At 44.7% G+C, this 68,227-nt stretch overlaps 1 long non-coding RNA gene across 2 annotated transcripts; it reads left to right on the forward strand.

Moving 5' to 3' along the window:
- Positions 1 to 15,042: 15,042 nt before the first annotated feature.
- On the forward strand, positions 15,043 to 60,624 carry LOC309648552. 2 transcript variants are annotated; one of them, XR_014256704.1, is made up of 4 exons: positions 15,043 to 20,372; positions 50,700 to 50,829; positions 52,997 to 53,246; positions 53,530 to 60,624. It is a non-coding gene; the product is annotated as an uncharacterized lncRNA (long non-coding RNA). The 2 variants fall into 2 exon arrangements; XR_014256705.1 differs by lacking the exon at positions 15,043 to 20,372 and having other exon boundaries at positions 47,778 to 50,829.
- Positions 60,625 to 68,227: the final 7,603 nt, after the last annotated feature.

Consider the following 68,227-nt stretch of genomic DNA (forward strand, 5'->3'; position numbering starts at 1 on the left):
AGAGGGTCAACAACGGAGTGAGTAAAAAAGGGCAGTTTCAGAGGATGAGGAGGACGTGAGAGTGTGAAGCAGGGTAACACCATGAAGAGGGGTTAGATTAGGCCATTGGAGAAGGCCTCTTGGAGGAGTGACATTTGAGCTGAGATCTGCAGGATGGAAAAAGAATAAGCCATGCCATGGGAGTTGGAGGTGGGACCAGGGTTCCAAGTCCAAGGAACAGCAAGTGCAATGGCCCTGAGGTAGGACAGAGCTCAGGTTATATGGAGCTTGTAGGCATGGAAATGGGTTTGGGTTTTAAATACAAGAGACGGTATGGGGAAGTGACAGTGGTCGTAAGAGTAGTAATAACTGCCCTTTGTTAAGTGGCTACTTTGCTCCAGGCTCCCCATAAACACTTACCCTTTTGATCAACCATGTAAGTGATATACCATTCCCATTTTCCAGATGAGGAAACTGAGGTCCAGTGGCCCAAGGTCAACCAGCCTATAAATAAGAGAGCTGTGGTTAGAACTCAGACCCATCTGATTCCAAGGACACTGCTCGCTGCTCTTCATTGGTGGCCTTGGTCAGCACTGCCTTCTGGCTGCCTCCGGATGGGGCTTTCTGCTGGGATGAAGGTTCCCGCAATGTCTTATGTCCCTTCTTGGGCTGAGGGACCTCTGAGCACCAGCCCCGGAGATGAGAAATGAAGCAATCTTTCATCACATCACTGGAGGTTGTGATGAAATTTTATCCTATGATCACTTAAATAAAGCCAGCTGGGAGAAGGTGTTCAGGAGACACAAACAAGAACTCGGTCCAGATAGGTTTGTTTAACACTGTTTTGGCTGTGCCCAGATTCAAGTCCAGAAGACAGGAAGAGACCAAAACATATTAATTAGTTGCAATGGAAGCTCTCTCTTTAAATGCATGCCTTCCTTTAGCTCAATGGTCCAGAAATGGTAGATTGACTTTTATTTCTGGATGGGCTCCAAAGGCTCTTGATCTATGTGCCTGTCTCAATTAAATTTTAGAACCAACATGATCAGGACATGGTCCTAAACACTGCTGCAGATACAATATAAATATATCTGCCTTCAGAGGCCTTCCAACCTGATAGAGGGGGCTACATGGGGTGGGGTGGGTCTTTCAAGGCAGAATACAGGTGCCGTAAGATTTAAAAGGATTATTAATCAATTATTAAAATTAATTAATTTTAATTAACATTATTTTAATTATTAATTTATTTAATTAATTATTAATTAAAACCTCCATGTATTAGAATGGATGCATGGAGGTTTTAAGGATGGGAAAGTTGCATCCACTTAGTGGAATTTATTCATGCATTTTGTCATGCGTGCAGACAAATATATGGAACATCTACTATGGGCCAGGCACTGGGAATATGGCACTGAGCAAAATGGGAATCCCTGCCCTCACGGATCTCACATTCTAAAAAGAGAAAAAGACAAGAAGTAAGGAAACAGCTGAACAGACAGGATAATTTCAGTGAAAGAAACAAACAAGGAAGATGCTAGAAGATGAGTGGTGGAGGGTTGACAACTTGGGTTTGGGAGGTTAGGGAGGGTCTCTCTCATTGGTGACCTTCAAGCTGAGACCCCCAAACATGAACAAAATAAAAAGAGAGGAGACTTCAGAAAGGAGGCAGCAATTGCAGGCTGCGGAATCTCCATTAATACTTTTATTGTTTTATTCATGTTCTTGGTTTATTGCACAGTGCTTTGATGTATGAGCATATACTATCATGACAACCTCTCAGAATTAGAGTGATACCCAGACCAAGTATGTTGCTTAAGTAGAGGTGATGTGTGGTCCAACTTATTTCCTTGGTCACATTGATTGCAAAACAGCTATTAATATCTAGGGGCTGGTCTTGGTTCTGCTACAGATTCACTGTGTGAACTTGGGTAAGTTACTTAACCTCTCTGGGTTACTTCTTTGAGAAAGGACCAGGCAAAACTTAAAAATCTCAGAACTTTAAAGGTCAATGATTCCATGATCTAATAGATCAAAACAAAACCTCCTGATGTGTCATTGGGAACACATGGATTCCCCCATTTTGGCAGAAAATTACATTACCAGATTCTGACCTGGGATCACAGCAGAGGTTGTGAGCTGGAGTTGAACTCTCAGCCTTGATCCTCAGTTCGGGCTGCGCAGGAGCTCTGGGGATGTGTCCTGGCCAGCACCCACATGTGTCTTGTATTAGTGTTATTTTCTTAATGGCAACAGCCCTAAACCCTGCCCATTTTACTATTGAGTTACCCGGCTTAGTTTTAGTATCACTTACACATAAACACCGTCTCTGGCCAATGAATCCACTGTTTTGTTTTTCCTTTCTCCACCTCCCCCTTCCTTGCCCAGGTGTTTATTGCAGCCATCAAAAATAAAGTGGATCAATAATGGTGCTGTTTTTAGACTGAGATATGTTTTTGAATCTTTGCTTTAAGAAAGAAGAAAGGAAGAAAAACACGGGTTGTATGCCTTCCCTAATCTGGTGTCTTTTCCACGTGGGATTCGTGAAGAGAAATGGGAGGCTAGAGGGTAGTGTTTTGGATGAGTGTGGAAAAATAGATGGAAAGCAAATGAGCAGAGGGGATGGCTGTCTTTGGTTAACGGCTGCTTGGTCTATAGCTGGAGTTCAGAAAGATCCATCATTTCAACTAAATTATGCCTTTGGCGAGAACCCTCTCCTGGACACCGGCGACAGTGGCCCTCGATGCCCAGGAGTGGAATGGACGACCTTTGACTTCTGGTTGAAGGAGTGTCTTCCTGATCCGTACCATCTTCTGGAAATATTTGGTCACAATTGAGGGTAACGAGAAAATTGATACCCCTTGAAAATCTGCCCTCTCAGTGCCTTGCCTCAGTTCCCCCAATTTTCAGTCCTAAGTGCTATTTTCAGAATCAGGCATCCTGTAGTTTTCTCCACACACACTGCACCTTCTCCCACCCGCCTGCACACTTACAAAATATTGTCCCAGATGATCTCTTGTGGGTTTGTCTCAGGCTTTGTCTACCCAGCTCTAAGCCAACCCGTCACTGTCAAGTCCCCCAGTTAATTCGTGAGTTGAGCAGAACACCAGATGTACTGACTCATTTTTAAAAATTTTGCCTATCTTTGACAAAGTATTCTGTATGGTCATAACAACCCTCAAAGGCCAACTGAATAACCCAAGTCAATGAGTTTTTGTTTGTTTGTTCTTAAATTTACAATCATTAATTTTTTGAATAGCCCCATAACTCAAAAATCCAAACATACAAAATATTTGGTGAAAAGTCTTGCTCAACACCCCTCCTTAATGATCACACCACCCCAAAAGTTTCCTTTCTGCAAATATAAATACAAACACATGGTCTTGTGTCTCTCCTTTGTTACACAAAATTAGCGGCTTACACACACTGTTGTCCTGTCTGCCACGTCTCAGGAAGAATGGCTCTTGTTTGAAATGATAGCTACCAGGCTGCAACCGATGTTTCTAGAATCAATGAAATAGTCAGTAGAAAAAAAAAAGACTTTGAAAAAGGATAAAGAAGGTCATAACCCTTCAGGAGAAGAGGGTGGAGGCTGCACCACCCTTTGGGAATTAAAAAAAATGCAATGTTTATCAAAAAAATAAAATAAAAAAGGGAGAAAATTCTAGAATCATAGCAACTCAAACATAGAAGGACCCTTAGAGCCCAGTCAAGGTTATATTAAGCAAATCTCTGAAAATGATTATGAAATTGGAAAGAAAAAAGAGATCGATCCAGACTTTGCTCACATGGAGGGGCCTGTCTGCGGAAGCTGAACAGCTGTTTGATCTCTGTAGAGAGATAACTGTAGTTTCTAGCAAAGGCTGAATTGGGAAACCATGGAATACATGTCTCACGTCACACCCAGTCACAGTTCTTGAGATGACACTCACTCTTCTGTCCACAACCGTGTGTAAAGTGGTGTGGAACTAGCTGTGGATCCGAGATGTTTGAATACTCGGTGTGTATACGTGCATGTATATACTCCCCTAGACCTTTAGCTGCACATAAACTCACAGGTCTGAACAGTCAGCCCCAATATTGGGACACACAGAGCTACCTGCCTGAGTGCAAATCATCCTGTGCGTGAGAACCCCAAATCCATTCATGCTCGCCCAGAACAGATGCTCCCACTCTCTTAGTATACGGGGCACCCCGATTTACAGTTTCCCTCTGCTTCAGAAACTCGCTATTTATTATATCACTAATGAAATAACTAACGAACTATAGAGTAGAATATTATGGTGAATTACTCACAAAATGTTTACAGACAACCTCTCCTCGTGAAGACTCTGTCTGTCATTCATTAAGAGCCACGAATCCCAGGAAGATGTATCACCTTGTCCCAAAATGAGAGAGTATTTCTAACAAGGGAATCAAGAAGAGTGAGCCGAATTCTTTATACAATGAACACAACAGTGAGGCAATTAAAATAAATATGATTTTCCTGATCAAGAAAACTGGGGGTGTTAATTACTCCATGGCACTTCTTGTGTCCTACTTTTCCTTGCAGCTGTTTTTGTTTTATGGCCCAGTGACATCCCCGGGGTTTTCCCTCCTGGGATTGGACGTGGAGACTGCCTCACTCAGAATCAAGCTGCTTGCCCAATGTTTATTCTATGCACAGATGAACTTCACCAGCAGGCATCCCAGCCACGTGCTATCAGCAATGTGTTTCTAATGAGAAGGGTGTACCTTGCTTCCTCTTCATGGAGAAGTCTGAGCCCTGGTTTTCATATGTTAGAGCATCCCGGAGACCTCAGAACCCCGTGTTCCTTTGGAACTCGTGACCCAAATTCAGAGCAAAGAACTACCCTCCTCTGGGGATGACAAATGCTACCAGTTACAAGAGGCTAAAAGGCCTCTTAATATGACTGAAGGCTGCTTTTTAATTCTTTCTCTTTTACAAAAATCAGTGGATGTGGAATCTAAAATACGACACAAATGAACTTATCTATGAAACAGAAACAGACTCACAGACATAGAGAACAGACTTGTGGTTGCCAAGGGGAGGGGTGGGTGAGGGACAGATTGGGAGTTTGGGATTAGCAGATGCAAACTATTATATATAGGATGGATAAACAACAAGGTCCCACTGTATAGCACAGGGAACTATATTCAGTACCCTGTGATAAACCATAATGGAAAAGAATATGAAAAACAATGTGTACATATATATAACTGAATCACTTTGCTGTATAGCAGAAATTAACACCACATTGTAAATTAACTATACTTCAATAAAATAAATTTTTTTAAGAAAAGAGAAATCAATGGAAAAACAGCTTCTCTTCACCTAGCCGTTGGTTGTCTCTCAAATTCTATAATCGCTTTCTGAGCTTGCTTAATACAACATTGATTTGGGTTGTTCAACTGGCATTTGGGAGTTCTATAACTAGGAAGTGTCAAATATTTGCAACCTCATATTTCATGTTATATGAGTTGAAAACATATTTTTTAAGATATGCATTATTAATGACAATAAAATCTCATTAGTGCATGGGGTGATAGATGTGGTTTATCTAACATTAAGCAGAAATTGGCATCTTGAGGGAAGTATCAAGATTCTGTGAACTCAGACACTGATATTGAACAAGCAGGGGCCAGGAGCAATCCACTATTGATTAGATGGTGCAAGTAATTATATTTACTGAGCCATTTTACTGGGTGGGGCAGAAGGTGAGCTGGTTCTTCTTCAGAGTAGAGAAAGAGCAATCAACAAAGATGATGTCAGCCAGAGCTCCGGAGCCAGGGTGATTTTCTTGGGCCTTACTCTGGCCTTGCCCTGGTCCTAATCATGATTTACAGACGCAACATATGCTGCAAGTTTCCTAGTGTCTTCCTGGGTCCAAATGCTTATGTTTCATGGCAGTTCCCTGGTATGTCTTTTAGTAGAGCTAACCTCTTGCATTTTATTCAGTCTTCACCTCCATCCTCCTCCACTACTGCCATCACCACCACCACCACCACCATCACCACCACCACCACCATCGCCATCACCACCACCACCACCACCACCATCACCACCATCGCCATCACCACCACCATTATTACCAATACCACCACTGGTACCACTGCACCACTATGACTACCACCACTACCATCATCACCACTATGACCACCACCATCACCACCACCACCACGACCACCATCTCCACCATCATCACCATCACCAAACCACTATTAATAATACCACCATGGATACCACTGCACCACTATGACCACCACCACCACCATTGCCATTACCATTATCACCAACATAACTACCACCACCATCACTAATATCACTAACATTAATACCATGACACACCACCCTACCCATGAGGAGGGAGTATGCTTCTGAGTTTGACAGTCATGGGTTTGAACTCCTGTCTGCCACTGTGTCCTCCTTATTAGTATTGTCATCTGACCGAGAGGGTTGTGATAAGGTACAAATGAGTTAAAATGAGCTCATGTCTGTAGAACACTTGCCACATAGCAGGCATTCAGTGAACAGAAGATACTGTGCTATGTCTTTGATGAAATATTGTGAATTCTTAGCTTCTTTGTTCCTAATGTGATTTTCTATCTCAAGGGAGGCTTTGACTTTCCTTCCTCCCTCCGTTCCTCCCTCCCTCCCTCGCTCCCTCCCGCTCTTCCTTTCATCCTCTAGATTCTTTAGTTCTGTGACTGAATTGTTTGTGAAAACCTTTCATTCATCAGAAATGCCATTATCCCAATCTTACCTTTATCCGCAGAGATAAGTCATCCCAGCCAAAGCCATCCTTAGATCAGCCAGCCCCAGCCAATCTGCCAGTTGATTGCATCTGCATGGTCAAGTCCAGGCAAGATCAGCCTAGATAAATCATATTTCATCCCCCACAAAAATAACATTGTTTTACGGCACTAAGTTGGAGAGTAGTTTGTTACACAGCAAAATGGTAGCACTAGGTAACTGATACACTCTCCCCAACCCATTCTCTACCCAACATTCAGCATAATCTTAACACGTAAGTCAGATCATGACTCTGCCCTGCTTTACATTATCCTTCAGTACCTTCCATTGCACTTGGATAGAACCCCAACTGGAACACAGCATATGGCTGGGGTAGCCGGCCTCTGCCTGGTCACTGGCCTTATTTCAAACACCTTTCTGCCAACTTCTCCACCTGTCACCCTGGCTTTTCCCACTCTTTGAATTACCGAAGTGCTCTCCTGCCTCTGGGTGATGTAAATGTTGTCCTTCCTGCCCCAGTGTTCTCTGCGTCTTCCCCACACCGTCACTCTTCTCACAGCTCATTCCTTCCCTTCCTTCAGGTCTTAGAGGGGCATCTTTGACCTCCTGTCTCAGGTGGATCCCCCAAGTCTGTCTCAATCCCCTCACTTGTTTCCTTTGTGATAATGATCACAGCTCACAATTATTTACTCTTTTCTATTTGTGGGGGGAATCTACCTCTCTCACTAGAATCTAAGCCCCATGAAGGCAAGAATTTTATCTTTTCTGGGCATCACGGACTTATCAGCATTCCACTTAGAATCTGAATGAGAGTAGGCATTCAGTAAGCAATTTTTCTATCCCCACCAAAATAATAACCGTGTCAGGCACTGCCCTAAATGCTTTAAATGTATTCATCCGGTTAAGCTTCACGACAGCTATGAGTAGGAACCATTATGATCTCATTCTGTAAATGAGAAAATGAGGCACAAAGAGGTTAGGGAAATCATCCAAAGCCACTCAGCTAGAATTTGGCGTTGTCAGGATGTGAACCGGGCAGTCTGGCATCAGCATCTGAGCCCTTAACTGCCCTGTACCTGTGAGCTGACACCATTGTACGTCCAATGTACACATGAAAACGAAAGTTCTCAAAGCTGAGGTAACATGTGCTAGGGCCTCCCTGGCAGTAATTACAAAGATGTGGTTAAAGCATGGAAAGTTTGATTCTTCACCACTATGGTTTTGTCAGCACCCATGCTAGTGTGTCAGGACTCCGTGTCTGGCCAATGTTGTTCCCTCTTCTTAGAAATCTCTTTTACAACAGCTCCCTTATTGACCTGGCAAACACCTACCCATTCTTCAGGGTCTGGCTCAACTATTTCCTTTGCCATGGAGCAGGATTAGTTTCCACTCCCCTCTCTGGGTGCCCATATCAGTAGTTCCACGCTACTGATAGTAGTTCTACCGACCACTATGTACTGTGTTTATTCTTTTCCTACCCAACTAGATGGTGGGCTCTCAGAGGCAAGACTCATGTCTACCTTACCACAGTATCCTCATCACGGTGACTGGCTCCTGGAAGGGGGCTTAATACATGTGATTTGATTAACTAAATGGGCTTCCACTTATGTTGTTTCTGTATTTCCATCCCTGGAGAGCAGATTTTATTTTTTCCTATTAAAAGTATATTCCGTAAGCAGACAAATGCTCAAAGATATGTATATAGAGAATTTCATCACAGCATTGTGTATAATAAAAAACAACAAAAAGAAGAAAACAAGGTTCCTTAGTCTTTTTAGGCTGCTATAATAAAAAATACCATTTCATACCATAAACTGAGTGGCTTAAACACCAATTTCTTACAATTTCTGGCAGCTGGGAAGTCCAAGATCCAGAAGAGGGAGGATTCAGTGTCTGGTGAGGGTCTGCTTGCTGGTTCATAGATGACCATCTTCTCACTGTGTCTTCACATGGTGGAAGGGGTAAGGGAGCTCCCTGAGGTCTCCTTTATAAGGACACTAATCTCATTCATGAGGGCTCCACCCTGATGACCTAATCACCTCCCCAAAGACCCCGTCTCCTAATACAATCACATGGGGAGTTAAGATTTCAACATATGAATTTGAGAGGGACATAAACATTCAATCTATTGAATAACTTAAATGCCCATCCATCACGATTGGTTAAATGCATGACCTTTCATTCATATAACTAAGTACTATTCAGGAATTTTAAAAAATAAGGTAAAAATATTGACAAGACAATTGTTTACAATATATTATTAAATTTAAAAAGCATATTACATAAACAGTACTATGGTATGGATCTTTTTTTTTTTTTACTATCTTAATAGATAATGCATAAGGGAACAGAGGTGTCCATAGACAAATTCCACAGAAAGACTCTGAAGGGACAGGGACCAACTTATTAGTATGTTAATCTCTGATGGGGGCAAGGTAGGATTACAAGTAGTTTCCTTCTTTACAGTGTTCTGTTCTTTTTTGTATTAGTTTTCACTACGAACAATCATTTGTTTCATAATCACCAAATAAAGCACTAATACAGTAATAATTATGTTTTAACATTGTCCAATTATCCTGCCTCCATGGCTGACACCATGGTCATGATCACAAATGTTCCAGACCCCATGAGAAATGTAGCTAAGTGCTCCCAGGGTTTCCAAAGGGGACATTCAAAGGGGACGGAAGTGCCTGGTGGTCACAGGACTTGGTACTTCCCAGACAGGAGAAGAAGCAGGCATTGGGGTTGTCTGTCCCTGATAGGAATTCCATGTCGACTGCCTGAGGGGAGTTGATCTTAAAATCCTCAGCGTGGAGTTTCAGCACGGTCAATGAGTTTACCACTTGTAAAGTGTGTCATTTCTGCTCCCTAACACACTTCCCATGCTTTAAGAAAATGTGTGCCAGTATCCTAAGACAGGACTAGGAAACGTTTGTCCATAGTCTATCACCGCCATCCCCTGGGTTGCGGCTGTCTCCTCCTTCCCCACTTACCCCTGAAACATCTCCTTTGGATAACCTCTTAGCATCAGGTTGTAAGAGAAAAATCAAAATGTTCCTCCATTTTTAATATCCTCACGCTCTATTTGGCAAATAGAAAGGTTTCCAAAACCTAGATGGAATCAGTGTGGTTCAAAAAAATTCATTTTTAAACTGCTATGTGGTAGACATTGTATATGGGTTGAAGGATATAGAATTTCATTCATTCATTCTTTCAACAAGCAAGTATTGGGCACTTTCACGAGCCAGGCACTGGTCTCTGTGCTGAGGTTACAAGGATGGACAAGGAGATCCTCATGGGAGGAGACAGACCCATGAACAGATCATCTCATTATAACAAATTTCCTCCCTGACATGTAGAAAGAGAGCCACGAAATAAGTGGCCATGTGGGTTTCAGGGATAAGAAGTGTGTCCCTTGAGGGAGGACTGCCACTATCCCTCGTGGTGCCTTTGTGCCAATTAAAGACAGGTTGCCTTTCTCAGGATACTTCTTTCTATCAAAAATTGTACTGATTTGCTTAAACAAAACACATTATTGTCATCTGCCAGAAAATTGTCATGACAAATATAGAAATCTACAAAGAATATGTGAATGGCATCCCCTGAGATCTGAGCTCTTGTGCAGTGCACAACCTGCACAGCTGTACATATGCTGGCTCTGTCTAAGTGTATCCAGGGGCCCAAGTTGGAGGTGGGAGCATGTCATGTCCTGGCCTGATTAAGAGTCAGGACTGGCATTGCTCCATCTGGCCTTTTCCTCCCTATATGAGCCCGTGTCAAGTAGTTTCTAATGAAAGTAATCATATTTTTACCTCTGTCCCAAAGCCTGGTCTTATTCGTCTAGCCAGATTCCACTTATGAATGTACAGTCCTGAATTTTGCAGCTCACACGGTGGTCATGTGGGCATGTCTGGCATACCAGCCTCAGGAGGGGATCAGAATGGGGCTACTGGAAAGGGAATCACCAACACCAAAAAAATGGCAGATACTGGACCAAGCGTGGGCCGGATAGGGGGAGAGCAGCAATCCGAATGCCTCTGGCCACAGGATAAAACCAAAGACATCTAGTTCTTCACAGGCCCACAATTTACGGCCTCCCCAGGCTACTCTAGAAATTACCTAGGCATTGATTAACCCTGACTTGCCTAGTCAGTAAATCTCCATGGGGGACCTGAAAATGAAGCCTGGGTTTGAAAGGCACCTGCCAGGAAGAACTGATTTAAGGTGTGATTTAAGCCATGGCAGAAGTGGCTGTGAACAGAAATCCCTCTTTTCCAGAGAACATGCCTTTTCTCCTCCCAGAGAACCAGGCCTTTACCCCAACTCCAGCCGGGTCTGGGCGGGGGATGGTCCTCCTTTCCAGGCTATGGAAGCGGCACACTGGAAACGTGTTCCCCTCGCATCGCCCCTGATGGGAAGAGGAACTCAGATAAAGGAAACAGATACATATCTGTTGTTGCGGAGCTTTGTTTCCACACATGATATATGGTTCCGGAGGAGGAGCTGCAAAACAAATTATTGTGTCTCCTCACCACCGACAGGTCTTTAGTGGGGCTGGTGGGGGAGGAGAGATGCTGGCGATTAGCAGTTACCTCACAATAGGTCCCTGGTACAGGAAAAGTGTCTGAAGTTTATCTATTGTTAAGTGAGATAATTTATCGTCGCCCAGGGTTAAGGAGCAATTCCAGTCCTTTCCTACTTCGGGAACAGAGATTTATAAGATGACACCCAAATTTAGACATTGAGACGCTGCCGGCAGAACGTCCCCAAAGGCTGATGATGGCTCCTGGGCGTTTGAAGCCAAGTCACTCACAGAGCTAATTTGAGGCTCTCCTCGGAAACTATATTTGCTTTCTGAGTGCATGGTGAGTTTTCATTTGGGCTCTGACCAGCTGACAGCTATGCGAGTTTGTAGATACCAGTAATTGAATATAGATAACCTTGATGGTTGACCTCATCAGAGCCAGGCCTGGCTGCTTCCCATTGTTCCTGGTTTTGCCAGTTGATACTAAACTGCTGCCGGATGAATTTATATCCTAAGAATTCGCTGCGGCGGGAATTGCTTATCATTCCCCCGCCTATCCCGTAAGCCTCTATTTACTGGACGTGGTGAGCTGGGAATAAAAGCCGTGATTTGACTGTTCGCTATTAGGGATGGCGAGCTGCGTGTTAGAAAAGCTTTATTAATTTCTAAAAACAAAGGAGGGTAGGGGTCATGCTTTTGCTTTATACAAACTGTGGAGAGAGGCTCTTGTCTCACAGAGCTGCTCGGGGCTGTCTGAAGTTGGTTGCCAGCCATCTTTTCAGTGTTCAATTTCGCTTAAAAGCAGAGTTTGAACTGTGCTCAATACCGTCGCCAGCGACGCTCTTGTATTTTAAGGGAAATATTGGAAGAGGTTCCGAATTGACGGTTTATTAGGAGAGAGGCTCTAAGAAGTCTCTAAGCGGGCAAGGTGGCCACGATCCTCGGGAGGGGACAGCAGGTCACAGGGCCACATAAAGAGGGGGGTACAAGTTAGGATAAGTGTTTGCATCAGGCTTCTCGGCTGTTTAAGCCAACCGCTGGCAACAGAAGGTAACGGTGGGACTCTCTCCACGGTGGGCTCTGCAGCCGTGACTACTTTCCTCTTTATGCTTTTCTGAATTGTTGAAATGTCAACAGTGAACATAGATCATTTTTGCCCTCAGAAAATAAAAAAGATGAAACTGTCGAGGTTTTTTTTTTTTTTTTTTTCTAGAAACCGTGTTACCCAGCCTTCTGGAAGCTGATCTGTATTTCTCCAAGCTCTCCTTCCATAGCCTTTGAACTTCACGGCCAGTGCAGGGGGTGTTAGGAAAGGCCAGAGTCCGTGTCCCCGTTAGAGACGGGGGTCAGAGGGTGACACCGTGGACAGGGGAGGAGGGACGAATGTGGCCCAGGTAGCCCTTGTCTGACGCGTGGCATCTTGGCTGCTAATGACGCGGGGTGGAGTCAGGGGGTCTGGGCTTTGGAAACGGTGCAGGTGGGAACTCCCGAGGCCTCTCTGACAAGCAGCGGTGTGTCACCGCTCAGCTGAGGGGATCCGCCTTTGATGCTTTGAATATCAGAACATCAGAGCTGTTCTTCATCCTGAGAAGGAAGGTTTGGGTTAGTCAGCCAGGGCAAATAGCTCAAGGGAAATTTCACTTTCCCTTTGTCGGGCCCCCTGCTTTCATGTGCTGGGACTGTGCATCCCAGCTGCCACATGGGGAGAAGAAGTCTCGCCGGACGCCGGCGTGCGCAGCCCGATTTGGGGACTGAGTGGGGAGGAGGTGACCACCCCAGTGCTGGAGGCCCGTAAGGGGAGCTGCGACACAGATCAAGCCTGGAGGAAGGGTGGCTGCGGGCCTGAAATAACCTCTCCGTGAGGCGATCTGCTGTCCCTGTAGTCGTCACTGTCACCGTGGGGACCGGCTGGGGGATTTTTCTACCTGGGCCAGTCCAACCGGTCTGGCCTCCCTTCCCAACAAGGACAGCCCTGTTTATGTCTCTGCTGCTCTGGGCATGTTTACCTTGGAAAGAAGGGAACGAGGGCATGCGAGGATGCGACAGCCTCCACCGTCACCTGTGGTGCGTGGAGCCAGATGTGTGGGTTTGAACCCAACTCTGCTCCCTATTAGCTGTCTTACCCTGAGCAATGATTGCATCACTCTCTGGCTTAGTTTCCTCCTCTGTAAAATGGGTTTGGTATCCATATCGAACCTCTGGGATTGTTGCAAAGAACCAGTGGAGTCAACACACCCTCAACGCCCCCGCTCCGCCTGGTGCTGGAAAGAGCTCCACAAACATCAGCTCTCGCTGAAAACATCCATTTGATATTCATTTGAACACAGCCCAGAGATCCTGAATATGTTAAAAGCACCTTCAAGAGAGGACCGCTTCTTCCAACACTGGAAATAATGTTTATTAAGCAAAATCGTGATTTCAAAAAAATTAATGCAGCCCAGCCAACATCCATCCTCAAATGTGTCTTGAGCACTTTATAGTTCTAAGGACTCTGCTCCTTTCATTGGAATGACCCACACTGGGACTCAGTCCTCGGGAGCCCCAAATCCCCCAAATAAGGCAGGGTCTGGGGGGAGCTGGGAGTGTTGGTTCAGGCTGGATATGGAGAAGGCGCAGCAGGAGTGATGGCAGGGATGAAAACCAAGCCAGAGACCAGAGGTCCTTCAGTGCAGGGAGAAAGTGATTGTCAGTGGGGGATGCTGGCAAGGCGGGAGGAGGTCCAGGCAGACCACGGTCTGCAGTCCAAGAGGTCTGGGGAGGACAGGGGACGTGATGGAGCGGCTGCTGAGATGCGCTTGACCTTGGGCTCAAAACGATTTACCCTAGAGCCTGCTTAATGGTACCCGTGAAATTTGGAGGTCCCAGGTATTTGCAGGAAGTCATTTCAGTGTGTTGGGTGACAGCAGATGGCATCAGGCTAGCTGGAGGAGCAGTAGGAGAGGTAAGATTGCTACGGGGGACCTTGGCCTCGTCCTCCTGTGAGCCCAGCATGGCATCGGGACGTGGACTTTGAGACCCACACCACAGGAACCGTGGTGGGAAGGGTCTAAAGAGCCTCCATCTCTGGGAGCTCTAGAGATTTTCATGTGAGCGAGAAAATCCTCTAATTACCACCTGAGACGTTTAATTCATTCATCAACAATATTTATCAAATACCAACTATGTGGAAGGAATTGTACCAGGAGCTGGAAATAATTTTCTCTAGAGCCGGGATTATCTCCTGTCTTTCACCCAAAGCTTCAGTATGTCAGAATTATGGGGGAAGCTGGTCAAAATGCAGATTCCAAGGCCCCACCCAAGAGATTCTGATCCAGTGAGTCTAGCTTGGGGCCTGGGCATTTGCATTTTGAACAAGTACAGATTTTGCCTACTGAGGCCAATGAACCATGGTGTGTCTGTCTGTCTGTCCATCCGTTTAGCTATCATTTACTAAACACCCGCTAGGTACCAAGCACTGGGTTGGGCGCTGGGGAATGGAAAAAGGCATGGCCCTTGTTGGCAAGTGGCTCGTGGCTATTAGAAAGGGTTGGGCTCAATAACCATAACAGTTCCTACCATTTCAAATGCTATAATCTTAAAAAAGATGCTTTTAATAGGCTAGTGAACAGAGAATATATTACTCTCTCTCAAACAAGAGAGAATAATATATTCTCTGTTCACTAGCCCATTAGGGCCAGTTGTTAGATAGAGTTTATAATGGACAAAACAACACTTACTATAAACCGGGCAGCTTTCTCAGGGCTATGCATATTTCATTTAAATGTTAGTCTTCGCAACAACTTTACGAGGATGGTGTTACAAGCATTCCCATTTTACAGATGAGAAAACTGAGACATAGGAAAGATCACTTAGCAAGGCCTTACAGGTAGGAAGTGGTAAACTACATAATCTGACCCCAGGCAGTGTAAGCCCAGAGCCTGTACACTTAATTATCACACTGTTTCCTATCAACATGCTATTTGTGAAGTTTTGAGGCTGAAAAATTCTGCAGTACAACTAGTTATTCTGATATTGGATCTATACAACCAGAGGAGAAAAGATTTTGTGTCTTGACTAGTATCTGAAAGAACCTAGAGCTTCTTTATTTATCTGGATGCCAAGGTGGGAGTGAGGATGGTGGCGGCTGAGAGACAGAGGCTTAACTTCACAAATAGCAAGTCTGAAGGTTTAGTTTCACAAACAGCCGAAAATCTCAACCTTGAAAAATGCATCTGGATTGGCAAAACTAGAAGACTTTGATGATATCAAACTGTTGGCAAGGGTATGGGAAACAGCTCCTGCCATACACTGCTGGTAGGTGTGTAAATTGGTTTGACCATTTAGAGGGTGAGTTGCCAATACCTAGTAAAAATTCAAGTGTGCATGATCTATAATTGTGCAAATCCACTTCTAAATATGTCCATGTGTGTCCAAGGAGATGGAAAAGATGTTATTAAAACATTGGAAAAACTGGGACAACCTAAATATCTACCTATAAGGGGTATGGGTGCAAAAAGAGTTTCAACCCATGCAACTCTTCCAGCAAGATCTCAGCTTGCTATTTCAAACCCATGGCTTGAGAAACTCTTTCTAATGCTAAGTGGCTGTGTAGCCTAATGGTTAGAAACATAGGTGTTTGTGGGTTGTTTTTTTTTGGCCCAGACTGCCTGCCATGAATCTTGTCTCCTTCCTTTACTCATAGTGTGATCTTAGGCAATTTTCTTGATCTCTTTTTGCCTTAGTTTCCTCATCTGTGAAATGGGAGTGACAATAATATCACCTTGCTCATAGGGCTGTTATGAAGACTTAAAGCATTAATGCAAGTGAATCTCCTAAAATCGGATGTGTTACATAGTGTTCATTGCATAGATTTTTCTCATAGGCCCAGTAAATGTGGGATGGGATGAGATGACGATGATTAGCAATGGCTTGGATCTGCCTCGGGTATTCACTGGAAAAGTAAAAACAAACAACAAAGACTAAAGCTCAGAGAAATGAACTTGGCTGGTATGAACCAAGTGGAAGATTGGATCCTTACTTACAAACTAGATAAGCTCATCTCATAGTCAGGAAAATAGTGAGAGCTGGTGGCCTCTGATAGAGAGGAAGGGGTAATAAAGAAACAGGGTCTTTCCATAGAAACCAGATTTTAAGGGTTCAGCACAGAGGCATTGATGCTTATTAGGGGTAAAATATGGTAGCCATACATTCACATGGCCAGAGTGAAACGAACAAAAGCTTACTCCCTCGGGGGCAGAGATGGTGTCCTGGCCAGCACTTCCATTCTGGCTGCAATGCCAATCTCTTTTGTCATCCTGAAAGTCTGAAACATTGTTCAGGATTTTCCCACAGTGAGGGAAATGTTTTTATTCCAGTCCCCAGTGAACCTGTTGGATCCAACATAAATGTTGCTGCCTCCACAAACGTCGGAGAACTCCAGGAGCCAAAGGAGATCTTTTTCTCAGTGACCTGGCAACTGCTCTCAGCAGCCTGGCTTACTGACCCTTGGGGCTCCTGAGGACCAACCAAGGGGACTTCTAGATATTTAGCAATTAGCAACGTCTCTCCTAAAACACACGAGCACTTAGCAGTGAGGAGATTGCATTTGATTTTGCAGAAATTTGCCCCGGTTTCCTCCTCCACTGTAAATGACAGATTCTTTGGAGTATTAAAGTAATACCACACCTCCAGTTCCAGCACCGAGGCCTCTGCTCTGCCAGGAAGCAATTTTCATTTCAGTGGAAGATGTAAGAGTCACGTTCCAAACTGCTGAGGAATAATTCCAAGGCATCGGCAGAGATTCCAAAGCAGCCGCTGGGCTCTGTTTACCAACACAATTAAACCTCGACCATTCCCAGCTGCGGTACAAATATAATCTTATCTACTTCACGTCAGCCGATTAAGTCATCGGGGCTGCAAAACGGCAAACAGATATTAATAACCAACCTCTAAGTGAGTCATTTGAGTGGAGTGGAATTTCGTGGCAGGTTCTTAGGCCTTAAAGGCGGAAAAGTTCACACCTTCCTGACACCGCTATAAAACACTGCAACATTACAACTTTTCAACCATATCTAAAAGGCCAATTTAGGTTTATTCCCATCCGCATTTATGGCCATGGTTCAGCAGGTGTAAACCGGTAATAGCTGCAGTCCGGCTCTGGGTGGATGCCAGCACAGATGTGTTCAGTCAAATGACTAATTGAAAACCTCAGACAAAATCAGCAGCCTGGCCATTTTGCTTGCATAATAAAACAGTGCTGATAAAGGCAGCGGAGAAAAAAAATCCACCCATCTCATCATCAGTGCCATTAACAATCATGAGTAAAGATGAAAACAACGCATGGTTTATTCTGCAAATGAAGGCATAGAACTAGATGGTTTCCCAGGGGCCCATTACCCATTTTAATAATACATCAAGGAGCCTGAATAAACAGTTTGTCTGTGCAAACCAAACAGAGTAAACTATTTACAGTTACCGCATACAGAGACAACTCCCAGCACTCGGAATTTAACAAATTTATAAAGGTACATAACATGATAGCTATTAGCAAAATTAAAAGAGAACCATTATAGACTTACAGTCTGCCATGCTCACTCACCAGTCAAGAAGGAATGCCGAGACCAACTTCCAATTCACAAGAATTGCACCCCCCCTCCTCTTTTTTTTTTTTTTTTTTCCTTTCCTCCAAGAGAGCAGCCTGACTTGGACTCAAATTATGTGCATGAATAATAAAATACCATCTAATTAAAAACTGTAGTTAAATATGCAAAAATTAATGGTAATGAGACTGTGCAATGCCTCTGAGTATAGGCGCTCTGTGAATTACAAGAGCTCCTTTGCTTGACCTAAACAGGGGATAACAGAGACAACTTTGAACTCTGTGGGTCCTGGCACTCCATGGTGCCCCATTATGTCTCAACGGTGAATGGCCAACCCGGGCGGAACGCGGACAGCTCGGTCAAAGCATTGTCTTCCGGTTCTTGGGCGTGGCAGGAATGGAAAAGACTGGGGTGGGCACTGTGCAAAAGGCTGGGTGGAGGAGGGGACCAGGGCACGAGCTTTTTATCTCAAAGTAAGAAGGGTCTTCTCACAAAAAGATGATGGCTGGACAAACAGATGCTTGGTGATAAGAGACGGGTGGAAAAAGTCTATTTGGGTCCTCATTTAAGGGTGTTTCCCTAAAGCTGTCCAGAGTCTCCTAACCTTCCCAGTCACCAGTGCAAGGTTGCACCCACGCTCTGGATTGTACCACATCCTTCTAGGAGAGCATGCACATGCCAGCACTGTGGCCTCGGACAGGGCTGCTACCAGAAACTTCTCCCCAGGGCAACCCAGTTTCCTCCCTCGCACTCTTAGGAGCCTTCGCTATGTTGTCAGCACAAGCTTCGGGCCACACTCTCCTGAGCCCCGTTTCAAGAGGCCACTGGTCTCCTTTTGGCTTTTAAGCCCTCTTGGCACTTGACTGTGCTTTTGGGACTGAGTCAGCTTCTCGAGCACGTGCCCTGACGTTTGTTTTAGACACAGGAGACTGATTTCACCCATCACCTCTGCTTAGAGCTTCTGAATCTCGACTCCCCCAGTCTCCGACTTCCCACTGCTTTGAGGCTGGTGATTTTGCTTGAGGACAGTTGATGACACACTGAACGACAACAACCCTTTAAGAAGAGAACGTGACCTTGGTGTGGTAGACGATTTCAGACTCACTCAATACAATTCCTCCTTTTGCCTTTTCATCTGTCGAAATGGAGTCTGACAAACATTTCTTTGGGGAGGGATTTCTCGTTCAGATGAGTCTGATGGAAAACTTCTCTCTCAGCACCTTCTTGAAGATGCCTATGTCATCCTGCTTATGATAAGGATTTCTTGTCAAGCCACTAAATATCTGAGCTAACTGATACATTCTCGACAGCCCTCTACACCAGGTGGGTTCCTCAACCATGCAAAAGAAGTATGGTTGTGATGTCAGCATAGTGAGAATTTTGTTCTCCACTAACTGACCTTAACCAGTTCTGAGATTTGTACTGTAATGTTTGGGACTTGTGAGAAAATGGTGAACCTGATTTGCCTTTCCCACCCCTCCGCCCTTTTTATTTTCTTTGTCTTGTTGAAAAAGTCTGGATTTCTCCCTTCCTGTCTCACAGATTCTACCTGACCTGCTCAGTTGGCTGCCAAGTTTTAATGGCGGAAACTGGGTGGTAAGAAATTCTAGTGTTTAACATGGCAGAGATGCAAAGGTGGGCAGGCTGAGCCTTCTTGAAATCCTTGGGCGAATCACGCTTGGGTTTGGTGTTATAAAAAGGCTTGGTTATAACTGATTCACTTTGTTATAAAGCAGAAACTAACACACCATTGTAAAGCAATGATACTCCAATAAAGATGTTAAAAAAAAAAAAAGGCTTGGTGTCTAAGATGTATGTTCCTTATTGATAGATTGATTGATTTGTCACTTTCACCTCCCAAATGAGTGATATTTGAGAATTTGGTTAAGTATACAACCTCTAACATCATTCAGACTGGATCTTTGTTGCTTGCTGGTTGTGTGACCGTGGGCAAGTTCCCTCACCTCCGTGAGCTTCAATTTACTCATCTATAAATGGAGATGATTATAATGTCTCTCTCCTAGGGTTCTTGTGTTGATTAAATGAGATAGTGTACATAAAGCACTCAGCACAATACTAACCTCATGATTAATTGTCAATGAGTAGTAGCTATACTATATAACATCAATAGCAATAACAAATAACAATAAGAATTACTAGAGCTGACTTGCCATAAAATCACTTAAACCAGTATAGGGACAACAGATAAAAAGTGAGCAGTCAAGAAGCTTGTAGATAAAAGGAGAAATAGATGCACTGGAAATAAACATAATAATTATCATAACTTTTCATAGTTTTTCAAAATGTTTTGATGTATAATTATTCAAAGTAACAGGTAAGATACTAATGGTGACTAGAAGTAGAATACTCCACTATTAAGCAATCTCAGGGAAAGGAGGCTGGGATCACCATAGTTGGCAATGACCAACGATGACTCACTCGCTAGAACTGGGTCCGCCTTTCCTGAGCACATTTCCATTGGGAACTCAGAATAAAATACAGGACTTCTGCTATCAAGAGAAAAAGTGGGGGATGACTGGTAAGTAGGCAACCAAGAATGTCTTCCAAATCCTAGGGTGGCAGATATTATTATTATCATTGGACAGATATGGAAACTGAGGCTCAGGCAAGTTAATTTTTCAAGGCACATGCAACTTACAAGTGATAGAACTAGGTCTAGAAGCCAGATCTTTAGGCTCCGGATTTAGTGTTCATTTTACTGCATTCAACTGCAAGGTGATATGAAATTTGAAACTCCAGACTTACTGGCAGATGCAAAAGAGCCAAGAAGATGAACTTTGTAGTTCATCTCAGGATCTGATCGAAAGGAGCCATATAAGTTTATCTGGAGAAAAACATTTTTCCTGACATTAAATTCTTGGAGAAATTTATTGCATAGATTCTTACATAAGAGACATGATAACATAATGGGTAATGTAAAAATGATAACTGGCAAATGCTCTGCCTTTATGAAAAAGAGCAGTGGTGTTTAACATTTTGTTTTCTGTTAAGACATGTATGAAATCATGCTTCCATGGGTGGACCCAGGTTTTTTGTTTTGTTTTGTTTTCTGTTTTGTTTTTTGGCTGCGTTGGGTCTTTGTTGCTGCACGTGGGCTTTCTCTAGTTGCGGTGAGCGTCATTGCGGCACGTGGGCTTCTCATTGCGGTGGCTTCTTTGTTGCAGAGCACAGGCTCTAGGCGCACGGGTTTCAGTAGTTGTGGCTCGCGGGCTCTAGAGCGCAGGCTCAGTAGCTGTGGCACACAGGCTTAGTTGCTCCGCGGCATGTGGGATCTTCCCGGACCAAGGCTCAAACCCGTGTCCCCTTCATTGGCAGGTGGATTCTTAACCACTGTGCCATCAGGGAAGCCCCTGGACCCAGGTTTTGACTAACCTTAAAAAATTGAGGGCAGAGAAGTTAATTTCTATAGTAATGGAACAGATCAAGTCTAATAATAGTACATTGGGAACAATTACTCAGTACATTTTTTGGCAATGATAACCTGGACTTTGGGTTATGTGAAATTCCTGATATATGATAACCACGTCTTTTTCTCTCCTGCTCAGAAAGGCAAATGAGTCAGTGACACTGTTCTATGGATTACTAAGAACCAACTCTTCTTTATATATGAAAGGGTCAATCACTTGCAAAATTTCATCAGCTATTATTAATTTGTTATGTCTTATTGCACATACTACAATCGCAAAGTAGACACAAGCCCCCCTGACTCCAGCTCAGTATTCAGAACAGTGAGCAAATTCGCCTCCATAAGGAGGTGCTTAATTAAAGAGAAGACTCTGACATTTCCTGATGTTTGCCAAGTCATTTTTCTTTAAAATTACCTTAAATAAATTTGCACACTGTCTCAATAGCGGAAATTATTCTACAGGAGAAGGATAGTGGCTCACTTTCTCACTGGCTAATGTTCAAAAAAAGCCCTGTAATCACCTGCGGTTTTTCCCACTGACCCACTTCTTCAAGTCCGTATGACCTTCTACTCACTCATTCAGAGAGAAGTTGGCCTGTGTGGAGGGAGCACACACAGAACCCAGAGCCCCCTGCAGTCACCGTGGAAATGCCATTGTTTGGCCGGCTCTCTTCATTGCCTGGGAGAGCCTCTGACCTCCAGATGCAGCGTGATCTAGAGATCTGGCCTATGAGTGAGCACAGGCACTTACCTTATTTTAGAGAATATGTTTTTATGTTTGTTCATCGGAGAGGAAATAAAGTCCTTTCTGCATTGAAAATGGCATCCTCTGCAGTAAAGTGTTTGTCAGTCTGGTTATGGCAACACAGAGTAATGGTTTCAATTTTGGGTTTTTAAAATAATGTCGATTTTATTTCTGGTTGAAGATGTTATTTATAAACAAATTTAGAGAGATGTCTTCTTGATTAAGGGGAACCCCCTTAGGCTGAGAAAATGGAAATTTTCATAAAGGTACCAATGCATGAGAGTCAATAGATTGATTGCAAAGAGGAAAAATACAAGGAACTTTATCCAACTATCCTACAATTATTGAGCACTGCCTGTGTACCTGGTACTTAGTTCTGTCTTGTAGGGGACGTGGAGAGGAGTAAGACCTAGCACTTAGCACTTGCCCTGATGCAGGCCAGGCGAGGAGTGTGGCAAACTCGAGATGCCATGCCCCACCCAAATGGGTGGGCAGTACTCAGCTTCCATGATGATATCCAGATGATGGAATCTGGCCAATGCACTTAGATCACCCCATCTGATAAGTCTAACTGGAAATCAAAAATTTTATGTAAACTCTCTCTACTTTGCACTGTAAACTTTATTGAAAGAAAATAAAAACTGTGAGGGAGGGAAAAAGAAAACATGTCATTTGGCTGTTTTCCCTGAATTGATTTGTTGGTTTGACAGCCTAAAAACTCATCTCTTAATGGCATTCATTTTCTGTCCATTTTGTCTTGTGAAAAAATTAATTACACTTCTGTCAGCCAAAAATACCTTTGGGTCTTTAAAGTCCTTTTTCTCTCTCTTTTTAAAGATGAAAGTATTTCTGCCTAATTGACCAGCATCTGCCATAGTGAGATGTTGGCCCTCATGAGAGATGTTGAGAGGTGTTGGGAAGGCTGTCAGCACATTTCAACTTGGTTTCAGCCGCCGTTTAAAAATGACTTCTCTTCCCGTCACATAGGAGTGAGCCTAGTGGTTGGAACCTGATGACAGAGGAGAAGGATGAGAGAAGACAGGAAGAGGCAGGGAGAGAAAAAGCAGGACTGTTGGAGGGCTGAGAATGTGCAAAAGACTAAGACTGAATCGTAAACTCGGTTCTTATTTTTTTTTATTCCTGCATTTATTCAATTCATAGATATTTATTGAGCATCTACTATGTGTCCATCTTTATTTTAGGCATGGTTATATTGGGTGAATGGGGCAGACAACTCTCTGTTCTCGTGACACATTCCAGCAGGGGGGTGGAAGGGACAGAATATGAACAAGTAAACAAATAGAGTCATTTGAAATAGCAATAAGTGTTAATAAATCAAAGAAAACAGGGTAGTGAGATATGTCTAGAGGTTATATTAGTGGGAGTAGTCAGGGAAGACTCTCCGAGAAGAAGTTTGAGCTGAAATTTGAACAATGACAAGAAAGCTATGCAGAGATCTGTAGAGGAGTGGTAAGGGACACAGTGGTAAATAAACTTGAATTACGGACTGGGTCAGTTATTCCCATTTTGGGTTTTTTTTTCTGGTCTGTTTGGTTAACAAAAGGATAATGTCTCCATTTGGTATTAGCATCTCTTTCTTATTTATTTATTTATTTTTGTTTTTAATTGAAGTATAGTCGATTTACAATGTGTTCCTTTCAGGTGTACAGCAAAGTGATTCAGCTATATATATATATTTTTTCAGATTCTTTTCCATTATAGGTTATTACAAGATATTGAATACAGTTCCCTGTGTTATACAGCGGGACCTTGTTATTTATTTTACATATAGTAGTGTGTATCTGTTAATCCCATACTCCTAATTTGTCCCTCCCCTGCCCTCTTTCCTCTTTGGTAGCCATAAATTTGTTTTCTATGTCTGTGAGTTTATTTCTGTTTTGTAAATAAGTTTATTTGTATAATTTCTTTGGAGTCCACATATAAGTGATATCACACGATATTTGTCTTTCTCTGTCATGTTACTTCACTTAGTATGATAATCTCTAGGTTCATCCATGTTGCTGCAAATGGCATTATTTTATTCTTTTTTGTGCTGTTATGATATTAGTATCTCTTTCTAATTCATATGTGTTTCTATTAGTAACATCTTTCTGATACTTGCTAGCCTGCCTCTTTAACAAAGCCCAAAACCTTCGGCAAGCAATAGTACCTTGCTAGAATTAATAGTGTTATTTTATTTGTTCTTTATTTTTATAGTTTCTTTCCAGTTGGCCATTTTGCAATAGTGATATAAATTTCCCTTTTGAATGAACGTAGTTAAGTGAAAAGAATGAATCAAATACAGAGACAAATATAAATTAAACAATAACATAGTACTTTCCAGAATGAAGATAATAGGGTACTTTCCTTCCCCCTTCTCTTCTCATGTGAGTCTGCAAGAATATCTGCAAGAATGAGAAACCCAAATAGTCTCCATCTCTACTGAAACTTGAAGCCATCTAGATGCTTACCCATAATATGTTAAAACAGAAAGCTGATATAGAAGAGATAACCGAGTTAGAATGAGAATGAGGTGCTGTAAGAGAAAGATGTGGATTAAGTGAAAGCCAGTCTGACTGTACAGTGCAGCCTCGCCGTGCACTTTCTTTGCCCAGAATGTACTATCAGGCTGATAACCCAAAAGTAGGAGATGAAGGGGTGGACAGTTTCTCTCTGGAGAACCTGGAGCCAGAGGAAATACATAGGACCACACTAAAAAGCTGGTTTGCCATCTAATCACCTACCTGTCAACACGCTCTGTCAGGTACAGGAACGCTTCAGTCAATAATTTTGTTAGCGCTGCATTCTTAAACTCAAAATGACTACAAAGGATTCACAGATGGTAAAAGAACACCCCAACCAAGAAAGACAGAGACCAAACAAGAAATCAGAAAGAAAGAAATTCTGAGGTATGAGAAATAATGCAAGGAATAAAAGAAAATGTCACAATATTATAATTAATATTCACAGAGAGATGAAAATATATTGTATCCTTGAAACAAGAACAGGATACTATTGCTTTTAAGGTTCAAAGAACAAAGAAGAAAGAACTCTATGAACTCAAAGAAATAAGAAATACAGTTTATGGGTTGGAAGGTACAGTTGATGAAACATTTCAGTAAGAAAAGAGACTAAAAATGGAAAGAAAATATTTTAAAAATTATAAAACCTAACTGTGAGGTTTGACGTCTGACTATCGGACCTCCTAGAAAGAAAGAACAGAGAACACAAAATGGAGGAGTGAAATTTATCAAGGAAATAACATAAGAAAGAATTGCAGAACTGAAGGACATGAGTTTTCTTGTGTGGGTTCAGAGGAGCCACTCAGAGTTCAGCACATTTTCCTTTCTTTGGCCGCACCATGCCGCATGCAGGATCTTAGTTCTTCGATCAGGCATTGAACCCGTGCCCTCTGCAGTGGACGTGCGGGGTCTTAACCACTGGACTGCCAGGGAAGTCCCTCTCAGCACAGTGAATTTTAAAAGGTCCACCCAAGGCTCATCAGCATGGAATCCCAGAACACCAATGAGAGATACCCTAAGACTTCTAGAGAGAAGAAGAGAAACCATGTTACGCTCACAAGACTGGGAGGAATAACGGAATCAGATTGTTAACTCCAAGAGAGAGGAGACACAGTCTTCAACACACTGAATGACAATGAGTTTTCAACCTAGGATTCTGTTGCCAGCTCAAATACCAAGTGTTGAGGTAGAATCAAGGCATCTCACAGACAGAGCATTAACCTCGCATGGACGCCTTCCCAGGAAGTGACTAGAGGATATACCTCATCAAAGAAGGAAGCTTGGGATCCAGGAAACAAATATAACACATGAAAGAAGCAAAGAGAACTCTGGGACAAGGGAATATCAACAGCCATATACCAGTGTGGTGTAACTGGTCCAGACTGGATCAGGAAGACAGAGGGCTCCAGAAGGAGAATCTCTAAGAAAAAAAAAAAATATATATATATATATATATATATATATATCTGATATATTGATACATGGATAATTTTATTAATCAGCTAATGGAGGCAATGGGAGGGATTTAAAATAGTTTTTTGGGGGGAGTTCCCTGGTGGCCCAGTGGTTAGGATTCTGGGCGTTCACAGCCGTGGTCCGGGTTCAGTACCTGGTCGGGGAACTGAGATCCCACAAGCTGGGGGAGGGCAAAAAAAATAGTTTTTTTAAACTATGAAAATGAAAAAAAAAAAAAAAAGATGATTATTGATTCCAAGAAGACATACATTTTCCAAAAAGGAAACATAATTATGGGAGCTCCATTAGGCTCAACATTGAATGATATTTGCACTGTCAAAATAATAAAAATATTGGATGTTGATTTAACTGGAAAATTTTATATCATCCTGTTGGGAAGATCTGGGGGAGAGGAGGCAGGGCAGGAGTGTGTGTGTGTGTTTGTGTGTGTTTGAGAGAAAGAAAGCCAAATCCTTCTTTACCAAAGAAAGTCAATATAAAAAGCCTAAAATTAATCAATCAAGAGATAGCTGTACCATCATATTATGTAAGAAATGTGGAGGTTAATGCCTGAAGAAACCTCTAAAAGAATTAAAACTGATGCTTCTGGAGAGGTGGATTGGGGAGAGTAGCGAAAAATGTTATCTTTCCATTATAAACCTTTTAGCATTATTTGACTGTTTCAGTTACGTGCCTGTATTACTTTGATAAACTTATAATAAGCTTAAAGTAAAAGAAATAACAGTACAGGTATTTCACAATAGGGTAGAAGCTTCTCCCTGTCCCCAGTTACCATTCTCACTTTCTTCCTCTGAAAGAGAGCCCCAGTTTTTCACTGGACATTTGTCCATCTAGAATAAACCCTAGGTAATCCTGGGTCCTTCGCAGCTAAATACAGCCATGTGGCTCTGGCCAACCAATTACAAACAGCACTAGTATATACAATTTCTGATCTGTGTCCTTAAAGGAAGTGGCCCTGTTTTGTGTCCCCTCCTACTTCTTGCTGTAGCTCCAGGATCCATGATGATCCTGGAATGGCAGCCACCCAGCGAGGAGCAGCAAGATAGAAGGGGCCTGCCTTTCTATCACCACACTATGCCCTGGATTGATTATTTCCACACTTCTGGAAAGGAGGGAGACATTCATTCTCTCTTTTTATAAATTTATTTATTTATATTTTTGGCTGCATTGGGTCTTCATTGCTGCGCACGGGCTTTCTCTAGTTGTGGCGAGCGGGGGCTACTCTTCGTTGTGGTGCGCGGGCTTCTCGTTGCGGTGGCTTCTCTTGTTGCGGAGCACGGGCTGTAGGTGCGGAGGCTTCAGTAGTTGTGGCGCGTGGGCTTCAGTAGTTGTGGCTCACGGGCTCTAGAGCACAGGCTCAGTAGTTGTGGCGCACAGGCCTAGTTGCTCCGCGGCATGTGGGATCTTCCCAGACCAGGGCTCAAACCTGTGTCCCCTGCATTGGCAAGTGGACTCTTAACCACTGCGCCACCAGGGAAGTCCCCCATTCTCTCTTTTTAAAAACCACTGTTATTTGGGGGCTGTTGAATGCAGATACATTTAAACCTGACTAATGCATTGGAATATGTCAAAAATCCTAGCAGAGACATGCAAATTAGATTTGGGAAATACTGCCCTAGAATGCAGGAGTGAGGAGAAAGGAGAGGGTTGGGGAGGTAGCAGAGCAGGACCCTTTCTTGGGGAGCAAGGGGAGTCATGTTAGTGGAAGGACCCATGCCTTGTCATCTGGTAAGGCTTATCCAAGAATATGAAGTGGAATTCAAGGGAGCAACTGCTTATTAAGGGTCCATCAATGTGACTCACCTACGAGGTGCATTAGGCTCAGTCCTCACCCTAAAGTTGCCTGCCGTCCAGGGAATCCTGGTAGGTACCCCTCTAACTCTACTAATGATGGTGGCCGCCACTGACTGAGCCAGATAGGATAACTCCTCTCCCTGAATCCTCAGACAACATGTGATGCTAGCAGATCTAGCAACATTCCAATTTTACGGAGGAGGAAACTATAATTCCGAGAGGCCGTACAGGTCCCCAAGGTCACACAGGTAGAATCACCATCTGGTTTAACTGCCAGACCCAAAGCAGATGATGGAGCGCTGACCCTGAGGTTCACACAAAGGAAGAAGAGATGAAATCCTTGTTTGATGAGCAAGCTGGGGCCTAGAGGTTCTGAAAGGTGAAGTTGAAAATAGAAGGAATTCTAAGAGGTTAGGATGGTATGAACAAAGGGACGGAGTCTGGAAAACACCAGGCTGGCTTGGGAAACTGTGAGTGGATGAATGCAGCTGGAGGAGAGTATGGTGACCCCATGGGAGATGAGGCTGGAGATGCAGGACTGGGGCCAGGTCACAGAGGCCTCGAGTGCAGGCTAGAGGTGTGCCCTGGATTCTACAGGACCTGGGCGGCATGGAAAGTTGGTGTGTTTGCTTGCTTGCTTGCTTTTGTTTTTTAGTAAACCCATCCGGTGCCTGCACTGTATTTGGCTGCAATGTGGACCCTCTTCCATGAGTGTGTATTAAGGCCACCTTTCCGGTGGCCTGCTTGGCCCCGTCCCATCATGGTGTCTATACTGTTTACACTGGCTCTGGTGGCAGGAAGGTCAAGGGGACCACTGGGATGTGTGTGTCTGGTCCACACAGCACTTCACTCCGTGCAGCAGGGATCCGCCTCTGGAACAGTTTTACAGATACGTCTTCCCTCTTCGTTGCCAGCTTCTGTCTGGGCAAAGGCTGGCCCTTGGACAGAAGCTTTAATCGCACTTAAAGAATTAAAAGATGAGCTAGGCAGAAAAGGATGGAACGGGCCCAGAGAGAGCTCCATGGTGGTGCTGCGTGTGGGGAGAGAAGCCTCTGATTGCATCTCACTAGACTTGCAGCCGGCCAGCTGCAGATGGGCAGCCTCCGATGAGGATGCCGGGAACCTGAGGATCCCCCTGGAGCCCCGAGTGTGCCCACATCGTTTAGCACTCCCCCTGTCTTCAATATCGAAATAAAAAGGCTTAAGCATCCATCCCTGAGGAAGGGCCAGCCGCTCACCAAGAGGTCTGAGGACTCCTGAGGATGGTCCCCTCTTTCTGCCTCCCTGAAGCCCTGTGCCAAGCTGGCACCTGCCACCATGCCCCCCGCCCTGCTCAGCACCGTTCCTGTCATCCTCCAAAGCGCCATTACCCCATCTGCTCTGAGAAGCAGACCCTAGTGCAGAATGACAGGGGTTGGGCCCACTCTTACCCTTTACACAGCCTGGGACACAAATAGAGGGAGGTCCACTTACTGGAAGTCCCATGACTTAAAAGTTTTAAATATTCTAAATATCAACATATTTGCAAATGTCCTACCCACATACCTTGACAAAGAGAACTTGGCAACCACCTGGAAGGAGGCTTTGAATTGAGAATCTTAGCTCCTCGGAGTTAGGTCTGCAGCTCACCTCCTTCCTCTCCCTGCCGTTGTCCCTGAACCCCCTGGGGATTGGGGGAGGAGTGGGGGTGGGTGGGAGAGGCTCTCCCTCACTTTTCTGGACTCACGTCCGGTCTCCATCCGTCGTCTCCACACACAGCCTAGGGCTGTGGCGCACTTAGCCCTTGGGGAGCAGGTCTGAGCAGCCCTGAAGATGGGCTCGGGCATGGAAAATTCTAGGGTCCTGGGTGCCAGGAGTAGAGTCCAGACAAGTGGTTGGCATGACCTTTGGGCAAATCCAGCCCTGTTTTGGTACGGCCTGCCATGCCGAGAATGGTTCTTACATTTACATTTTTAAATGATTGAAAAAAATCACAAAAGAATAATATTTCGTGACTTGTGACAATAATGTGAAATTCAAATTTCAGTGTCCATAAGTAAAGTCTTATTGGAATCCAACTATACTCATTCACGTACGCGTTATCTTTAGCTGCTTTTGCGCTTCTACAGCGGAGGTGAGTATTTGCAACAGATTTGACTGACAAAGCCTGAAATACATACTAACTGGTCCTTTATGGAGACCCAAGTTAGTGTTACTTGTGTGACTTTACTATGCAGAGTCATTAGCTCCAGAGTAGCCCAGGCAGCCTCACTTTTAACATTTAAAAAAACTGTGGTGAAATAAACATAGCAAAATTTACCATCTTAGCCACTTTTTAAGTCTACAATTCAGTAGCATTAACTACATTCATGTTGTTGTGCCATTAGTATCACCATCTGTCTCCATAGGGTCTCATCTTCTCAAACTGAAACTCTGTCCCCATTAAACAATAACTCTCTCATCCCCCTTCCCCACAGCCCCTGGTAACCACCATTCCACTTTTTGTCTCTATGAATTTAGCTACTCTAAGTACCTCAGATAAGTGGAATCACACAGTACTTGTCTCTCTGTGACCGGCTTTTTTCACTCAGCCTAACGTCCTCGAGTTTCTTCCATGTTGTATCAATAACATGTGCCAGAAGTTCCTTCCTTTCTAAGGCTGACTAATATTCCATTGTATGGATAGACCACCTTTTGTTTATCCATCCGTCCACCGATAGGCACCGGATTGCTTCTACTTTTGGCTACTATGAATAATGTTGCTGTGAACATCGGTGTACCAACACCTTCTCAGGACCCTGCTTTCAATTCTACCCCAAAGTAGAATTACTGGATCATATGTTATTTCTCTGTTTAATTTTTTGAGGAACCACCATACTGTTGTCTACAGCACCGTTTAATATTTAACATTCCCACTTACCTCAGGCAGCCTCACTTTCCAAAACAATAAAAAAAAGCTTATGGAGGTGTTGGCCTCACGAAAATGCCACCCATCTTTTAAAAAATCCTATCTCCCTAAAGCAGGAATTTTTGACCCTGGATACACATGAGAATGTATAGGGGGAGCTTTAAAAAATTACCAAGGCATGTGAGTGTGAGTGTGTGTGTGTGTGTGTGTGTGCGCGCGCGTGTGTTGCTGGGGAGGGCATCTTAGACCAATGGAACCGAACCCCTGGGGTTAGAGTCTGGCACAGGTTATTTGCCCAGATTATTCCCCAAAGCAGCCTGGGTCAAGATCCACTGTCCTTGGACAACCAGCCTGCCCTGCAGCTAGCTTTTAAAATAACTCCTCTTTCCTCTTGCTACATCGTATGCCTTTCTGACGACCCAGCTCCAGGAAGCAATAGACTTGTCCCTGGACTCGTGAGTGGTGTTGGGCATGGAAGTGGTGACACACGGCTTCCTGGTGTGATAACGGGTGTGTGGAAGACAGACGCCATCTGGAGCAGAGGACGGAGGGGCTGGGATTGGCCTGGCCACACCCTGTCCCTTCAGCACCTTCCTGCCTTCAGGGACATCTCTAGGGCCACTCTGTCCCTGGCTCCTGGCATCTCTGCCTCTGGGGGAGTACTTCTCTGCCCCTGCCACACACACACACACACACACACACACACACACACACACACACACACACTAAGCCTGGGGGGCGGGGCATGGGGTCATCCTCTTTATCCGCAACTACGCCCAGGTTTCAAATCTTCTTCCCTCAAGTAACATGAAAATAAGCTCCCAAGTCAGAGTCAGACAAGAGACAGGCAGAAATGACTTATTTTTTTACACTTTTCTTCTTGAATCCAAATAGCTGTTTTCTTCTGCAGTGGTGATTTCAGGAGTCCTATTCAGCTTGGTTATCTGCCTGGAAAGGCACAAATGCCAAGGGAGATTTTAAACATTGCTTTGGTGAAATATATCGAGTCAAGGAAGGCCACAATATGTGCTTAAATGATCTTGAATGATGAAGACCGGGCAGGATTTTTTTTTTTTTCCAAGAGTGGCCCTTGTAGGTTTAATTGTAAAGTATAATTACTTCAAGACATCATAATTTGTTGTGTACAATATAAATCAGTAGAACTCCATGGAATCATGTTTTTAATGTAGACCCCCAATAAAATGTTCTTTTATGACATAGCAGATGTTTCTTAATTCACTAGCGCCATGCATTGGGGTATTAAGATTATTCCTTGGCATTTTATTATGAATAACATACTTGCTCCAACATTAAGTGGGCCATTAAAGACATAAACAAGCTTTTATGCCCTGGTTTTCAACAGCTGCTGGTGGTCTACCAAGTGATAATCCAGCTTTCAGCAAATATTCTTCAGCTCTGAGAAATAAATACATTTAATAGGGCAACCCCAGGTCAGTCCACAGCTTCTGGGATCCTGGCTCAGGAAAATTTGTGAAGCAGGAAAATGAACTGAAGAGGTTTGCTTTGGGTGAGTTGTTTTGAGAGCCCCTGTTTCCTTGAGCACGCATGTGAGTGTGTGTGTGTGTATGTGTATGTTTAAAATAAAAAACTAACAATTGTAAAAGGAAAACAAAATAAGGAGAAATGCGAGGGAAAGACGGTGCCTTGCAGAGGGTGTGTGGGCTCTTGCCTTCCTGATCGAATGGGAAGACATTTGCACAAATTCTATAACCTGTGCTTTGAAGGAAATCAGCTGAGTCGGTCTTATGCCTCGAACAAAGGGAGGTGAAGGACGGTGTAGGTCACGGTCTCATTCAGTCACTGGCATCGAATCTGAGCGGATGTGACCCCTCTGTGACAATGTTCCCAAGGTGTACAGGGAGGAGTTTCATGTCTGTAACTAGGATGGGAGCCAGATAAGCCCTCCCTCTCCCCCACCTTGGACTTCCTAAAGATAACAACTCCAGGCGGTCCAGGAGCAGAGTGAGGGAGGTGCTGAGATAGGAAATACCGAGGCCTGTATTATCGTTGGCTCACCAGTCCTGGCTTCCTGTGCCAGAGGTAGCCCCGAAGGGTGCGAAACTTTGCAGTGCTAATGTACACAACGACATCCTCCTACGAGCAGATGTTAGGAGAAGAAGAAAAAGGAGCCGGGGCAAAAACCTGATGGAAATGTGCCTGAAGCCTATGTTGCCTTCTCCCGCGGACCCCTCCCCCCACTGCAGCCCCCAGGACACTTGGGACACAGAATGAAAGAAGGGGAAAGGTGGAACTGATCTCCTCGTCTGGTCAATTCCAAATCTATTACACGATGTGTCATCAACAGGAGGTGGGAGAAAGAGTTACAATTTATGTAGCAAATCAGGTACAGTGGACCTACCTTTAATGGATGTCATTCACGGGTATCACTATTACAATATTCTAACTTTAAAGATTCTGCCGTGGGCAGGGAATGAACACGTGGATGAAATGTTAAGCACCTTGTCCTAAAATGACTGGAGCTATAGCGGAGAGTGTCTGTAGGAAGGCCTTTTGTCTTATGTGCCTTTTCTTTAAATAGGGTTTAGTAATAAATTTTCTCTTCCTTTTTTTTTTTTGGTTGCTGAGGAGGGTTTATTTTCTTTTTGTGTTCTATTTCATTTTGTAGTTGGATGTACTATTGTTCTGGAGTTGGTGAAAAAAGGGGAGGGGAGCAGGAGGCAGGAACCACATTGTGAGTGAACTTGGCAAAAAGGAGAGTCAGGAGGTAACTTTCCTGTCCGGCACAGTATCTGAGGCTTGCAGAGCGCTTGGCCTCATCAGTTCTTCCATGGTCGCAACTAAAACATTCCTGTGCCCTGATGGAACCACGAAGGGACCCGAGGTGGGCTTTTCGTTTTTTTCACGTACACCTGATTGGAAAGTGACATTTGATATTACTTTTCCACTATGTTAATTACAACTTGAATAGGATTTTACTGTGCCCTGTATGACATCACTTTGGAAACAACATTCAATTGGGTGGCTCGCGTTCCTCTAGATGGTTGTACCAAATAAACACGCAAGCCTTCTTTTTATAGCCAGAGCCTGTGTCTCTAAACACACACACACACACACACACACACATACACATTTCTAACCACATCAGAAAGGAAACAGGACTGCCAACTTCACAGCATTCTACATGATTTTGAATTAATATTAGTCTATTAAAAAGAGCTGTAACCAGAAGAAAAAAACTTAGCCCGATGCACACAGCAAATACATTTCACAGTTGTTTTGGACAAATGCCCTCAGTGAATATGTTTAAAGTCATGTACAACAGAAATATGTTATCACAAGTAACCATGTTTTAATAAACACTTTGTCTTTTTGTACTGCTTTCTTTTCCATCACAATAATAGAAATATAACACCATATATCACTGTAAAACACATTTCCACATAAATGCTGATAAGCACAAAATATTTTTCATCATTTACATTTTAACTGTAATAATATATGGCAGGATTAAAGCGGCATCCATCATGTGTCTAACTAACCTTGCTGTAATGAATTTTTAAATGTAATGGTTTCTGTCGCAAAGTAAAATCGTACATAATGTCTAGTGACACAGTATGCTGGTGGACGGGTGGTTTTTTAAAATGGAAATGCAACTTCATTTTTAATTAGATTTATAAACTTCCCCACCTCCACTCCCACCCAGCTCCCTGACCCCCACCCCCGGTTTCTGGTAAAGCAAGAAATACCAGAGGTGTGAATATGTGAAGTACTGCCAGACGGCTCACTCCAGTTACATAAAATCACTTGTTTGGTGGAAATTCTGTGAATTTGGCGTGTGTGTCTGTGCGTATGTTTGAGAAGAGCCAGGAACCCAATAGAAACAAAAGCTGATGAAAAACACAGTGAGGAAAGCTTTCTAGGGTATCTGGAGGGGCTTAGATGCTGGGAGGGGGTCCCCTCTTCCTGACAGTGTCCTGGGATCCGATTTGGGATGGGGTGGGGCACGAGGGGTGTGTATTGGGGGGATCTGGGGTCTCTCTCTCCCTCTCTCTCTCTCTTCCTTACTCTCCCTCTCTCTCTTCCTTTCTCTCTCTCTCTCTGCTTGAAATAACAAATAAGCCGACTCACCAGAGAAGAATCATTAAAAATAATTTGCACAAGCTTTCGGTTGTGTGAGCTCTTTTTTGATACAATATTTCCTTCCGTGATTATCACTGAGGACATGTTCCAGCCATATGGAAGCGAGCTGGGCTGGGAGCTTCCCCAATACCTGAGTGGTTAATTAAGAGCCGTTGCCCGGCCACAAGAAGCAGGTTTGAAATCCCTCTTCAGTCTCCGACAATGAGTAGCTTTTTTAGCAGCAGAAGTCACCAGGGACAGCCAGAAGCGAGGGTAATTATTTGAGATAACATACAGCTGAAAAGAGTGTGTGTGAGTGCAGAGGGGGGCGGGGGGAGGGGGCCGCGATGTGCCGCTGAAAGAAGGGCAACAGTAGAGAAAAGTCTATAATAAAAAGGTCAACATCTCCTATTTTTCTGTACAGTGTCGACAGTCTGTAATGCCTTTTTAGCATGAATGACAACGGATTCTGTCTTTTTTTTTTTCTGAAAAAAAAAAAAGGGGGAATATCTTATTTTGTATTCAAACTTTGCAATTGTGAGTTCAGGCCTGCCAGCTCATCTGAATAAGCTATTCTCACTTTATCAGTCAGTTTGCTGAACTGACTTTGATTGCATTGTTGCAAAATAACAGTAATTTTTCCATTAACCCATACAAACCCTCAGCGAGCTGGAGAACAAAGAAATATCAGAGGGATGAAAGCCGTGAGCACGGGGAGGGAAGCCAGGGGTTTCCTAAATGGCTCCAAATGCATCCGCACACACCAGCTTCTCAGGCTGGCTGAGGCCGGTCCGGGATGCTATTTGGGGCTCCCTTTGGGGTTCCTCGGGGTGTGACTCTCAGGGGGCATCTTTCACCCTCTCTGCCAAATTCTATTGTTTCCTCTGTGTTCACAGCGTCTGGGAAGCAGGGGGCTGGGTTTCCCTCCCTTCAGAGGGATGGTGTTTTATCCTTTATCTTTCTGGTGCCTAGGACCTCAGTCTACATCTAGAACTCAACTCAGAAATGCTCACAGCCCTTCAGAACCCAAGACTATCTGAACACAGAGGCACCTGCCTTTCCCTCTAGCTAGAAGCCAGCAGGCAAGGGGAAAAGCCAGTTCCTTTGGCAACTGGAACTGAGTGGAACCCCAGAACCCTCCGATCTGACATGTTCAGCATCACCTCCACTGGTTCTGGGGTGGCAGGTGCACTGGTAGATTCCTAGTTTCGATGTAGCTCTGCGAGGCTGTCGTTTTACATTCACGCATCCGCATTTGCCAGTTGTTTTAAGGCCAGGAGGAAACTGAGGGCAAGCAGGGGCTCCACCTCTCTGGTCCATCAGCCGGGTGTCCGCGTTTGGAAGCATCCGGCACAGCTGAGGTGCGATGTTCCCGCGGAAGATCCCCAAGTCGGGCTGTGGACGGTTCAGCGGATCAACATGGAAGCAAGAGTTTCTGTTTTTATTTTTTAAAGCTGAAATGTCGAGAAGTTAAGCTCCTCTGTGGCCTGTGGCTCTCTGCGATGGGAGCGGGCCAGGAGTTGAGGTCGACAATGGCTTTGATCTCCTGGCCTCACAAACGACCCCCGCTCAGGCAGTGGTGGTGGCGCCCCGCATCCGCGCCTTGGCTTTGTTTAGGAACTGCCCGATATGTTAATTATCTCCTTTACCTCCTCGGCATGGTACTGTCAAAGCGCACACCAGTCTTTAGAAAATAAAAGTGAACACGGAGAGCCCACTGTACCCTGCTCTCCTAATATCAGTTCTTGACAACGCCGGAGCTGTCAGATGAGAAGCAGCGTCCCCGGAATAAAGGTGGGCAGATGCGTGATAATGAGACAGAAGCATGCAGATGCTCATAGAACTCACCAGAACAGGCCTGCCTGAGTTAGACGGATCCAGGTAGCAGCTGCAGAGTGTCAGGTCGCCAGGATGCTACTTTCTCTTGATTCTCATTTAAGAACTGCTCCGCGCATGGCTGTCTGTCAGTGAACTTTTCCCTCGCAGGAGCTCCAACCCCTAGGTGATCAGTCACATTTCGACATAACTAGATGTCAAAAGAAGTTTAAGTTGTGTGACGAACTGTGATGGAGTCAGCGCCAGTCTCTGGCCTCCAAGGCGGTTTCTTAATAATCAGCCTGGAAACTCTGGCGCCTTTTCTGGCGTTTTGTTTTCTTATTAAAATACTGGCTAAGTCTTTGTCAATATCCATGGCAGCAACTGTGAGCTCAAGACAATATTATCCCAAGCATAATTTAATTTTAAATGTGGAATTCAGACCCAAGACGGCCAGAGAGCAAGAGGTTTGTGTTGAGCAAACAGGAGTTCTCTCCAAAAGGCCCATTTTAGCATCCGTAATTAAAACAAGAGCGTTTGGGGATTTATTGTTAGCCCCGGTTGGGATGATGGTGATCAGAAGGGAAAAGTCAGCGCTACGTGGAGAGTGTCACTGTGCGCTGTTCCTGAATCAGGGGAGTGGGAGTGAAGCTGAGAATAATAGATTGGGGCGGATGAGAAAGTGATTCCAACCTAAGAAAGGCAGGAAACAGAAATAACCCGAGAATTGTCGTCTTGAATACCAGCAAAACTTTGAACTAGAGTAGGAACTTTATGGGGTCTTTATCGGTCTCTGTGAGCCGTGGGCTCCCCCAGAAAGTGCTTGGTGGTGAGCTGGAGGGGCGTCTGGGGGGTGGGCAGGCAGGTAAATGTGACACGTGTTGTCACATTTGCAAGGAAGCCTGCCAGCCCTGGCCCGTCCTCGTAAGGCCGGCATTTCTTGAAGCATTTAATTGGGTCTGGTCAGTTTCTTCTCTAAATATTTTCATCTTTTCCTGCCACTGTTTACCTTTCCATTGGGAAAATAAATACTGCATGGCGCTCTGCCTGCTATATTTTGCTAGAGATTTTAATCCCGATTCCTGGTGAAAGGTTTACACACACACACACACACACACACACACACACACCCTCCAACCTTGGTGTGAAGGCACCGCGGTTCATAAACTGCTTTTCTTTCTTCCCTTCAGAGAGTGAAAGGATGTGCTACGGAAACCTAATTCTGCATTGACGTAATGAAGCGTTTGAAGGAATCTCAGAGAACCAGCCAGTCTCATCTGGAATGTTCTAAACCACCCCTCTGAACCTTCACCCCACACCCACTGCCACTCCCCCACCCCCCCAATATAGAAAGATTTTCACAGAGTGGCTGTTATGCCCTCATTGCTCTCACATAAAACAAAGCTTCTCCCCCTAGATCCTGGTATTTAGTTGCCTGAAGCTCATTAGTCCTTCACTGCTTTACCCTGGAGTTTTAAATTTTTAAGCAGCTAGGATTCGTCTAAGAGGTCTTAACCTTATAATTTGTAATAACTTAGAGATCACGTTTCTAAAGTGTGAGTTATTTTTTTTTTTAAAAAATGCTCCTTTCCCTTCACCAGCCATTGATTTGCTTCCTCTTGCAGTCAGAATCAGCGCTATTAAATCAGGTGATGGAAAATGCTCATTTATTTCTCAGTGGTAAAACACAAGCAATTATGAGACATTGCTGAACGTGGATTGATCTTGCCTTAAATGAATGCCCACAGCATCAGAAGCAACGAGAGGGGCAGTAGAGATGAAAAAAGTGGGGAGGAGAAGGACCGGCGAGACCAAGGTCCTGGATAGGATAGAACCTTTGTCAGCTCAAACCTTAGCCACCCAAGTACTTACTGATTTTTTTACTGTGCCGGGCACTGCAATAAGAGAGGCAGCGTGGTGGAAAGCACATCGTGGTTTGGATTCAGGCGTATGAGCTGTTTAATTCTGCCCAAGTTGCTTGACCTCTCTGGGCTTCAGACCTTTTTCTCTATGAAATAGTAATAGCATCTGCCTCATAAGTTTGCTATGAACGTTAAAGGAGATACTATAAGTAAATTACCCAACATCGTGCTGGAGACACTATAGCTAACAAGAGAAATACCAGCCTCCAGGGAGGGAGGGTACATACCTGGTTAGGACCTGGCCCCAGACCGCAAGAACTTTACGGTCTTGAGGGGGAAAGAAAGAAACCCACAGAGATCGGGCTAATTATAATGTTCAAGGAGCCAACACGAGAAGATGTTTTTCCTTTTATGTCTGCTGCTTACAACAGGGCTGGGTTCCTGCTACACCGACTAAACTTTGTATAAAAATTATCTAAGGACCACCTAATGTGTGTCGATGCCACACATGTCACATGTGTCAGCCTCTCCCAGTAATGACTCTCTGACATAAACAGTAAGGAAGAAATATTACAATTACCGAGGGTGCCGGAGCCCACATGCATTTTCATGAGGGTCCTGGTGAATGGCAGCCTGGGCTCTGTAATCAGCTCCCCCTGCCAGCAGAGCTGGCCAAAGAAAGCTCTCGTCCCCCCCAAAGACAATTAAAATGAGTTAAATGAATTAAAAAGGCCCTTCCCAGTTAAAGTACAGTCAGAGGTTAGAAACAGTAGTGTTTGGATTTATGGAAACTCAGAGGCTGCCAAGCCTTAGGAATTGTGGCTCACGGGGGAGTTGTTTCCGTGGGAGCCTAAACAGCTTATGAAATTGGAGGCAATATGCATAATTTTAAATTTCTGGGCGGCCGGTTTCAATCCCCTGTTTAGTTTGGCTTCTTAGGTCAATAGGAATATATTTTTACCCAAAATCAAATTGAGAGGGGACCGGGGGGGGGGGGGCGGAGGGAGGGAGAGAGAGAGAGACTGCATTGTCACATTTATTAAAACAATGGGACAACTGAACAGGAACTTTCCTGTTTCGAGACAATGGGAAGACCAGTTCTAGAGACTGGTTAGCAGAAGGAGAAAGAATGATCCAAGCCCCATTTCACCACTCAGCAGCTGTGACTCTCTTACAAGTGGCTCAGCCACGCCGTGCCTCAGTTTCCTCATCTGCAAAATGGGCTTCATTGTTTCCACCTTGCGGAGTGGTTACCTGGATTCAGTAGGATAAGTTATATACAGTGCTTAGCGGGATGCCTGCCATGGTCAGTTATGCATATTGCTGTCCTTGTGCTCATCTCAGCAGGAAGTGAAAACCGAGGAGGTAGGAGGGAACGAGGGCCTCTGGGACCATACCCCGAACTTTCCAGAACACCGGGTGTTGAGAAGCCGTGGGGGCCGCCCAAGACCATTACAGGCATCACTGCTGCTGTCCCAAACATTTCTCTTCACCTGCACGTCCAGATACGGGCTCCGGGACCCCTGCCCCATCACATCCATTTCATCAGAAATTCTATCGAGACTTCTGTCTGCCGCATAAGAAGGAAGCCTCGTGCTGTCCTCAGCCGGCCCCCCGCCCCCGCCCCCGAGTCCCCAAAGTCCCCAAGTGTGTGTGTACGCTCTTGCCTATTACATGCACAAACTCCATCAGAAAGCATTTGTCTACACCCTCTTTATTCACTTTCAAAGGGTTAAACAGCCTATTTACTGGGCTGTCAACAATCCCAGGCCCAAATGGGGAAGAAAGCCCCGTCCAGTTTTGTGCGGCCCGGAGTCTTGTCTTCGCTGGCCTGTTCTTGTCCCTGTCATGTAATATCCATGACAATCGTGTTGGGCTTTTTTTTTTTTTCGGGGCTCTGTGGGGCTCAATCTGAGGGGCCACTTTAAGCCAGGAAAGGCCTTTATTTCTGTGAATTTGAAAGAGCCTTGAGAAGGTCCTTCCCCTCAGAACCCTCTTCAGCAGGTCACCGCGGTTTCAAAAGGATTTAAATGCGGAGGCTGCGATCAGTACTTCCATCACGTTCTAATAGACTGACATGAGCATTTGTGCCTGAAAGACAGGGGGAAAAGTGATGCAGATTTTCCCTAAATTGGACTGACGCACAAAGCAGGGAGAGCGGTTGAGTGACGTGGTAGCCCCTCGCACCCTCTTTTACACTTCTAACCAGCGCTGCACAAAGAGAGCCGTGGGAAGTTGCCCAGGAGCCCGGCCGGGCCATTTCCATGGGCCATATGGAAATTTTGTTTTGTGTACAGAGAAAGTGTCTGATAACAGTGACCTTAACTGCCATATGTGGGCAGTGAATAGGCCAGAGGAAAACCACTCCACAATCTGACCCTCGACATATGGACCAGCCGCCCAAGGAGATTTCATTGCCATCTCGTTGGCAACCCCGGGGGATTTCATTAGATTTGTTAATGAATTGCTCTATTGACTTATATCTGAGCTTGCCTCATTAGAGGAGAAGAACACAATTTTTATCTATGTTTTCGTGAAGGGGACCAGAGCGTTCCCTCCTTTGTGGGGCGGTGGGTAATCTGCAGGGCTGTCATCGGCTTTGAACTAATTTATTGTGTCAGTTTAAGGAGGCCCTTCCGCGCTTGTTGAGGCTGGAGCCCCACTCCAAGCCTCTTCAAATCAGTGTTTTCCTTGTGAGCGGGATGTTTCCTTGGCTCCTGCTTGGTTTACAAATAGCCAAACATGACGTGGTCCTGACGCCGTGTGCTGTCGGGGTGCCAGCAGCAAGCGGCGTCACCTGCCAAGAAGGGGCTTTTCTAGGCAGCGACACACTGTGCGCGGAGGCGGCCCATCCACTTTCCCGACTCACCACCAGCGCCTTTATACATCCTCGAAGGAACTTCGCGTTGGGACACCTCCGTGCATAGCACACCCCCCCTTCTGCCCTGCCAACTTTGGAATCATACGACTCTCCCCACATCCAAGCCCTATTAGTGATGGCTCGATTGTTTGGGCTTCTCAACGTGGGAAAGCTTGGGTTTGAAAGCAATAAGAGCTATCAATTAACATACTTTTAGGGGTAAACCCATAAAGAACCCATTATGGCTAATAGCGAGTGTGGAATCATGAGGAATTAGCAAAATGAGATTCAATAGAATGGAAACCATAAAGATAAGCTTCCGAAGACTGGATCTGGCTTTCTGAGCTTAAGTCTCAAATAAACAAATGAATGATACCCACCGAAGCCTCCCTTTGGTTCCTCTTTTGTTTCCTCTTTCCAAGGACAGGGAGAACTTTCCAAGTTGGAGCTATGAAGAAAGTTGGTCAGCCCTGCAACTCAGACGTGGTTTATTCCACAGGGGAGGAAGGGAGGAAGAAGACAGGTAAATTCTTAGAATGCACACAAGCTGGGCTCAGTGCTACCTGTACGAGCCCCCGTAATAGGATGTGGCACAAAAGTCCCCAAGACTGTGCATTGGCCACTCTGGCACTTACTCTTGGCACATGGAAAAGCCAAAAAGTTGGATGAAGCAGAAAACGTCCTATTGTTGTCACAGTGAAAATCTGGGACTCACAGAGGTCCTGCAGCAGAGATGTTACAAATGAGGGCATATCTCCATGAAGGGGCGCTGTGAAGTGTGGCCGGGATCCCTGCCCATCCTTGACCGCGTCTGAAGATGGACACTCGGCTCTCCCGTGTAGTGCTGCCCTCTTCCAGTGTCCCGCAGCAGTGCTCCTCAATAGCATGTTGGCTGTTGGTACCCATGGAAGGCTCAAAGAAAGAGGAACCCCCCGCATTGGGAGAGAAGGTTCCACAACACTAGTTCTGGGCAAGAGATTGTCCTTGGAATGGGGCGGGGCTGTAAGAACTGAAAACATCTATATATGAGAATTGGGTCTGGGGGGTCGTAAGGAAGTTATATAAGCTGTAAATAGTTTAAGGAGGTACTTGGGTAGATTTTACCAAGCATACTGTTTTTATCAAGACAGGTCCATTCGGTTGTTTGCCTTGAGTTCATTCATGCTTGATGTTGACTGTTGCCTTTACAATGGAAATACCACTTGGCTGGGTATAAAATTTACCGTCTCTTTCAGAACTTCATAGATGTTGTTCCACTGTCTTTTTTTTTTTTAGAGTTTTAATTTATTTATTTATTTATTTATTTATTTATTTATTTATTTATTTATTTATGGCTGTGTTGGGTCTTCGTTTCTGTGCAAGGGCTTTCTCTAGTTGTGGCAAGTGGGGGCCACTCTTCATCGCGGTGCACGGGCCTCTCATTGTGGCGGCCTCTCTCGTTGCAGAGCACAGGCTCCAGATGCGCAGGCTCAGTAATTGTGGCTCACGGGCCTACTTGCTCCGCGGCATGTGGGATCATCTCAGACCAGGGCTCGAACCCGTGTCCCCTGCATTGGCAGGTGGATTCTCAACCACTGCGCCACCAGGGAAGCCCCTCCACTGTCTTTTGACACTGAATGTCACACTAGTTCTTTACCATTTGCTCCTTGCTTGGTTGCATTTCGTCATTGAACAGTTTTATTTTTTTAACAAAACTTTTAAAAGGATAGGGGTGCTATATTTCATGATATATTTTGTGTTCGAAAATATCTCCCTCTTGCTTTAATACTGGCATGACAGCCTGACTGGTATAATTTACTTAGGTCACCTGTTCTTGTCCTCAGAACTCTGTAGATGTTCCCCAGTCACCTTTTCGGCAGCAAACACTCCTCACTGGGATGACTTCTCAACTGCCAGCGCCTTGATGTGGTTTCTGGGTGCCTGAAGAAATATTTCTTTCCTCTTGAAGTCTAAGAACTTGACCAGGAAATGTCTCCCTGTCTGTCACCCTCCATCAGTATTTCCTGGAACCCAATATTTCCAGGCATATCCTTGTGAACTAGATTCAGTTCTTTCTTCATTTCAAGGAAATTCGGTGCTATTATATCTTTGAATTGTTTTTGGTTCTGTTTGTGGGATTATCTACTTCAGGGTCACTAATTTTCTTTATCTTGCAAAGATCCAATAGGCCTTTAATCCACTAATGACTAACGTCCCTTATCAGTATATTATCTCCCCCGTACCCTCAGACTATAAGGACCTCAAAGAAAGAAAAGCATTTTATTTATCTCTGTTTCCTCTGAGCCCAGTACATAATAGATGCTTAGTGAGCAACTATGGAATTAACTTGCACGTGACCTTGTCGGTTAGGGTTTAAACTTTACTTTTGAGAGAAGTTGCGAGTCATCGAAGGATAGCCGTAGTTGACATGACCTCACGTAGCTTCAAAGTGAGGTGGGCTGGAGGGTGAAGAAGATGCTCCCAGTGAATGGTGGTGGCCAGAGATGCTGGTTTAGTAGGAAAAGCAGATGTGGTAGATAAACACGAGTATTTTGGACTCTCCCAAGGAGAACAGTCAGACTGGCACCTCTGCTCAGAGGGCAGGCAGCTAATGGAAATGCACTGGGCTTTGGTGCCAGGACCCTTTCCTTTTAGGATTTTTTCTTCTTAGATGTGTAATTATCAGTTGATCTCCAACACCAAACTTGCCCCAAAGGTTGGCACGTTAAATTTTAAAAGTATATTTTTTGCACCCATCAGAGTCCCGGCAGGAAAGGGATGGCACAACCAAAGGGCTTGTTTGAAGAGATTTTGGTGATGACATTCTGTATAGAGGTGTGGGCAGGGCTAAGGGGACCCCAAGGGATGCAGAGGTACCAGCGGGAAGGCGCTAGCTCCCTTTAGCTTAAAGGAGCAAGGGCAGAGAATGATGCTATGGGGCTTGGTGAGAGCTGTGACCATGGAAGAGGGTCTCCACCGAGGTGCTGCACCTGTGGGCAGAGACCCGCACCCTGTGACCCCAGCGCTGACCAGAAATCAGTGAGGCCGAGGCCGAGAAGGATGTGTCTCTTCCCTTCCTCCCTCTTCTCTCCTCCTCATCCTGCCCACAGGAAACCAGAGGTGAGAGAGCTGGAGTGATGCAATCATTCTTAGAGGTCAGCCCCCCAGGTCCAGAGCAGGGTGGAGAAGGGGCAGGGTGTGTATCTGCAGGGTCCCGATCTACCTCCATGGAGACAACCTCCCTCATGATAAAATAAACCAAAGAATAAAATCAAATGAAATTCCATGTTCTCCTATCGGATTGGCAGGGATGAAAATGAAAAGAAATTGTGTGGGGGAGGGTGAGTGGAGAAAGAGCCTCCCTTGCGCATTGTTGGTGGGAGGGTAGCTTGGAACAGCCTCTAGAGAGGGCAATTTGACAGCATCTATCAAAATCACAAGTGCATATGCCCTTTGATGGAGAAATCCCTCTTCCAGGAATCCATCCATAGATATATTCAAACACGCACACAAGGCTGTGTACATACTCATTACCATAGTGTTGGCAATAGCAGAACGTTGGCAAAAAAACTAAATGCTCATCAGTAGAAGACTGGTCCAATAAATTGTGGTCCAACCACACCATGGAATACTATGCAGCCATGAAAAACAATAAGTAGGCTCTTTCTGTAATAATTTATTGTTAAGTGAAAGAAGCAAGATGTTATCATTTGTACTAAAGGGCAGGGGGAGATGGAGAGAGAGCTACATGATCTCTTTTGGACCATGGATACGCAAGAAATTAAGGACATGGGTTCGGTCTTGTGGGTGCAGCAGGGAGGTTTTCACTGCGAGACGTTTGGGATTTTGTGCAATAAGAATAGGTTTTGCCTATTCAAAGAAATGCATGAAGTCGATATTTTTTACAAACCCTATTTAAAAGCTCAGACTTGATCACCACAGTGGAAAATTATCTTTAAAACTGGGTGTGCAAAGTAAAGGAGCCCAGGGTGCTAGGCTTCCAGACTCCCGAAGCATCTGCTGTAGCTTTCAGGAGCGATGCTGCTCGTCATGTAAGCCCCCACCTGAGGCCCTGCCCAGGGTGTCAGGGTCTGTGAATCAGTGAAATAATGGAAAAGGCCAGATCACTATCTCCTAGCAGCTTTCTGGCTTAAAGTAGAATAGAAACAGCTGACTACTCCCCAGCCCACCCCAATGACACCCCGAGGATGTGCGCCATTGGTAAGGGGAGGTGGCCAAGGGGGGAAGAAACTCCAGGGGCTGCTGTTGGGACTGGGCTCCTGTCCTGTGTCCCCTTCATGCTCATCTGCCTCACCCTCTCCACCGAGTGGCAGCCTCTGACCTATTTGATTCTGACATGTCCCAAGAGCAACTACATACATTGCGAGAGCTTCCATCTCTCCCCTCTGTTGACCTGCAGGCTGCAATCTCCTTATCTCTGGATGAGGAAGGAGTGATAACACATGTCATCGTGGTAGCAAACATGAGAATACTTGTCTTTTGCTTATTTCATATCCACTTTTATCACACTCCTCCAGCTCCTGCCTCTCTACACCCGTGTCCTCTTGCCAGGAGCTCTCCCACTCTTGCTGGAGAACAGAAGCCAACCCACCCTAGGGCCAACACCAGTGCAACACGATGGGCAAGATGGAATAAGCAAAATTGGGGTGCTTTCTCCGCTCTGGCCACACTGGCCTCCTTGCTGTCCCGTGATCCCACAAAGCATACTTCCGCTGTGGGGCCTTGGTCCTGGTCATTGCCTCTGCTTGGGACATTCTTCCCTTGGAGAATACGGTACCTTTCCCCGCCTCCCCCAGGCTTCTGCTTAAATCACCCTCTCCGTGACAGCTTCCCTGATCACGCTAGAGTGGCAACCCCCCCATCCCCATCCCATGCTGGCTTTACGTTTCTCCAAAGATCTGATCACCTTCTAACATGGAATATATTTTACTTATTTATTTGATAAATTGTACATTATCTAGAAGGTGAATCACATAACTGCAGGGATTTCTTCTCTTTTTTTTTTTTTTTTTTCTGTTTTGTTTGCTAATGAGCCCTTGGCCCCTCTGAGTGCCTGGCACATTTCAATATTCAGTATTTACTGAATGACTAAATAGATGAATTGTAGCCTTTGATCTGACTATTTTTTGTCTGTTTATGTCTGTTTCTCACCCACTGGGCTGAGGGCTCCTTCTGCTGTTGTCACCCCAGCACCTGCCACCATGCCTGCCGATGCTCAGGAAATGTGTGTTTGAATGAATGAATCAATGATGGGCTCTTTATTCCACCATCTCAATCCCAGATGATTTTCGTTCTGAGGATACAGGACTGACATCAGCCACGCTCAAACACAGCAAAGGTTATTTAGGGTCCTTTGCTGATACTTCCTCTATTTGATTCTCCTACTTTTAGTTTGTCAGACATATTTTGGTTCAAGCTGTGTGGAGGAGATGATGAACACGGTTCTAGGAGCTGGGGAATTGTGGGCAGCGCCTGGATGAAGGAATAGGATCTGGAAAGCTGACCTCAGGGAACTATCTCTTTGCTTTCCAAGTGTGAAGTTTAGTTTTCCTTTGAGAAAAGCAGTTGCTATGATGGATCTTGTTCATATGAGAAAGAGAAGCCCCCATTTGTTGATTGTGGACCTTTGGTCCGGAACAGCATGAGGCACTTACATACATTAATTTAAACTTCATGGCAACACCATGAGATGGGGATTTCTTTTTTGTACTCTGTTTGCAGAAAAGGCAACTGAGCATTAGAGAGATAGAGTTAACTTGTTCAAGGCCCTGGAACTAGACAAAGGGGGAACTGGGATTTAAATCCAAGCTTGATAATCTCTAAATCTTCTGCTTCATCTAAAATGCCTCTCTGCCATCATCCTGCCAAGAGTAACGCGTTGAGTGGGTTTGTCGTAAAGTGATAGTCTAGTGATAGCTAGCTGCTGTAACGTACAACCTCCCAGACTTCAATGATGCAACGATTGTTTATTTCTTATTCATGACACAGTCCCCAAAAGGCCTGCTCCGTGTGTATGTGTGTGGCGGGGGGCGGGTGGTGGTGGTGGTGGTGTATGCCTGCGCTCTGCTCCATATGGTCATTCAAGGATTCAGGCTCTTTCCATCTAATGGTTCCTCATTCCTTAGGGAGTCCTCTTCCACTGGATTCTCTTCATGTATCCAGCAAGTGGGGAGGACCAAGAATGAGCAGAGCTGAGAGCACGTGGCAGGGTTTTACGAGCCAGGCCTGGCAGTGGTGTACGTCCCTTCTGATCACCTTCCTTTGGTCAGCACTCATCCCATAGAGGTAGCTAACTGCAAAGGAGACTGGGAAATGCAGTCTAACTGTGTGCCCAGGTGGAAAAAATTGTGGGATTGGATGAACACAAAATAACCTCTGCCACAGGAGAGAATGTAGGGAGTGTTCCAGAACTGAGTTATAGAGCCAGGTTTTAGTTTCCATGTTATTAAAAATAAAGGCAGAGGTATAAGTCAGCCAGAGTAGCAGATAATTAAACAACCATTTGCACAGTAGAATCTCACCTGATCAGAATTCTCTGTTAATGTGCTATTTGAGTTAACATGATATTTTAGTTAAATGAGGGCTGGCCAAAACATCTTTTGGTTTCTTATTGCTGAAAATCTTTCCAAGATGTGGTGTTTCACGTTCCTGCCTCAGGAAGTTCAGTGTGGTAAATTCAGCGAATATTTTCTCAGTGAGTGAGGCTCTCCCAGGGCTGCTGGGTTGCCATTCTGAATAAACATCAGTTTTCATGATATACTAGCTTGGGTGTGAAAGGGAGAGCTGACCTGAATCGGCAGTAATCGGAAAATGTCTTCTTTGATTTGATTGTTTTTTTCATTTTTCTGGTTATAAAAATCATTCACAGTCATTGTAGAAATGCTGGAAAATATAGAAAAGTAGAAATTACAAAACAAAGTAATTTCTAACTTTTACAAGCTAGAAATAGCCACTGTTAACATTTTAATTATCTTTGCTTCATTTTTCTCTCTCCCTTTCTTTCTCCTTCTGTCCCTCTTGTATATTTACAGAATTGAGTTAATAGTATAAATGTAGTTTCATATCTTGCAATGTGTCTTATTATTAATTATATGATAATTTTACTGTATCATTAATATGGCTTTGGAAATATCATTTTATACTCAATAATTATAACATTCCACTATGGACAACCATGATAGTCCCAGATCTTTCTCTGCAGTTAAGCTAGCCTTTTTTTCATTCAGTATTACAAATAACACAGCAATAAATACATCTATACATAAATCTGTATTTGATTGTTCGATTTTTTTTTAGGATAAATTTCTAGAAGTGGCATTACCAGGCCAGTGGGCATAAATATATTATGCTTAGTACCCTGACAAACATGGAAGATATTTTAATTTTTATTCATTTGCCAAGTGAAAAAATGGGTTTTATCGATTTTAATTTACATTTTTTCATTACCAAAATGACTTTTTATGTTTATTAGCCATTTGCATTCTCTGTACCTAATCTATTCCTGTCCTTTGACTGTATTTTCTATTAACTCTTGATATTTTTTACTGATTTTTTATGACCTGTTTATTCATTAAGGATAATAATATCTTTGTCATTCTTATGGAAAATATTTTCCCATTTGTTTTAAAATTACTGTTATCAGCTTATTAATTTGTCATTTATCTATTTTTCCTCTCCAACGAATAGTGAAGGGACAAGTTTCTGGTTAATTAAGAATTCTAATTAGTTGACTTCTGGTTGATTAAACAATCAAGATTTGGGGGTGGGGTTAACTTGGGGACATGTTGCGAAGTTGTATTACATTTGCAAATGAAATAATGAAGCTGAAAGGGAGTTCGATCTGGTTTCCTTTCCCCTATCCTGTTCCACGGCCATTGACAACTCCCTCCATACTGTGGGCAGAGTTGTTTCTTAGGAATGAAGATAAGGTAAATAGAAGGCATTGAGATCTCAGCAGAGCTATAATTAACCCTTTTTGATGATGTCAGTAAAAAATCACCAGGAATTTCTGGGAAAGCTAGTAGAGCTTAAATAGATATACAGCCCCCCTCAAAAACAAAACAAAACAAACAAACAAACAAAACCCTTGTTAAGTAGAAACAGACATATTTACAAAACATCGGTCTCTTGACCCAAATTCCTAAGGCCCATCCTCAGATAGGTTTTGCAGGCATAACTTTCAGATACATACTTTTCAACTGAGAACTCCTGAAGACAATATAACATTACCCAGTGTGTAATAAAGTATATTAAATGGAACACTAGCTTCTTAGGCTATATTAATTAGGGGGTTCAAAAGTAAATACACTTGAGAGTTGCAAGGTTAAACAGAATTTAACAGGTTTCTTTATTGCAGGACTTATCAGAGCTTTTGATAGGCTAATATGCCTATGAATCTCTAAGACAAGATATTCGGCATTCCCACATTTATTTGACCATAGAGACCCCTTTTAAGGAATACCCTTTGATAATAGACTTAAGCAGAACAGCCTTTGAAAAATTCTACCTTAACCTAAAACACTGATTCTAATTGTGTGCATCTCCTCCAACCAGCTGATGGCGGATATATTTGGTGGCATAAATAAATAATTAAGTAGATAAATTAAGTGCTCATTAGTTGTCAAAATCTTTTTCTACTTATTATCCCATCTAATTTTCACAACAACTCTGTTAGATAGACATTATCATTAATGAGGCTATGCGGCTAGTGCCTGAGAGGTCTAGGATTGAATCCTGATTTCACTATAACCTGTGTGACCATAAGCAACTTACTTAACCTCTCTGTACCTCAGCTTCCCAATTTGCATAGTTCAGATAATAATAGCACCTCCCTCATAGAGCTACAATGAGTATTAAAGGAACTTACATTTGTAGCACAGTTAGAACACTATATAGCATATCTTATGTATTCAATTCACTTTAGCTATTTTTATTCCCATATTACAGCTGGGTACACTGAGGCTCAGAGTGGTTAAGTAACCTGAATAATAACGTAATGACAATAAAAGGAAAACGTTGGCTTTGAACACAGCTGATCTGACTTTAGAATCTTTTTCTTAAATGTTGTACTCATTATGCTCTGTTTCTGTGAAGAGCTTGGCATCTACATACATCTATCCATGTAGTCTGTATAAATGCTAACCGTGTCTTGTTCAATGGCTTAGGGATGGACCAGCTATTCAACAAAATTCTTGCTTCCTCTTCTACAGACTAGAGTTCTTGAAGTGAGGCAGCTGCCATGCCTGGAACTAAAGGTCCCAGAGCTCCTTGTGACTGGCTGTGGTTATGTGACTAGTTCTCACCAATTGAGTGCATCACTTCTGAGGTGGGGTTTTAAATAAATGAGTGCCCTCTTCCTTCTCTCTTTCTGCATTTAGCAAATGGATGCAGATGACTATGAGGCCCCAAGGGATGGTGGAATTTCAAGATGGAAGAAGCCTTGGTCTCTAAATCACTACTTGGAGGAAAGACTCTCTCTGACCAGGTTCACGGGCACTTGACTAATAGGTGAGCCCCAAATAAACATCTGTTGTGTTAAATCATTGAAATGCAGGGGTTTAATTGTTATAGCAGCTAGCATACACACGTCCATTTACGAGTGCACAGTCAGTACAGACTTGAGTATTCTTTTCAAATCGTTTTCCATACTCCTCTGGACAAACTCAGAGAGCCCCATTAGTTCTCTTGAAATTATAGCCTAGTTGGATCATTTTGTAATAGTTCTGTGTCAGACCCAAAATGCAGAGGCTGACAGGGCTGAGCTTGGGGGTGGGCCTGGAGGGGCTGGCTAACAAATGACCTTGCCTTTGGGAAACCTCTGGACAGAAGAGAGGAAGCAGGGGAGGAGGAGGGCACCAGGCTAGCAGGCATTTGGAGATGCTTCTGCTGCCTTTTGATGGCATTGAGCACATTTTGAATTTGTCATCCAATGTTTACTACCAAAGTAATGAAGAGTGTTAATAAGGAAAGAGACACCAAACAGCCCAGCATAAAAGCCAACGGTGGCCATAAAGCTGCATTTGCCATTTATGGTGTTTCCATAGTTGGAAGAAACACTTTTCCTGTACAAAAGATATAACTATATATCTTCTGATTTTATGGGCTGCAGATTACGCTAATTATCATAAAAAATTACTACCGCTAATAAAAATTCTATTATAAGTTACTTATGGTAATCTCCAGGGTACTACACGTAGCCAAGAAAAGGTTGTAATTACATTGCACTGCAGGGAGAGTTTGTTTCTAAAAAATCCTGAAACACTAGCTGCGTCTTTTAACACCTTACCAGCGTGCCAATCCCTTTGCTTCTTCTCTCACCTCCTCCCCAGTTTTTGGTCAAAGGTCTCCTTGTTGTTTTCATTTTGCAGGATGTGGTTTGAGCCTAGAATAATGACCCATCTTGGACGCAAATGACGCAAATGAACTTTCAGAGTTACAAATGTCTGGGTGGATTTGTCCTCCCCTGGGGCCTCCAGCATGTCAATGAAAGGATGTAATAGAAGGGAAGACTTGACAATCCCCGCCCAAAGGGAAACGTGCTTAGCAAAATTGGTGGAAGCTACTGGGTGTTCATGCGAAACACAATGCTTAGTTTTTTGTTTGACAAGACAACAATTGGTATTTTCCCTTTTATAACTACTATTTTTTTTGGAATTGTCAGCCGTGAGGGTCGATGACTCTTCAATGACCTTAAAAACTCTTGCCAATGATACCAATTCTAACTGGTCATTTCACTACCCACCCCCTCCTTAATTCCTCTGCCTTTGAATTAAATATCAAAATAAGACGCCCTTTCGCCCTCCTGGAATGACGAAGCAGTAAATAACCTCAAAGTCCAAGGAGTTAAGCTAAAGTTGGACCCGTGGTCGTCCCTCCCAAACAGGGCTTCAATTGCTTCTGCGAAGGGTGAATCAACATTGTAATGAATGGGCCTAGAAAATGAAATAGCCTATTTGAGTTGCTTTAAAATAAGCAACTTATTTTGGCAATGACTTGTGGCACATTAATTGCTATCAGTAAGGGGAAAAATATGTCTTGGAGCGCTCCTGGCGCATTTCTAAGAGACACTTTGGAGCTGGGTCGGCTACACGGAAGGCTCTGAGTGAAGATTCCTGTGGTCAGCTAGGCCGTCGGGGTGGGTGCAGAGGGCTTCTTAGTCAGGATGCTCCAAATAGCCTTTCACCACAGCCTGACCTCCTGATGGGGAGTGGCGTGGGCCAGTGGGTAAAAATCATTACACATTGAGATTTCATCCCAGATTAACTTGTTTCGATTTTAATACATGGAAAAAGGAGACTGATGGAGAGTTTGCTCTTTCCCTGCTTCTTCTGACCATCTTGGGCTTGTTTCTAATTTGAGAAAAAGGAGATTTGTTTAGCAGAAAACCGTGTAGGGTCTCTCTGCTCCACTAGAACGCAGATCTCCTGAGGACAGGGGTTTTGTATTGTTCCTTAATGCATCTTGAATAAGCAGAACAGCACTGAGACGAGGTGTGTGTTTAATCCACACTGTCAAAGGAATGAATCAGTGAAGACCTTGTCAGGAAAAACTGAAAATAGAAATAGACAGAGATTACTGGGTATCCTCTCTCGCACACTCTTTCAGGTTATTTGATCCTATAGAGTCGTACGCTTTCATTTCTTCCAGCTAGTTTACATACCAGCTTTATTCGCAGATTCAGGATCCTGGAGGGGCAGACGTAGCTGCTCGAGCTTTGATGGCCAAGCCTCACAGGAACGGAGCCAAAGGAAAATTCTCTTTGCCCGTGAAGATGGATATTCAGTTCCAGCCGGTCTTGGAAGAGGAGTTCGACGGCCCCACCCCTCTGACAGCTAGCCCAACTCATGGAAAAGGAATGTACTTTGGCATTGGCAACACTTGGATCTGAACTTCTTCCTTGCCGTTTACTGCCTCTGTGACCTTGGGTGAGTTACTCAGCTTCTTTGAGGGTCAGGTTCTTCATCTCTAAAATAGGACGAATATACATACCTACTTCCTAGCACAGTGTCAAACAGAATGGAATCCCTAATAAACCTTGCCTTTTCTTCTCTGTTAAAAAGCACTCCACTCACTTCCTGCCATCCTTCTGCCTAGAGTAGGGTACCTCACCCCAGCCCAGGCTCATGACCATCCCAAGCCACACCTTGCTGTTCAGTTAGCTTTCTATGTTTTGGGTACCTCATTTACAAATTATATTTCTGCTTTCAGAGCTTGGTGTGGCCAGGACAAGTGCAGTGTAGATGCTGAAGGGAGGCGAAATGAACAACATCCCTGCACACGTGTTACGTGACAACACGGAGGTTAACAGAATGCGTCCAAAGTCAGAAACACCAGGTTCTTATCCCAGGTTACCCTCCTTCGAGTTGAATGCCTTCACCTAAGTGACATCATTTCTGAGAGTCCCAGTTTTGTCATCTGCAAAGTGGGGATTGCAGGGGAATCAACTTTCAACTTTTAAAAGTTATCCATGCAACATGACTGGCACTTAACAGCTGGGCAGTAGTGGCAGCTAAAAAGGAAAATGAGCACAATAAAAAAAATTCTCTTTGGAATTTGGCAATGAGAGAGCACCAGTGCCGTTTCTTCCTCTCTCGTCCTCCACTCCTCATTTTTTCTTGGAAGTTAAAGAAGTGAGATGTCAGCCTGGCAAAGCGAGTGCTCTTGGTAGCAGCATCTGGGTCCCCGCTGAGCTTCCCAGCATTCATGTGGGGAGCTGTTTCAAGGCCTGTCAGGAAGTCAGGCTACTAATGAGGTGTGGGGTTCTGAGATGTCATTTCTGGCAGCTCAGCTTTGATTTGGAGTGAATCGAAAGCAATTTCATCACCTTAGGGTGAGCAAGCACCTGAACAAACCCCTTGTTTCAGTTAGCCATTGCTGTGTAACAAATCACCCCCAAACTTAGTGTTTCAAAACAACCTTTTATGGCTCATGATTCTGTTGGTTGGCAATTTTGGCAGGTCTCCCCTCAGCAGGAATGGCTCATTTCTGCTCTTCATGGAGTTGGCTGGTTTGGCTTGACTGGGGCTGGAGATTCCAAGATGGCCTCATTCACGGGACATTGTGCCATCTGTCACATAGGGCACCTTGGTTCTCTTCCATGTGACTTCTCTCTCCATGTGGTCTCCCAACATTCAATAACCTAGACTGAGCCTCCTCCCATGGTGGCAAGAGATCTCCTTCTGGAAGTTTATCAGAAGGTGTCAGGGTTCTGGAGGTCTGACCTCAGAAGTGGGACAACATCACTTCTGCCACATTCTGGTGGTCAAAGGAAGTCACAGGGCCACCCAGATGCTAGACGAGGGGAAATAGACTCCATCTCTTGATGGGAGAGGCTGCTCACACAATATAAAAGGACATGAAGATGAGAAGGATTTTTGCAGCCATCTTTGAAACCATCTACCACAATCCTCCTTGTAGTCACAACAATCACATCCCTGCCACATGCAAAATACACTCCCTTCTCCTGCACAAATCACATACCATTACAACATTAGTTAGAAATTTCAAGATGTAGTCATTGAAATCATGTCCAGATGCACATAAAACTCCTTAGATGAAGTTCCTGAGAGAGCCATAAAGTAAAAAGTAAAAGGACTAGTTATCTGCACTCCTGCACCCAACGTACAATGGTGAAACGGGGATAGAATAACTGCAATAGATACTCCCTTTCAAAAAGAAGAAGAATGGGAAACGCATAGCACTCGTTGGTCCATAGCAATTCTGAAACCTAAACTGGGCATACGTTGCTAGGGCCCTGTGCTCTGGGGAGAGGGGGTCATGAAATATTAGTTGACCATGACCCAGTTCTTCTCCCTAGAAGAGTGCCCCTGATTTCATTTTCTTCCCAGCTTTTTTTTCTCAGCTCTCTGGGCTCTTAGCTTTGTCCTTTGAGAGATTCTTCCATTTTCTTAAGAAATGGTTCACATTTGTAGCTGAGTATACCTTACAGAATGTTGGGGGCCCCGAGGCCCTCTTTTCATTTTAAATGGCCCAAGTGCCTTTTGATGCAGGCCCGTGTGCTTTCACCAATACAATAAAAAATTTTGTTGGTTTTTTTTATCATTAAGATTCCAAAAAAGAGTCACCTAAAACAATAACCGCTATTTATCTTGCTGCATTCGGCTGGGTAGCTCATTCCTGCTCCACATGGTGTCATCTGGGGCAGCTCAGGCAGAGCAGGAGGACCTAGCCTCAAGGAAGTCAAACTGGCTCTGTTCCAAGAGAGCAGAGGTGGGCAATCCTAGGCGTGTTAAGACGGGAGGCTCAGACTGGCATAGCATCTCCGCTGCTGCATTCCCTTGGTGGGGGAGGTGAAGTGTGTATTTGAACTTCCCCTCTCCCCCACTGCCATCGCCTCCTGTCTCCCTTCCATATCCCTCTGACCTCTACTGGTCAGGATACCTCAGTTCGAAGCAGCTAGAGGGTAGTTCAGGGTTTCTTAACCACCGCACTACTGCCATTTTAAGCTGGGTAATTCTTTGTCGTGGAGGCTGTCCTACGCATTGGAAGATGTTTATCACCATCCCTAGCACCTACCCACTAGAAGCCAGTAGGGTCTCCCCCTCCCAGTTGTGACAAACAAAAAAAAAATGTCTCCAAACATAGTCAGATGTCCCCTAGCCGGCAAAATTGCCCCTGGTTGCAATCCACTGTGACAGTGAAAGGACCACTGGGTTTCATGATTTTAGACAGGTCTGGAGCCTCACCTTGCCAGGTATTAGCTGTGTGATCCCACAATATGCTTAATCAGTCCCCGTGATCTGCTCTGTAAAGTAGGGGAAACTATCAATTGTCCTCCTCCACGAATAAGATTTTGTGAGAATAGAAGGAGATTTTGACTCTGTAGAGCCTATGTAACTATCCTGTTAGGATTTAGAGGCCTGCTTAGTATGATCTTGCCCGGGCAGTGCTCCATGCGCAAAGCCTTTCCTTCAGATAGAAATTATTCAGGGGCTCTGACAGCTATCCATGGTCACTATTAATATTTACCATCATAGCTATTATAGCTATTGTTTATCAGATGCTTCAAGCACGCCTGACAGAACACTGCAATTTATACTCACTATCTCAGTACTGCTCGCCGCAGCCCCCCAAAGGTAAGGATTCTTGGCCCTGTTTTATGGAGACGAAATGGAGCTACAAGAAGGCTAAGAGACCTGCCCCAAGCTAGGAGGTGGCAGAGCAAACCAGATACGTTACCCCTCCCAGGTGGCATCTGTGTCTGACTAGTCAGAGGGTCAAGAGAACAGAGCCACCTTGACAGCTGGGACAAGGACACCGAGGGTCTGGGAGGCCTGCTCAGCCCCCATCATGCAGGCAACTGCTCCATGGCCTGGACCCACAGGCCAGTGATCATCGTACCAATGATAACTTCCTTTATTGAGCACCCACTATGTTAAGAGCCCTATGTGGACAATCTCATTCAACTCTCACAGACAGTCCAGGAGTTCAGGACTACTATTGTCCCATTTTACAGATGAGAACCCAGAAGCCCAAAGAAGGGAAACAACTGAACCATAGTGACACAATCAGGAAGTGGTGGAGCCAGGCTTCCCACACAGACCTGAGACTCTCAGGTCTCTTCTTTGCATTTCACCCTCCAGTTGCTCTGTGCTACTCTCTCCCAGAAGTCAGGGTCCCAGGCACCTTGGATGTGTACAGTCCTTCCCTGGCACCCACATGAGTTCATTCCAGGATGCTTCTTTGGGGCCTGCTCTGGCATCAATCTCGACAGGCAAGCCCTTCAGTCCTTTCCTCCCAGCAGACAATGCTTTGGATTCTCCTGATGTTTTACTTCTTGCTCTGCAAGCTCCATTCTGGCCCAGGAGGTGGCTGTCTGGCACATAAACTTGGTGTTGGGTAGAATCACGGTGCTCGTTCCCTAAAAATTAATGGCAGCAGGCGTTCACCCTACCCCGGCTGGCCTCGTCTCCTGGGCAGTCACTGCACAGCCCAGCCTACACCCTACCACCCAGTGAGGAGTCACACTGCCACCAAGAAAAAAATAACTGCAAGACGCCCATTAGGAAGGAAGGAACTGCGGGGACTGAGTGGCCTGCTCAGGCGATGAATAGGTTTTCTCAGCACACAGATAAACAGTTTATACTTCTGAAATCTTGTGTTTGATTTTCACATCTGCTCGCACTCTTGAGATTGGCACCGAAGGCAACCAACCTTGCCCTTCAGAGTGGCAGCTGGATGGAACCCGAAATCAGCTTTTTCCCACCCGCCCCACCTCCCCACTGCCTGAGCTGCGGGGCTGCATTTTTGTGTTGTTGCTGTTGGAATGTGTTTTAACTCAGGGAAGGAAGGTTGTTGGAAAAGGGAGATTTCTATTTCTTGATTCAGTAAATACCCATTGAGGGCCTACGACATGCCAAGTGGCTCCCCACTGCATTTATGTGATGACAGCAGTTTGGCGTGGTGGAAAGTCTGATTGGGCATGTACTATGGCAGCATAAGACAAAGGACAGCTGGGACAGGAGACAAGCCTGGTTAAAAAGCGCCGCTCTTCCAGATAATAGGTCCCCAAGTGGACCTCATGCTGCTGTTTATTTTTTAAAAAACTCGTACCTTTCGAAGTATATAAAAGGAAAAGTTTTCAGAGGATCAAATCTAGGAAGTATATGGTGGGTTTCCATAAGGGTTTGTGTGTGTGTGTCAATTGATTTTTTTTTTTTTATTAAGGCTTTACTTTTTTCAGAGGAAAAAATTGTCTTTTTCACAGCAAAATTGAGGAGAAGGTACAGAGATTTCCCATATATCCCCTGCCTCCACATGTGCGTGGTCTTACCCATTATCAACCTTCCCCACCCGAGTGGGACTTGCGTTACAGTTGATAATGTTACACTGATTCATCATCACCCACCCAAAGTGCACAGTTTACATGAGGGTTTCCTTCTTGGGGTTATACATTCTATGATTTGGACAAATGTATAATGACATGTGGCCACCATTACAGTATCACACAGAGTATTTTCCCTGCCCTAAGAGTCCTCTGTGCTTTGCCTATTCGTTCCTCCCTTCCCCCCAAACCCTGACAACCACTGGCCTTTTTTTTTTTTTGTAATTAATTAATTTATTTATTTATTTATTTATTTATGGCTGTGTTGGGTCTTCGTTTCTGTGCGAGGGCCTTCTCCAGTTGGGGCAAGCGGGGGCCACTCTTCATCGCAGTGCGCGGGCCTCTCACTATCGCAGCCTCTCTTGTTGCGGAGCACAGGCTCCAGACGTGCAGGCTCAGTAGTTGTGGCTCACGGGCCCAGTGGCCCCGCGGCATGTGGGATCTTCCCAGACCAGGGCTCGAACCCATGTCCCCTGCATTGGCAGGCAGATTCTCAACCACTGCGCCACCAGGGAAGCCCCGCTGGCCTTTTTAACTGTCTCCATAGTTTTGCTTTTCCAGAATGTCATATAGTAGGAATCTCACAATATATAGCCTTTTCAGATTGCCTTCTTTCACTTAGTAATACACATTTAAGATTCTTCCGTAGCCCTTCATACCTTGACAGCACATTTATTTTTAGAGCTATATAATATTCCGTTGTCTGGATGTATTACTGTTTTTTTATCCATTCATCTACTAAAGGGCATCTTGGATGCTTCCAAGTTTTGACAATTATGAATAAGGCTGCTGTAAACATCCATGTGTAGGTTTTTGTGTGGACATAAGTTTTCACGTCCATTGGGTAAATATCATGAAGCATGACTGCTAGATCATATGGTAAGAGTATATTTAGTCTGGCAAGAAACCACCAAACTGTTTTCCAAGTGGCTGTACCATTTTGCATTCCCACCAGCAATGACCGAGAGTCTCTGTTGCTTCAGATCCCACTAGCATGTGGTGTCGTCAGTGTTCTGGATTTTGGCCATTCTCATAGGTGTGCAGTGGTATCTCATTGTTGTTTGAATTTACATTTCCCTGATAATATAGGATATGGAGCATCTTTTCATATGTTTATCTGCTGTCTGTATATCTTCTTTGCTGAGGTGTCTGTTAAGGTCTTTGGCCCATTTTTTAATCAGGTTGCTTGTTTCCATAAGGTTTTTAGTCTCAGAATTGGTTATTTGACCTTGGGCAAGGCATTGCTTATCAGTTTCCCCGTCTGTATAATGGGAGAAAGGCTACGTCAGCATATTTGTTTGTTTTCCTTGAAATAGAACTCTTTTTTTTTTTTTTTTCCAAGTGAAATTGTTTCTGGAAACCCAATATCTAAACAGAGTAAAAGGTGCAGCGCTGGGAGTGGATCTGGGACCCCAGCACTTGAGATCCTGCTCATTCTTGAGACTCTCCAGGGAAACATAGGACTCTATAGCACTGTGTGACATCCCTTGGACGACATGATTTCCCAGCTTTCTTCCAGCTCCGATTAGGAGAAGTGCAAAGTAAAAGAGAGAATTTAGGCTTGAGACCGATTCTTTGTACTTGTGGAACACGGTATAAAATCTATCCATTGCAATTTCTACTCCATTCAGAGTGACTTAGGTAAAAGGAGGACTTGACTGGTTCCCAGAATCCAAAGGAGCCCGTAAAGCCAAACCAGACTGAACTACCAAACTACAGGAGGAGCAGAAATATATCTGGGCCCCCAGGACTTTCTCATGCCTTTTCTTTTCTAGAATTCTGCTTGATGCTTCCGTTCTTTCTCTACATGCTTTCTTCTACCTGTGGTGGAAAATGTTCACTGACAGATTGGGGCTTTTGATTCCATCCCTGGAGACAGTTTGCCTCTCTTTCCTGCTTCCAACTTTAAGTTCCCAGGAGGGTCTCTGACTGATCTAGTTTGGGTCGGGTGCCTACTTCTGGACCAAGGAACTCTGACCAGTGGGGTAAAGTCATATACCACTCCCTGTGTGGTAAGGGAAGCATTTCCCAGAGGAAGTGGAGGGGTCACTGGACACACAGAGCAAGTAGGTGTCCATGGCCCTTGTCTGAGGCTTTGAAAACCTGTGGCACACAGATTCTTTTTTTTTTTTTTTTTTAATGAATGAACTACAGTTTAAATTTTTATTATTTATTTATTTATTTATGGCTGTGTTGGGTCTTCGTTTCTGTGCGAGGGCTTTCTCTAGTTGGGGCGAGCGGGGGCCACTCTTCATCGCGGTGCGCGGGCCTCTCACTGTCGCGGCCTCTCTTGTTGCGGAGCACGGGCTCCAGACGCGCAGGCTCTGTAGTTGTGGCTCACGGGCCTAGTTGCTCCGCGGCATGTGGGATCTTCCCAGACCAGGGCTCGAACCCGTGTCCCCTGCATTGGCAGGCGGATTCTCAACCACTGCGCCACCAGGGAAGCCCGGCACACAGATTCTTAACCTTCGGTCTGCATGAAAATCCCCAGGGGGTGGTTAAGACCAGGACTCTCAGGTCACAAGGGTTTTGCTTTGCTAAGTCGGATGTAGGGTTCAGGAATCTTCATTACTAACAATCTAAGTACATTCAAATCTTACTGCTCCTCAGATTACAGCTTGAGAAAGGTGGCAGTGGAGAAAGCTGAGCTTTTCTTGTGCGGAAAAGAAGGCATTTATGCTTCAGCTAATCCTCACCCTTCAGAAAACAGAAATGAAGACCAGGCAGAGCCAGTGTCCAGAGAGCCAAATCGGACACTTGTAGCTCTTGGGTCACCCCACATGTACCTCATTTAAAAAAAAAAAAAAAAAAAAAACTGCCGCCAGAGTCCTTGAGAGGCAAATTTCTGGAAGCTCCGGGAGATGCTGATGAAGAAGTTGGTAACATCTAATGAGAAAAGAGGGGTTGGTCGCAATGGAGCCCTCAGCCTCCATGTGTGGCTCTCAAAAGTAGTACCACCAAATATAGCCCCATGAACCAAGGGGCCCTGGCCCAAGTGTTTGGGGCCGAGGAGTCAAGGGGTGGACCATCTTCAGAAAGGGAGGTAAGCAGCCTGATGTGTGTCCAGTAGTCAGGGAGCGAAGATGAGTGCTTCAGTGAAGAATGGTGATGGGGCTTAATGAGGGCAGGTAAACAAGGCTGGTAGGGCATTCACTCGCAGGAATGGCCTGGGATGGACTCATGAATTTTTTTTTTGGTGGTTTATAAGGGGCTGAGAGATTTGGTACACGGATCTCTTACGGCTCAGTCCTAGAGCTATTGAAGTTGATTTGCATTCACATCAGGGGTTAGTCAGGGACACAGAACCCACATCAGATAGTTCAGTCAGGGGAAATTCACAGTGAACCAAAGAAGCTGGATGAGTTGAAACAGCAAACCTAGCTCTCAGCACCAGCAAGAAGCTGCTGTTCCCTCGGCCATCCAGAGGGAGCTGGGACCGGGAAGGATGTGGCTGCCCAGAAGGAACCAGAACCTGCAGAGCCAGAGTCGAGACCATGGAAGGGGAGCTGCCCTACAGGAGGTTGAGCCAGGCTGGAGATGGAGCCGCTGCCCGGAGGGACCACCCGAAGCAGAAAGGAAGGGCGAGATGCTCTGGTCTCTCTCTTCCTGCTGCTCTGCACCTCCTGTGCCTCTCAGCGGCCAGTGTTACTGGAGACGGACTACCTGATGGCTGGGTACAAGTCAGCCTCTGCCACACAGCACGGGTCAGGGCAAGAATGGGAATGGGCGTGAGGGTTCACAAGCCAAGGTGTGGGGACCCATCCACTCGGTCCTCGCTAATTTCATAAAAACGTTTCTACCTTGGTATGAAATGTAGGATGCTAAGGTTCTATTTGTCACGTTTAAAAATACATTTGTTTTTAAATACATTCAGGCTCCTTGTGACTCACCTTGGTCAATTGTTGTTATAAATCCCTCCACCATCTGTGCTTCCATTTGCTTGATTCACTTACTAAAGAAAGATATTTTCCTTGATCTTGGAGGACTTAGTAAGCTTCTTCACCCCAAACATGAATTTGTATGATAAAGTCTCTAGCTATAAAGAGAAGAGACTAGCTAATGTGTTATCAGCCATAGGCCAGGAGCTTGGATTTTTTGTTTTTTGGTTTGTTTTTGTTTTTGTTTTTCTGCCCTTCTCAAAAGACATAATAGGTAAAAAAACAAAAATAAAAACAAAACGACAACAAACAATTCCAATACTTTTCTCTGGCCTGTCATTTAAAATTTCAACTTTCCACCACTCAGATAATTCCTGCCCCTCTGCCCTGCTGCATTATTTTTTCTTTAGGATTCATCATTATTTTACTTACCATGCATTTTACTTATATACTGTTTATATTTCATTGTATCTTATTTATTATCTGTCTTCTCAACTAGAATATGAGCTCCTTGAAGTCAGGGGCTTCTGACTTTTTTCATTGTTATGTGCCCAATATTTAGACAAGTATCTGGTACATACCAGGCACTCAACAAATACTTGTCAAATTAGTGAATGACTGAATGGAGAGGACTCTGGTCCATTGCACCCTAGGTACCTCGTCACCTGGCTAAGGGTTACCATAGTCAACAGTTTCTTGTCAGCAAGTACCATGTTTCAGGCCAAAGTCTGTGTTCAACAATGAAGCTGATTGGTCATGAGTGTGAGCTGTGGCATGACAAGGTCACGTGACCCCATTCCTTGACGTTCATTTTTGCCTAATCCCCAGCTACTTTAGCTGGGATATAGACCTTCCTGGTTGTGCCATGATATTATTCTCCACAGTTATCCTGCTCAGAGACATATAAAGCCTGACTCCTGAACGTAAAAAATCCTTCAATCATGGGAGGCCGCACAGTGGTACCCATTCTCTTCCGAAAGGTCACGCATCTTTTCTCAGTAGATTAACTTTTTATCTCTTAATGGTGTTAAGGAAAGGTCAAAGCATCCAACAGATGGAAGGTGGAAAGCTTCTAGTGCAGGAGATCAATGTTTCCAACATCAATCTAACTCCAGAAAGTTCTTAATGATCATGGGTGCAGTTCATGGGACACTGCAACTAAAATGATGTCTTAGCATGGTAGCAAAAAAAAAAAAAAATTGTGTAGAGCAGCATGTGATATCTGCTTTGCAAAAGGCCCCTGGCTTTCCTCCTGAAAGCTCTGAGCTCCATGGGCAGTCTGTGCGTGTGGGATAAAGATTATAAGGTTTGATGGCTCCTACTTGGAAGAGAGGTGTTCCCAGGCTTCTCGTTAGCAGTTGAACAGTGCTGTTTCTTGTAACCACCCCGGCGCACACAAGCTGAGGACAAATGGACAAATAAGGACAACCAGATTTTCAACCAGTGATTCTTGGGGGTCTTACAGGAAAGGGTGGGTGCTTAGATGCTCAGGAACTGAGGCATTCTGCTTGGGGAAGGAGGTAGGGTGACAGGCAGTGGTCCCCATCTGAGGTTGGGGATGCCCACAGAGGGCACCCACCCTCTCCAGGCAGGGGAGGGTAGGCATGAGGGTGTTTGGCTGCCCAGAGGGGTGAGGGTGAGAGCCTCGGGGCTGCCATTTATTTATCCAATTATTTGGTTAATGCCTGTCTCCTTAACTGGACTATAAGTTCCATGAGGTCAGGAACTTAAATTATCTAATGTTATAGGGCCAGACATGTGGAAGGAGCTTACTAAATTATTCTTGAATGAATAAATGTGTGAACAAGTGAATAAAGATTCCAGTGCCAAAGCTTTATTTTCCCAGTCCCTGTTTAACCTTCATCTAAGGGGGAACATTTAAGTGCACTGATGGGCTTTGGGCATGGTAAGAGGTCTTTCTCAATCCCAATCTCCCCACAATTCCATTCGAGTCCTGTGTTTTCATGCCTTGTGGCTTCCAGACTAATCTATAAGCTCCCTGTGGGCCTCCTAACACCTCTTGTTTACCAAGCTGGCACAACACTGGGACCTGGGGAAGATGTTAGTCAAGAGAGACCAGGACCAGTGGAAATGTGACCTCCCATCCCTGCTACTGGGTGCCCAGCCCACTGGGTCCAATGACACCATGGGGTGGCCAGAGCTGCCAATCCTCTCATGGGGTGGTGAAATGATCTCTCTTCCAGAAACAGGATGGCTGGCTCCTGGGTCCTAAAACAGACCCAAGGGGGCCCAAAGCAGAGGCCTGGGATCTGTGCTGAGGGTAAGAATGAGGCTTATTTCCATAACTTCAGAAACAGGAGGCTCAGAAAATGACCGAAGATGAGATGTTAGGAAACAGACAGATGCACAGGTTTCCACTGGTAGGAAATGTAGGGCGGCCGCCAGCTGTTCACTCCACACCTGGGGGGATTCTCCGAGAGCTGGGCCCCAGCCAGCCCAGGGACCCCTCAGAGCAGCAGCGGGAGGGGGCACGCAGGGAGGCAGGACCCCCATGACTACAGACCTCCCTCTCCCAACCACACTGTGAGTACCTCGAAAACTGGGGCTATAACCAACTTTGTGTCCCCAGCCAGCGACTGACACGGAGTTCCTTCTATGTAAATGTTGAATGAATGAATGGACCTCACAGGCCTTTCCTCCTGCTTCCAGGATCTAAGACAGAAGTGCTCACATCAGCACCTGTCTTCCAATGCTGGCTTCCTGGCTTCCCAGAGGTTAACATTTTTCCTAGTGGGGTTTGGTCAACCACACCTCTTTCCTCCCACCCCTTTGCTCTGCCGGTGAAGAAGGGGTCTGTGAGCTGTCTGCTCAGGAAGCTGAAGCCCTCGGCCTGATTCTACCCTCACTGACCATGGGATGTGGGTCAAGGGATTGAACTTCACTGAGTCTCAGTTTTCTCATCTGTAAAGTGGGATGATCGTAACACTCACCTTGTGCTATTGCTGTGAGGATTCAACGAACCATTTGAAGGGAAAGGATTTTTGTTGCCATTTCCACCATCACCACCTGTGGGTATAGAGACGGGACAGACAATCAAGCTGAAACCGTCACGATGCTGAGAGAAGGGCAAGGGTGAGAGATGTGGGGTTTCGGGTTTGGTTTTTGCACCCAGGATGCAAAAGCTCATAAAATCAATTTATTCTGTGCAAATAGAGATGACACATTCCTTCCCAAGGGGTGCTTCTTGGGCTCCTGGGAAGTCAGTGGTGACAAAGTGAAGCCAGGGCAGGAGCGGAAGTCCCCAGGACCACCCCCCGCTGCCAGCGCTCTGCCCTGGTGGGGGGCATGGGCCAGGCCGCAGTTCTGATCTTGGGAGGACCCAGAGTGAGACCGACTCATCTTTTCTAGTACTCACTAGCATATTGACGAACTGCTTATCCTCTAAGAAAGTAGCTGTCTTCTAGGACAGCAGCATAGAGTAACCTAAGCTGAGAGCATTTCCTCAAGTCCTTTGCTGCTTACCTCTTAAAAAAGCAATGTCCTCTCCCAGCTGAGAGGGCATTTGCTTCGCAGACTTCCAGCTCAGGTTGGCTGGTTTCTCCAAACATCAGTCCTTCACCGGGTCCAAAAAGCAAACTGTCTCAACTCTTGACATTTAACCAAGGAAATCCATGAAGCTGGCTGCGGTTGCTTCAGAAATGACTTCCAGAGAGTTATTCTTTGCAGAATGACTAGGAAATGCTTTTCCGGGAAATCGTGGCATCTTCCTGGAAGAAGGCCTGGATAGGAAATGCTGGCCTCTGGGACACAACCTTTTCTCCCCCTGTAATCACAGGGCTTCTTGGCCTAGGAATGGTTCAGTCTTCTGATTTGATTTCTTCTACCCTGCAGGGGACAGCATTGGGCAAAGAACTGTGGAATTCATGTGATAAAAGAAGAAACATTTGCTTCCAATTAGCCAAATTATTGTTTGCTAATTGAACTACAACAGGGGTATTTTTTTCTCTTTGGGTTGGTATAAGCATCCCTTCCCTTGAATCTCTTTGAGCAAAAAATGCTTTTGGAGTGTTTACTTTAATCCATACATCATTTTCCTGATTAGTAGTTGTTCAGTAATGTCCCTGCTCACTGACGTAAGCTTTAACCAGAGGGAGGTTTGTCATCAAAGCTGCAGAAATTGATATATGTTCTACAGTTGGGTATCTCAGGCTGGCTGGATTTTTTAAATGTGGATATTAGTTTGGGGGACAAAAATTTATCTACCATTATATTATAATGAGATATGCTTTCTCTTAAAGGTGAGTATTGTCTTAGGTCGGGTTTCTGGAACTAGAGATGGAGATTTGCACGCAGGGCATGTTCTCAGAAACAATACTGTTAGGGAGTAAGGAGATCTTGGAGGCGTTGGGCAGTTGCAGAGAGCACGTCTGATGTCGTGGGGAGCATTCTTGCTGGGATGACCCTTCAGAGATGTGCCAAATGGAGTCAAAGAGGCTCGACTTTTACGCCCCAACAGTGCCCAGTCTTGTATTCTGAGCTGCCAGGGAGGGAGGTGTAACCTTGGGTGCACTAGTTCCCTCATCCCCAAGAGGGGAGCCGCTGTGAGCGGCTAGCAGCCGTCACTCCAGGGTGGGATGGGAATGAAGGGTGGGGGATGAGTGTCTCAGCCCTGAAGGGGCATCAAGGCAGCACACCCCAGCATCCACTACACCCGTTACGCTACAGAGTCCAAGCTCGCTCTGCTCGCCGCACGACAGGCCAATGAATGGGAGACGAGGTGTTGAGGCAAGGAAGACGACTTTATTCGGAAAGCCGGCAGACGGAGAAGATGGCAGACTAGTGTCTCCGAGAAACCATCTTATCGGGGTTTGGATGCCAGTTTCTTTTATAGCACAGAGCGGGGGAGGAGATGGGGAAGTAAAGTAAAAAGGCCATAAGTTTTGCAAATATCCCCTGGAATGGCCAGCCTTGGGGAGGGGATGTGTTAATTTCTTCTTTCCTGCAGCCGGCCACAGGGGGACGGGGTCAGATTGTCTACCTGTGAGCTGAACAGAGGTACTTTAGTTTAACATTCAGGCAGAGGGGCAGGGTTCCCTGAGGCAGGCCGTTATGTACTATTATAATGACAACAAAAGCAACGAAAAGCAAAGGGTGAAGTCAAAGAAACAGATCCAACATGGAGTCCGATTTAGCTCTTGCCTGTTAGCACATACACACAAACATATTTTAAATGCAAAATAGAGATCGACGCATGTTATTTCTGAAGACGCATCTGAAAAGCCAATGGAGACCCGTGTCAGCTTGAGCTGCTTGAATGCTGTAGTCCTCAAACTCCTAGAAGGGAGCTCTACAAAGCCTATGGTAGCTTTCTTTATTCTGGGCAGATGCAAAGAAGTTACCTCTGAACTTCTGCCAGCGATCAAAGGAACTGATGGTGTAGAACAGTTCCACGGGCCATCTCCTGCCTGCCCATCATCTATCATCACAACCCTCAGCCTCTTTTCTGAGTGATAATTGCACCCTAAACACATAAAATTAATCACCACTCGAGGCCAGCCAGGTGTGTTGCCTCCAGAAATTGTCTCACTGCAGCAAAAGAACAGCTCGGATCTGATCATGTCTCATAATTTCATATAAAGAGCACTGTGGAGTCAGATGGGAGCCCCTGACAGGTTTGCAAAGTTCCAGGAAGCAAAGAGCCAGCTCTGGCTTCATGGAAAGATTAGGAGGCAGCTGTTTCAGGGAAAAGCCCTGTTTCAGGTAAAGAAGGCACCCCTTGACTCAAAGCAGTGCTAATTAAATCACCAGCATCCAACAAAGGAGAATGCTTGTAGGGCAGAATCAGGTGCCCATACAGAACAGCTCTGTTCCTTCTAGAAACTTTTATGATGGCTTCGCAGAAGTCAAGCGCAGGCTGGGGAGAAGCCCTCCAATTCCACACTTAGCCGCAGATTATTATGTGATCCAAAAAGCTCTGATTTTGAAATTCCATATGACAAGCCTTGCTTAACTTAACGGTAGCCGATAGCGGCCATCTCTTGTCCCCTGTATGTATATTTTATTTTAACTATGCGGCCCTCTGGCAACGACCTGTATGTTTCAATCAATCAGAAGCCCCATTTGCCAGCTCCATGCAGAGTTCAGTGCTTCTGAGGATGTGGCAGAGAGAAAACAATCCCAGAGATAGGTATAAAAAATGATCGTCTTCATCTAATCACGTAGC

The sequence above is a fragment of the Balaenoptera physalus genome (assembly GCF_965194825.1).
Source record: "Balaenoptera physalus genome assembly, chromosome: 19".
NCBI lineage: Eukaryota > Metazoa > Chordata > Mammalia > Artiodactyla > Balaenopteridae > Balaenoptera > Balaenoptera physalus.